This window comes from Microcaecilia unicolor, chromosome 11 (genome assembly GCF_901765095.1).
Source record: "Microcaecilia unicolor chromosome 11, aMicUni1.1, whole genome shotgun sequence".
Classification (NCBI taxonomy): Eukaryota; Metazoa; Chordata; class Amphibia; order Gymnophiona; family Siphonopidae; genus Microcaecilia; species Microcaecilia unicolor.
The window spans coordinates 173,057,958-173,130,046 of NC_044041.1; the positions used below are offsets into that span (position 1 = coordinate 173,057,958).

Sequence of the window (72,089 nt, forward strand, 5' to 3'; positions counted from 1 at the left end):
GTTGATGCCTCTCTACAAGTCGTTGGTGAGGCCCCACCTGGAGTATTGTGTTCAGTTTTGGAGGCCGTATCTTGCTAAGAATGTAAAAAGAATTGAAGCGGTGCAAAGAAAAGCTACGAGAATGGTATGGGATTTGCGTTACAAGATGTATGAGGAGAGACTTGCTGACCTGAACATGTATACGCTAGAGGAAAGGAGAAACAGGGGTGATATGATACAGACGTTCAAATATTTGAAAGGTATTATTCCACAAACAAACCTTTTCCGGAGATGCGAAGGCGGTAGAACGAGAGGACATAAAATGAGATTGAAGGGGGGCAGACTCAAGAAAAATGTCAGGAGGTATTTTTTCACGGAGAGAGTAGTGGATGCTTGGAATGCCCTCCCGCGGGAGGTGGTGAAAATGAAAACGGTAACGGAATTCAAACATGCGTGGGATAAACATAAAGGAATCCTGTTCAGAAGGAATGGATCCTAAGGAGCTTAGCCGAGATTGGGTGGCAGAGCCGGTGGCAGAAGGCGGGGATGGTGCTGGGCAGACTTATATGGTCTGTGCCAGAGCCGGTGGTGGGAGGCGGGACTGGTGGTTGGGAGGTGGGGATGGTACTGGGCAGACTTATACGGTCTGTGCCAGAGCCGGTGGTTTGAGGCGGGACTGGTGGTTGGGAGGCGGGGATAGTGCTGGGCAGACTTATACGGTCTGTGCCCTGAAAAGGACAGGTACAAATCAAGGTAAGGTATACACAAAAAGTAGCACATATGAGTTTATCTTGTTGGGCTGACTGGATGGACTGTGTAGGTCTTTTTCTGCCGTCATCTACTATGTTACTATGTTACTATGTTATCAAAGCCCACTCCAGTCCATCCAAATCTCTCCAGCCACAATCAGGGCACAGACCATAGAAGTCTGCCTAACAGTGGCCTATCTGTCCAGCCACGATTGGTGCACAGACCATAGACGTCTGCCTGACAGTGGCCTATCTGTCCAGCCACAATTAGGGCTCAGACCTTAGAAGTCTGCGGAGCACTGGCTTTGCTTTCCAATTACTGAAGTTGCCATCTAATCACTGCTAAGTTTGAGACAGACAGGAGATGCTGCTTGGGGGAAAGAGAGAGAAGACTTAGTGACTGACTGGGGAATAAGAGAAGCAGAATACGAGGGCTTGAGAGAGGGGAAAAGATTGAAAGCTGTAGGTAGAAGCAGTATAAAAAAAATAGAAGGGAGGTGGAAGACTGGATAGTAAGAATGAAATCTGAGTAGGCAGAGGCAGAAAACTAGAAGAAAGCTGAAAGGAAAATATCAGTGTTGGAGATGAATGGAGTAAAAGAGATAAAGAAGCCATAAGGAGAGAGAAAAATCACAAATGGACAGGAGATCATGTGAAAAATTAAAAGACAGGAAAACAGTAACCAGAGACAGCATGCGTCCATTTTCAGCCTGAGACCTTACCGCCATCCATTGACTTAGCGGTAAGGTCTCACATGCTACCCGGGGGTCTCCCACACCAACTGTCATTTACCACTTGGTAGGCGCATGTTTTCAGCACACAACGAATTTGGAATTACTGCCCGGGGCACACGGTAGCCAGGCGGTAATGCCGATTTGGCGTGTGTTGGATGTGCATAGGCCCTTACACATCTTTGTAAAAGAGCCCTTCAGTAAGCTATGCACATAAATCCTAATTCGCACTAATTAGTACCGATAATTGCTTCCTAGCATCCAATTATCAGCGCTGATTGACTTGTTACCCAATTAAGTTCTGAGCACAAATTGGCTACGCATGCTGATTTGCTTGCGGAACTCTAGTCGCCATATATAGAATCCAGGCGGTAGAATGTAAGGAGGTGTAGCTTAGATGGGTTTGAGTGCGACCAAATCTATACTTCAACTTTGGGATTTACAACTGCTCCTTCGCACTTATATATATTGCAAAAGTGCTTGTTTTGCCCATCTCTTTACAAGAGGGATCAGAGGAATTCCTACCTGCTTCCCCCCCTTGTTTCCCTTTCACATTGTATCAGGTTAAGGATTGTGGCCTCTGCTGTTAATTAGTGGCATTCCATGTATAGGTTTATAAAATACAATTTCATACATAACAACATAACATATGGAATTGTAGCTGATTTTGTGATTCCACGCCTTTATTTTGATACTGTAGGTTTATAAAATAGCAGGCACCCATGTATGAATGCCAGCACATATGTATATCAACTTACACAAGCAAATGTTGTCATTTGAACATGTAAATTGCTGAGGTTCCTCTTTTCAAAATTTCAATGACTATTTTTGTAAAATGGCCACTCCTGCCGCACATACTGGTAAATACACATGCATTCAGAAAAGGCAGTATAAATAGATTAGTTTGTAATCAGCAGTTAGCTACAGATTGTTACAAACTCGATCTCTTAAATGATCTGATGCGGCAAATTTTTTCTATGGTCCAGTTGTTCCTTTCTCCGTAGCAGGATCATTCCCGATTTATTTGTATCGTTCTGGCGACCCTTGCTAGTTGCTGGTACTGTAGATCCTTTAACGAGGAATAACGCACAGCTCATAATGGTAGGGCAGATTTTCAAAACCACTTTCTGCAGGTGTGATATCGATGTCCTTTGGGTCAACCAGCGGTTTCAAACTGAAGTTCTGCAGGATGGAGGTGATGACAAGGAATAGCTCCATCCGGGCTAGACCTTCTCCCAGACACATCCGTTTCCCTAGGAGAGAGATATATTGTCTTCAGTTTGCTTAAAAAAATATAGATAATTCCAGTTTATAATGGATCCCCTAGAATGTTGTGTTTTGTTTTTTTTTAATCCTCAATGGTTTCTGTTTTGTTTTTCAGGATATGAACAATAAATATTCACTACTGTATATATTTTGTCCTAGAACCAGGTTAGTTTGAATAGATTGGTTACCCTGAAATCCTAGTTCTGCTGAGGGTCATATGAGGATAGAATCTGAATCCCATTGTTTTTGAACACTCTAAAACTCTTTCAGATGTGCTGCTACTTCAGGCCTTATCTATTTTGGCCACAAATTGATTCCTGAAATCTGCCATCTTACAGAACTTCAACAGGAAGTGATGTAAATGCAGCTAAGGTCCCATCTAACCTGGATCCTTAGAGCAGAGAAATCAGATATTCTTAGCAAGCTTAGGGGCTCTTTTACTAAAGATTAGGGCATGCAATCTGCAACAGGGTCCATAGGAATAAAATATGTCCTGTGGCAGATAACGTGCTAATCTTTAGTAAAAGACTCCCTTAGTAATTAGACAGCAGGGATGATTATACCCTATTGTACAGTCAACCAGAATTTTAAGCACAATATTTCCCTGTAAGACAATACAGCAATAGAAAAGCATGGTTACCTGTAGCAAATGGGAAAAATGCATTGTTTTTCTTGAATTCTCCATTTTCATCCAAGAAATTCCTTGGGTTGAAGTTTTCTGGGTCACAAAAATGCTTTGGATCTCGTAATACTGTTCCCAACATCATCACCACAATGGTATCCTTAAAACCAGGAACCAAAACAGTCAACACAAAATCAAACCTACCTGTAATTTTTAAAGATAGAATAACCAATAACAATTTATTTCACTGTACTAGATTTACTTAATTAACTGAGTGACGTGGAGAGGCTTTTTCAAAAGAACATCCGAGTTAGAATTGAAGTATCCAGCTCATATCGACCAAAAAAAAAAACCAACCCAACCATCCATCTCACGGCCATTTTTCAACAGGAAACATGTTGGGGGTTTCCTGTTTGAAAATGTGTAAGATTGTCCAAAATGAACAGCCATTTTCCAAAATAAAATGTCCAAATTATGAATGCAAAAAAAAACAGGGACAAGGACATCTGCCTGGCAGCATTTTTACAGAAATGGCCACACAGATATCCCTGCAGAGCAGAGGGGCAGCAAAATGATCAGGGCAGTGGGCTTTAATCCAGGACGCCCAGATTACTATTCAACTGCAACTCTGTTATTTTAAATAGTGAGCCCTCCAGAGACAGGAAAATACCTACTGTTCCTGAAAGTGCACCACCTCAATAGCCCTCAGGCTTGCAGGTGTCTTTAATATGTAGGTGCAGTAGGTATACCTCTGTTTCTGGAGGGCTCACAATTAAAAGGTTAAAAAAAAAAAGAGTTGAAGTGAGATTTGAACCTGGGTCCTCAGGTGTCCAGCCCACTGCACTGACCACTAGAGTACCCTTCAGACCTGCTTACTGCTGTGTTCAGAATGCCCATAATACCTGATGTTGTCAGAGAGCCTAGTTTCTTTTTCATATGTCATTTTCAGGGATGAAGGAAGGGGACAGTAACCACAGGGGGATTAAGGACGGATCATGCCTTAATCCCTCTAGTGGTCAGCTACTCAATCAGGGCACCCCTGTATACCCTGGACATGATGAAACAGCTCTAACTTAGGATGCCCTTCTTTTTTGAGTTGGATGTGTCTTCACATTTGATTATCACTATTGGATGTCCTAAATTTGGATTCTCCCTATTTCCACCCTCCACATGCCCACAATACACCCCCTTGCTTTTTGGATGAATTGCAGTGCAGGACGTCAAAATTCTGCCTTTTGAAAATTGTGATTTGTATGTCTTGGGCAGATGGCTGGGGTTTTTTAAAGCCATTTTGAGACATCTATATGCTTTGAAAAGGAGCCCCGTAAGCTCTTAGAAGTACTACTTATGATTTGCATGTGTAAATACTGGATATTTATATGTATACCTCAAATAAACATAGAAAGCCCAATTTTAGAAAGCCTGGATTTACCTATTAGTCTATTTTCAGAAAGCGCTGCAGAAATATGGTCCCGTCAGATCCTTAAGGTCTCAAAGTCAATATCTGTTAGATGTCCGAAGTGTTAAGATGATTAGTAAGGCAGAGTCTTATGATTGGGTATTTTCCTGTCCAGCACTGAGAATTTGGAATAGACCACTGATAGAATTGTGGTTAGAGAATGATTACATGAAATTCAAGTAGAAGGTCAAGGCATGGTTATTTCAAGAAGTGTTTGAGATGTTAGGATGTAACTGAGGATTTATAAGTACTGTGTTCTGGGTATTAGTTATTTTAATATGTGCTGAATGTCTGTTGTATGACTGTGTTGTCATAGAATTTATGGAAATTACTTTATGTGATGTGCTTTGCCTGCAATTTGTTGATGTTGGTATTTATTATTACATATGCTCGGTTAGTAGAGGAGTGTGGTAGCCGTGTTAGTCCACTCTTAAGGTTATCAGTAGAAATCAAACAAAATAAAACATGGAAAAGAAAATAAGATGATACCTTTTTTATTGGACATAACTTAATACATTTCTTGATTAGCTTTTGAAGGTTGCCCTTCTTCCTCAGATCGGAAATAAGCAAATGTGCTAGCTGACAGTGTATATAAGTGAAAACATTCAAGCATTACTGTGACAGTCTGACAGGGTGGGAGGATGGGGTGGGTTGGAAGTATGCATGGGGACATCAAAGCATATCATTGATATTCTAACAGGATGGGTGTGGATAGGTGAGGGGAGGGTGATCAACAGAGACATACAGCTTTATGGTTTATAATGGGCTAGGAACCCCAGATCCTTGTTAAGTCCTTTCTGTTGGGTGTTAAAATATTCAATCATTCTGACTTCAAAGGTCTTACGTTCTTGTATGGTTTTAAAGTTACCTTTCAGGATTCTCACTGTGAAGTCACTGGTACAGTGTCCTGGTCCTGTAAAATGTTGACCAACAGGCGTGGGAACCCTGCTGGCACCAGTATTGTTCATGTGATGTCTATGTAAATTGAATCTTGTCTTAAGCATCTGGCCTGTTTCTCCAATATAGCATCCTTCGTTACATTTTTTACACTGAATGATATATACCACATTGGAAGATGAGCAAGTGAAAGATCCCTTTATGTTGAATATCTTTCCTTTGTGGATGACTTTGGGGTCCTGTGAAATATTTTGGCATAGTTTGCACCCCAATATGCCAACCTTTTTATGGCTGAGCTGGAAGAGACATTTCTGAATACACACCAGACCAAACCTTTAAAATACTACCGGTACATCGATGACATTTTTATGATTTGGACGGAGGGTGAAGAAACTCTGAAACAATTTTATTCTGCCTTCAATACATACCATCCTACAATCAGATTCAAAATTGACTACTCCCCAGAAAAAGTCAATTTTTTGGACACCACGGTCTCAATCAGTGATGACTGTATACAAACATCTATATACAAGAAACCCACAGACAGATGCAGCTACCTCCACAACTCCAGCTTCCAACCTTCACATACAAAAAGATCCATCATTTACAGCCAAGCCACAAGATACCACCGTATCTGCTCTGACCCAGGGGACAGAGACAGACACCTTAAAAGCCTGACTGCATCCTTCAAACAGAAAGGCTACAACCCCAAAATAATCTCCAAGAATATTGCCTCCTCCCTCAAAACACCCAGGGAGAATCTGCTACAGTACAAGGAGAAAAAATCCACAGACAGAATCCCGCTTGTAGTGACATACAATCCAGAGCTGGAAAAACTGAGGAAAATCATAAGAGATCTACAACCTATACTCCAGGAGGATGAATTACTGAAAGAGATATTCCCATCCCCACCAGTACTGGCCTTCCGACAGCCACCCAATTTAAAACACAAGCTAATCAGAAGTAAACTTCCATCACAGACTGAAAAGGAACAGAAGGGCACACTTCCCTGTAATTTATCCAGTTGCAAACTATGCCAAAATATTTCACAGGACCCCAAAGTCATCCACAAAGGAAAGATATTCAACATAAAGGGATCTTTCACTTGCTCATCTTCCAATGTGGTATATATCATTCAGTGTAAAAAATGTAACGAAGGATGCTATATTGGAGAAACAGGCCAGATGCTTAAGACAAGATTCAATTTACATAGACATCACATGAACAATACTGGTGCCAGCAGGGTTCCCACGCCTGTTGGTCAACATTTTACAGAACCAGGACACTGTACCAGTGACTTCACAGTGAGAATCCTGAAAGGTAACTTTAAAACCATACAAGAACGTAAGACCTTTGAAGTCAGAATGATTGAATATTTTAACACCCAACAGAAAGGACTTAACAAGGATCTGGGGTTCCTAGCCCATTATAAACCATAAAGCTGTATGTCTCTGTTGATCACCCTCCCCTCACCTATCCACACCCATCCTGTTAGAATATCAATGATATGCTTTGATGTCCCCATGCATACTTCCTACCCACCCCCCTCCTCCTACCCTGTCAGACTGTCATAGTAATGCTTGAATGTTTTCACTTATATACACTGTCAGCTAGCACATTTGCTTATTTCCGATCTGAGGAAGAAGGGCAACCTTTGAAAGCTAATCAAGAAATGTATTAAGTTATGTCCAATAAAAAAGGTATCATCTTATTTTCTTTTCCATGTTTTATTTTGTTTGATTTCTATTGATATGCTCGGTTATAAACCGCTAAGGAATTATGATCCGCATGTATAAGTATCCTATATAATAAAACACACCTCCAACATTCTGAAGCTGACTGCATGGCTGAGGCATTCCTGCTCTCTGTATCCATCTCCTGAATTGACATCACATACTTCCGGGTTCGTCACAAGCAGAAGTGACCAACCACATGAGCTTTCTCGGCTTCAGAATGTTGGAGGTGCATTCTATTAAATAGGATTGGTCAGTTCCTTGAAGAACAGCCAGAGGTCAGCGTCCTGCACAGTAACGCTCAGACACCAGAGAGAGAGAGGGGGGGCCTGACACCAGAGAGGGGGGAGGTATCTCTGTCACACACACACTCCCTCTCTCACACACTCCCTCTCTCTCACAGTCAATGTCTTTCTCACTCTCACACACTGTCTCTCACACACTCTGTTTCACACTGTATCCCATTCACTCTCTATGTGTCACACAGTCACTCACACACTCTCTTGGTCTCATACACTCAGTCTCACAGAGAGTCTGTGTCTCATACACACTCTTTCTCTCGCACACACTGTATCTGTGTGAAACACACTCTCTCTCACACACACTGTATCTGTGTGAAACACACTCTCTCTCTCTCACACACACTGTGTCTCACATACACACTTGCACACACTCTCATTCTCACATACACTCTCTCTCACAGACACACTCGCACCCAGACTCACTCTCTCTCTCACACACACACACACTTGCATATTCACTCTCTCTCTCACACACAGTCACTCTCACATACACTCTCTCAAATATACACACTCCGAGGAAAACCTTGCTAGCGCCCGTTTCATTTGTGTCAGAAACGGGCCTTTTTTACTAGTTTTTAAATAAAGAACAAATGTAATCGGCAGGATGTAAATCTACTCTCTCAATACATTTCGTTGAGAGACAGTTCTGTTGGTAATAATCATTTGGTCTTGCCATGCCTATGAGTGAACATCCCTAGCCCATATTGCAGTATAAGTGGAGTCACTGTGGAAACCTTACCTTAGGAATCTGGTAGCCCCTGAAAGGGGTGTCTTTTGTTACAGTGCGTGACACTCCCATTGGAACTACATCACTGAACCTCTGGATCTCGTGTATGACGGCATTAGTGTATGGCATATTGTTCCTGTCCTCCATGATTGGACTGCGGTTTCGACCGATCACAAGGTCAATCTCCTCATGCAGCCGTGCTGTTAAGAAATCAGAAAGATTTGAAGTATAGAAGGTATCCACCCTTCCTGCTTGCTCCTCTTAACTATTAGAGAAGAAATTGAAGGGCTCCCCATCCCAGGCCTAAAAATATGGGACTATTCCAGGATTTTGGTTTTGCACTATTGCTAACACAACCTCAGCTCCAGACATTCTATAAATGGGCATGTGCAGTTACATTCACCCTAATCTGTCCTCATCTTGCTTTCTTCCTTCTCCTTTGAACTCCTGCCACTTTGGTCTGATGTTGTAAGCTGCATAGCTGCCTTTACCGGCCCTCTTGCGCTATATCAAGAACATAGTAACAGAATATCTCCCAGTAACAGTACTTCCCCTTTCTTTCCCAACTTTTGAATACCTACAATCAGTTCTTTATCAAACTACTCCGATTGTGTCGGAGATCTGTAGACAACACCAATATGAATAGAGATTCTGTCTTCTCTTTTCAAGGCGATCCATATCGCTTCTTCTTTTCCCCGGGCCTCCTGCATTTCAATTGCTTTGATATTGTTTCTCAAATACAGAGCTACTCATCCAACTTTTTGACCCTCTCTATCCTTCTTAAATAAATTATAGCCCAGTATGTTTGTGTCCCATCCCTGGGAGTCATTGAACCATGCATCCAATCCATGGGAGTTATTGAACCATGTCTCCGTGATAGCAACAACATCTAAAACTGCCTTTATCATCAGGGCTTGCAGATCATGACCTTGGTTGCTTAGGCTGCTAGAGTTTGTGGTCATTGCTTTCCAGCTACATTTCAGTGGCAGTCTCTTCTAATTGGCAAATATGCACCAAAATGCACTTCGTGCTAGTCGATAAGGTAGTGTGTAAGTGTAATGGTGTGAAACTTCAAGGGGTGCATACACATAGGTGGAGCATGGACAAGCCATGGGCATGGCACCAAGTGACACATGGAATTTATAGACTACTTTCAGTTGTGAATGATGGTTGGTGCACTTAAGCGTGCCCTCTTACATCAGCCACTGACCTGGAGTAAGTGATCGCACCTAACTTTTGGTGCACCAGAGCAGATTTACACAAGTAGTCCATAATGTCTTAGGTGCGCCTAAATACCGTTATAAAATTTGCACTCACCACACTCCATTGTGGCACCTCATTTGAGGTGCCAAGTTATACAAATACCTCCTTTATCGGAATCTCCTTCTGCTGAACTTCCAGTCCAATTTTCCCCTCTATATTTCTGATCTGAACTTCCCTCTAGATTTACGCTCTGATTCTCCCCTCCCTCTTAGACATCCAACCCAATTCTTGCCTCCCTCAATGAACTTTTGATCCAATTCCTCCTCTCCCATTGTATCCTTGATCCAATTCCCAACCTACTCATTGTGAATCCTCCTTTTCCAGTATTGTCCTCTGATCCTTGTCCTTCTGTCACATTCATGGTCCTCAGGTCTCTAACTTCACTGTTATAAGAATATAGTAACCATGGTGACTAATTCATCCCCTGGCCATGTGTTCACAGGTCCCCTCACCTGCACAGGATCCTGTGGGGAAACAGAACCACTATGGTGCTTGTGAGCCAAGTTCGTCATCATCTAATTATAGCATCACTGGAGCTTAAGCCTTTGGTCTATGGGGGTAGCAGGAGGGAAAATATCAGAGGTCTTGAGCATAGAATTAAGTGGAGGTACATGGTGGGGGTGGTGATAAGGGACAATGGCAGGAAGGAAAGAGTGGGAGGTCCTAGTCAGGAGTGCGCAGGTACTTTGTCAACATCAGAATTGCTGTATGTTGCTTAAGGCACAGAACTAGTGGGCCTGTGCATAAATCCACTTCCATCCTTCTGGATTGTTTTCAGAATTATATTCAGAGTTGGTGTTCAAGGAGGGAAGGGAATGTTACCTTCTATTTCTGGGTATTTCATAAGTAGAAGTAATCCATATGTTATGGTGTTGCTAATGGTCTCAGTTCCTGCAGTGTATATATCCAACACTGTCAAAACCAGATTATTCATATCAAAGTAAGAGCCTTTATCTTCTTTTTCCTGAAAAAAATAAAGGACAAAAGAGTGGTGGCTTCAGTAATAACAGTAATGATAACTAAGTAGAGGGTGAGAGCAATGTCACTAGAGAGATGATAACTCTTACTTAGGACAGATTTATATTGATGTTAAGTGTATTAACATGACTTGAATATTAAGAAGACAAACCAGCTTATTTTCGATAGAGAAATACGCCCATATTTTGACCCAAATCGGAAGATGGGCGCCTTTCTCCCGTGGGCAAACAAATCGGTATAATCGAAAGACAATTTTGGCCGTCTTCAACTGCACTCCATCGCAGGAACGAACAAAGTGGACGGGGACATGTCAGAGGCGTGGTGAAGGCAGGACTGGGGCGTGGTTATTGGCCGAGGAGAGATGGGCGTCTTTAGCTGATAATCGAAACAAGAAGGGAATTTTTGATGAGAATTTGGTCCGCTTTATTTGGGCCCTTTTTTTCAGGTCCAAGTCCCAAAAAAGTGCCCCAACTGACCAGATGACCACCGGAGGGAATCGGGGATCACCTCCCTTGACTCCCCCAGTGGTCACTAACTCCCTCACACCAAAAAAACCCCACTTTAAAAACTTTTTTTTCCAGCCTCTATGCCAGCCTCAAATGCCGTACCCACCTCCATGACAGCAGAATGTGTTCTATCCTGTGACAGCCTTTCCCTGGTTCTGATGTGGCTATCGGGTGAGTGTGACACCTTTTCTGTTATGCGCACTGCAGAGTCACATCAGCAATGCATTATGGTGGGTGTAGGGTATTGGGCTCTGTGATTCCACTAGCTTGTGTTAAATGCTCACGATGTTGGTAGTTGGTAGGCTCTACTCCCATGGTGCTTTTCCCTCTGCTTACTGGGTCAGAGTGTGCCCTGTTTTGTTTCCGGTAGTCCATGAGGTAGTGGCCATTTTTGTAAGCCAGCTTTAGCTCCCTTTCATATGTTACCTACGTTACTGAAAGTGGGCATTGTACAGCATTCTGCAAGCTCTGACCTACTGCTCATCTCAGTACCAGGGAGACTCTTTGCCAGTGGGGCACAACCTCTGATCTGCAGTTAACTGTGAGTAAACGTGCTTATTCCAATAAAGGACGTTTTCGGAGACATTAGTCTTCAGGTGTCAACTGGTGTGCCAAGGTTCTACAGCAGCAACAAGTCCTAGAGGCCTGCATGTATGCAGGTCCCTGGAGCACTTTTAGTGGGGACCGCAGTGCACTTCAGGCATGCGGACCCAGGCCCACCCCCCCTGCCTGTAATACTTGTGCTAGTAAATAGGAGGCCTCCAAAACCCACTGTACCCACATGTAGGTGCCCCCTTCACCCCTAAGAGCTATGGTAGTGTTTTACATTTGTGGGTAGTGGATTTTGGGGGAGGAAGTTAGGGGCTCAGCACCCGTGGCAAGGGAGCTATGCATGTGGGAGCTGTTTCTGAAGTCCACCGCCCTGACCTCTAGGGTGCCCAGTTGGTGTCCTGGCATGTCAGGGGGGCCAGTGTACTACGAATCCTGGCCCCTCCCATGACCAAATGGCTCGGATTAAGACGTTTTTGAGCTGGACGGTTTTAGTTTCCATTATCGCTAAAAAAAAAAAAAAAAACGCCCAGCTCAGAAATGAACAAATCCATGGCATTTGGTCTGTACAAACCGTATTTTCGAAACAAAAAAAAAGACGTCCATTTTTTTCGAAAATACGGTCTGTCCCTCCTCTTCCCGTACCCGTTTTCGGACATAGACGCCCATGGAGATAGGCGTTCACGTTTGATTATGCCCCTCAAAGTCAACTTAAGCTGAACTGTATTGCAATGAATTTCTAGAGACTCTATTATTTTGGTGGAATAGACCCCTTGTTCAATAAATAAATTAATAACAATAATAAGCTGAATAGGCTTATCTTGAATGTGCAATTTATCGATGCATCTCAACAGCGATGATGCTTTATATGCTAATAAAGGTCAATTTTTGAACTGCATAGTCTTCCACAGAGATTGTATTTAAACGTAGGATTGGACAGATATATAGCTGCTTTGTGGCACAATCATTTCTCCATCGGTGATGTGGTATGGTTCTGTTCAGTTATGTGGCAATTCTGACACCACTGTCTCAATTTTCTGTGACTGAACAAAGATCTGTATCTTTCAGGCTGCATGTCATCATATTAATTCTTAAACTGTCTTTGTACCAGAATGCCAGATTTGATGCTGTGGACAATTAATATATTTGTGCTGATCACATTTGATTTCCTCGTACGTGTTACTGACCCATCCCTGAAGCAGTCATACAAATATTGATGAAATTTAAGTTGGACAGTGACATGAGGACAGTGTTGTGTTTTTGAGACAATTTTAGCCTTCATCAAGTGACTTATTCTAGATTTTATTTGCATCAACAAAAAGTTTTTTTTAAAAATCAAGAAATTATAAAAGTATATTGTGTGCAAAATTGGACTGGATGATTGATACAGAGAAGTAAAGTAAGCAGTGTGAATAGTTCTGCTTTGTGCAGAATTGAATACTGCAGGGTTCCTTCATATCTGAAGAGTTCTTTCACATTTGAGGCCCTTATTTAATGTAATTCATTTGATAGTTAATACACAGTTATCATTTGCGTTTCAAGATTTGCCCCTGTTTTGAAAAATGTTTATTGAATATTGTGAGTATTAGGACACAAGAGGGGACGAGCCAAGATGGCGGCAGCAGCATAGTGCGCTCTCTGACTACCATTCATGATCGTAAAGAAAGAGGGAAAGGTGAGGCTCTTTTCTTCAGAGCCTCAACCACAACCTTTGACTTTCTCAGGTCCGATGCATAATTACAGTCAGTCAGATTCAATGTCTTTGGCAGTTGGTGCATCGTTGGCTGCTTCAACACCAGGAGGTGCAGCGTGGAGCTTGGACTCTGAATTATCCTTGACACCCGACTTGTGATCACCCCATCTACAGCCTTTCTTGGTGACTCCCGAAGTTCTGGCTATGGAGTCGCAGTTGAAGGTGCTGGAGTCATCCGTGGTGCGAGCGAAGGTTCCCAGGACACAAGGGGGAGTGGTTGTTCCATCTCAGGGTCAGCATGCTAGGAGTTTGGCTCTGGGGGACACCTCAACAGCTCTGGGAATAGGCCTTGGATTGCTCCTGGACAAAGGTATTGTTTCACAGGCTATACCATCTGAAATAGTTCTCAAGAATCCTTCAGTGTTTACCTTAGAGACTATATGGACTGCGATCTCTGATCTTGGTACGGCTCTTTCTGTACAGTTTGCCTCTATGAACGCTGGTATACAAAATAATTTATTAAATATAACAAATTATCAGAAGCAAGTTGATAATATGTCAAGAAAATTGGAGGAACATGGCCAAATGATAAAAAGTTCTCAATTGACCAATTCAATGATAATTAAGGAAAATGCTGTGTTGAGGCATAAAGTGGAGAACCTGGAGAATGCTGTTAGATGTTCTAATATTCATATAATTAATTTCCTCAACTTACCACTTATTTCTCCAAGAGATATGTTCCTACATTATCTTAAGGAGGTACTTGTAGTGTCAGAAATGTTTATACCACCTATTTCTCGTATTTACTATTTACCAACTGGGAAGAAAGGAATTTCTAAAGAATGAACTGTTCCAGAACAAGAGACTGATGTGTTAAGTGTTTCAGACATATTGGAGTCTCCTGAAACTGAATCAGTGGTGCTGGCTACTTTGATGATAACTTTGGCTCTTTCTTCTGATCGGTACTGGTTATTTTGTCTTTTCTTTAAGAAAAAAAAGATGTACCTTTTTTTGGGATGTCAGGTCAAGATGTTTCCTGACCTGACTAGAGAGACCCAAAAAAGAAGGAGAAATTTTTTTATTACTCCATCCTGCTGTTTTTCAGTTAGGTGCACTATTTTTTCTAAAATATCTTTGAAAATATCTCTATATAAAACGCACCTCCAACGTTCTGAAGCCTCCACAAGTCCCAACATTCCAAATGCATGGTGGTGAAATCCAGAATTCACCCAGAAGTGTTTGCCCTGCCCAACGCGTCAAACGTTATGATGTCGAGGGTGGACCAATGACAAACAACCAATCACATCGCAAACACGTTACTAAGCGATGGCACGTGACGACCGACACATCGCGGAACAAAGAAAAACAGCAGCACACAGTTGCTACGCAACAACAAGAGCAATGCTACAAGGACCAATCACGCAACAAGGCTACCGAACAAGGGAGCAGAAGGAAGAACACAAACCGGGAACTTCAAAAACAACAAGGAGACGACAAAACTTGCTGGAAGCCGATGCAAATTTGGAAAACCATGCTTAAGATCACAGTATGTGCTTTCCCCAAACAAAACGCCCAAACAAAACAAAAAAAAGCTAATCAACAACGGAAGTAAAAAAAAACGACTGCTAAGAAGTAGCATACAACAAAAACCAATGAAAAACAAACACTGCAGTCAATAATACTTCCTTAGCTTTCACATTGTGGTAAGAAATACACCATATAGATCTCTGCTCTCCACACAAACAACGGACACAGAGGGCATAGGAAGGAAAGAAAAAAACAGCACATACACACTCACTCACACTCTTACCTGGCTATAAAGAGCAAATTACCTGCCACTATCACAGGGACTGCTAGCACCTCTCTCTCTCTCTCTCTCACACACACACACACACGGGACACAAAGGGAATGGAAGACAAGGAAAGAATCATTGGGTATGGAGGGGGCGGCAGAGGAGATAAGGCAAGAACTGCCACAAAAGTTTTTTGCTGTGCTATGTACAATTATAATGCAGACTCTTCATTTTGACCCTACCCTTTCACACTCTCTTTCACACAGACGCACAGACACACACTTACACTGTCTGTAAATCACACACACACGCACCCACACACATATACACACTCTCTCACACAGACACACAAACACGTCTCAAATGGTTCAGCTGCCCTATGTACAATTTCACTGCTGACTCTTCATTTACACACTACCCTTGCACACTGTCTTTCACACACACACACATTCTCTGTGTCACACACACATAGACACACATACATATACACACTCTCACTCTCTCTAAAACCTTGCTAGCGCCCGTTTCATTTGTTTACGAAACGGGCCTTTTTTACTAGTGTATAATAAAATGGAAGACAGTAAAATATATATTCTATGAGCCATTACAATTATCTGCCTTTATCAGTGGCAAGAGCCCGGTCTATAGTTCCCCGGTCAGGGCTAAGAATTGAGTATCACAACATTATGGTTCAAAGACACCTATGTTTGTCTTTCTGCCTTTGTGATATGATATGGGTGATTTTCATTACTTTGTTTTCTTCTTGTCTTTTCTCTCCACAATGTCGTGGACTATGGATTATGTTTGTTTTCCTATTTTTGATTAAGAGTAATATTATTTACTTTTTTATTTCCAGTATTTCTATGCAAGTGTTATTCCTTGGATGATATTAAAAGTTACAATAAAGATAAAAATTTAAGAAAAGGATATTGTGAGTATTAGGCACGAGCTCATTTTGATGAACATTTGCTATTTGGATGTTTATACCTTTTAAGTAATGTGCCTTGTGATCATTGACCATTTGCTGGCAGTACAAGGAAACCTCTTAAGCACACATGTATTGTCCGTATGCACAACAAGACCAGCTTAATGAAGCTGAATGCTATTAGCATTAATGCTTGTTATACAGCATATGCAAAGTATCTCAATGCCAGGCATTCTGTCTTCCCTCTGATGTTGGGATTTCTGTGGAGGCATCCTAAATGGAAATAATCAAGCTTCAGGATGTGGCAATGGTAGAAAGTCTACGGCTCACATCTAAAGCCACAAGGACTGCTGTCAGATAGAGTGCCAGTTTTGTCATCATCCATACACCATGTTCATTCCACAGGGTCATTCCATAAGCATCCAAATGCAAAGCTTGCCTTGGCCAGTCTGACGCTAATGTCAACGTAGATGTTGACAGAATTAGATAAGAAGCTGATAAGATATTGGAACTTGACAACAGCTGTTCTCCTGCTACCTCTGACATCCACTACTGACAAAGATGAGTTAAGGTTTGGAAAGAGCTCTTGGATAACTTCAGAGAATGATAAAAGCAGTAAACATTGAAGTGTTTAAAAAAGATTTGGACAAATTCCTGGAGGAAAAGTCCAATCCCTGAGGGTAAGTAGCATGAAATCTGCTGCTTTTTAGGAATCTGTCAGGTACTTGTGACTTGAATTGGCCACTACTAGAAATAGGATACTGGGCTAGATGTTTTTTTGATGCTTGCAATCAATTCAAAATTCCGAAAGGATCACTCAAAGTTGATGAACAATTTGCAAAAAGAGGATCATGGTTTGTTGCACTGCCTTAAGGATGAAGATGTCACTATTAGTAGAAATCCAGAATGCCTAAACTGCAGTTTTTAAGACAAACCAGACAGTTCTCTGATCTTTTATCTGCATTCAACCCACAAGCCATCATATCTTCATGACAGGAGCAAATATAATTTGTGAGTACACTTGGGCAAACATTTCTCCTAAAGTGTTTGCAAAGTCTATCCCTATTCACAGAACCAACAACTTTGCCAGATGTACAGATGCTTGGTGTTCCTGAAAACCTTTCTTTTGTAACTGTCTAGCTGCTAATATCAAGATTGATATTCAGAAAAATGTATGGTTAACTTGAGAAGTTTGATGCAATCAATCAGCTCATCAATGTGGTCACACTTTAGATTTAATAATGCTGCCAAGACCCTTTAACCATGTGGAGTTTACAATTAATTACAAAAAATTATCCTTTTCCAAATTTTAAGTGGTAGGGAAGTTGGGAAAGGTGCCAGGGTTCAGAGAACAACGTGGTAAGCAAGAAAGGAAAGGTTAATGTAGGCAAAAGGGAATGTTTAACCACGCAAGACAGGAAAACAATTTAAAAAATCATGTGATTTTGCAGCTGGAAGAATGGCTGCAAGATGTAAGCATCACCCTGGATAAAGTTGCCCCTGAGAAACTTGTTACAGTAAGATCTCACTGTAAAAATCAATGGTATTCAAGTACTCTGACTCAGAATTTGCACCACTTAGAGTGGTGGTGGAGGAAATCTGGCCTGAAGTAAAATAGATAAGCCTGGTGGAAGGAGGAAAGTCTAATTCTTATTTATCTGAAATTCAGAAAGCTATGAAGAGTATATTTTCCCAAGCAACTGAAAGCAACAAATAAATCTAAAGAAATGCTTAGAGTCATAAAGAACTTTTGAGTCAGGGCAGTGTGCTAAAAAGGAGGGTGAGGAAGGGGTTGGCAGTCTGGGAACAGAGTCATCACTTCTGCTGTTAAGTACTGATATTCAGCATTTAACCACATAAAGTAACCATATAAATGGAACCACATAAACCACAGTCCTATCTCTGTGCAGTTCATCTTAGTGGTTAAATACTGAATACTGCACTTACCCAGATAAGGGATAGTTGGCTGCACACAACCGGATATTCAATTCCGGTGGCTGGACATGACTCAGCATTGAATATCTGGAGATAAAATCTGAGGATAATACAGTTTTGGAGGCCATATCTTGCTAAGGACATAAAAAGATCTGAAATGGTTCCGAGAAAAGCAATGGAAATGATAAGGGGTTTGTTTCACAAGACATCTGAGGAGAGACTTGAGGAGCGAAGGAGAGACAGGGGTGATATGATGCAGACGTTTAAATATTTGAAAGGTATTAATGTACAAACAAACCTTTTCCAGAGATGGGAAGGTGGTAGAATTAAAGGACATGAATTGAGGTTGCAGGGTGGGGGGTGGAGGGGGCCAACTCAGGAATAATATCAGGAAGTGGTTTTTTGCGGAGAGGGTGGTGGATATGTGGAATGCCCTCCCGCAGGAGATGGTGGAGATGAAAATGGTAACGGAATTCAAAAATGCATGGGACAAACACAAAGAATCCTAGATCGAAGACATGGAACCAAACAAGTTTACAGATGATTAGATGGCAACTCATTCACAAACAGAAGGAAAAAAACCTCCACGGATGAAATACACAAGGTATAAAACAGTAGAGGAAAAAAGAACCTCTCGCAGATGGTGTCCAAGAAAATATTCATTTCTAAAGTCTTCAAAAATAATAAAAAAGACCCCACACAACTCGTGTTTCGGCCCTGCTGGCCTGCATCAGGGGTCTATAAAAATACAGAAAATACAATGAAACAAACGCATAATGCATAAGAATGTAAACATCCTATATAATAAAACTCACCCTCAACATTCTGAGGACACTGACGTCAGTGTCACTTCCTGCGGGCACTTCCTTCGGGTTCGAAGGGTTCGTGATGGTGAAGCCAGCAAAATCACTGTGTCTGGGCCCCGCCCTCGCATCAAACGTAATGACGTCGAGGGCGGAGCAATGGCGTCAAAGATCGAGGGCGGAGCAATGGCGTCAGTGGATGAAGGTGGCATGCGTTGACGAGGTGCGGAGCAATGGCGGTCAGTGGCTTCACAACGCCGAAGGGGTAGGTAGGGAGGGGGGGTTCGGGAGGAAAACCTTGCTAGCGCCCGTTTCATTTGCTCCAGAAACGGGCATGTTTTACTAGTATATATATAAATAATAGATATATAATTATATTTTTAAAAAAGAAAACAATGTAAAAACAAATACCAAAAATAATTTACATTTTATACATGTTTTTGTATTATTAATAGGAGATTTTTGTTTGATTATCTTTCTGGGAATACATATGTTATGACAAATTCCTGGATTAGATGGCAACACCAGTGATTAGGAAGAAAAGCCAGTGACAGTCAGACTTCTACAGTCTGTGCTTTGAAAATGGAAAGGACAAATCACTACTACTACTACTATTTAGCATTTCTATAGCGCTACAAGGCATACGCAGCGCTGCACAAACATAGAAGAAAGACAGTCCCTGCTCAAAGAGCTTACAATCAAGATCGAGTATAAGTATATAGTTTCTCATTGTACCTTATACTATGAATTTATCATGTTGGCAGACTGTATGGACTGTACAGGTCTTCATCTGCCATCATCTGCTATGTTCTAACCTATCCCACGATTTGTGCACGAAAAAAAAATATAATTGTACAACTCCAGTAGGTTGTCTCCTTCAGCCGTTTCTGCTCCAGTTTTTTTTCTAACCTATCCCAATCCAGATTCTTATTTCTGACAGGGGTTAGAATCAGCTCCCAATTGCCATGTGGATTACATCTGAATTTTATCACCAGAATATCAATGCACTAAAATCAGAATGCTTGTGCTTTATTGGGAGAAACTGGATGAAATACAACCCATGACTGATGATTGTGTTATTCCAGTTAGGGATTTCATTAAGTTGCTAGTATCTGGGTGAGAGATAGGACAGGGCAAGAACAATTATCCCAAGTAAATAAATTGGCATGTAATAGCCTGCATATGGTTAAATGACTCAAACCTTATACTGATTTATAGACTTTTTTCATCACTATGCAGCATTTCAGACTACTGCAATGTGTTACATATGTGTTTACTAGTTATATAGCTATATTGCTTCCAAGTAGTTCAAAATGCTGCAGCTTGTATTGCTACAACTACTAGGAGAAATAGACGCTAGCATTCTGCTTTATTAGACCTGCCTTGGTTGCCAGTCTGGTAGAGGATAAGATTTGAGTAGCTAGTTTTGATTTTTAAAGCTATGCAACACCTAAATTGTGGTCTGCCTGTAGTGCTATGTTCCCAAGAGATATTTGCATTCAGCTTAAAGCTGACTTTTGCCAAGTCCCCCTCCAGGATTTATAGTACTGGTGAAATGGAGAGGTAAGGCTTTTCCAGTGATAGCACCTACAACTTGGATAAGTTGCTAAATGAATTGTGTTTATAGGAAAGTCTGTTGGCATTCTGAAAGCGTCTTAAAACCATGCTCTTCTCCAAGCAAGACAAGAGAGCAGTTTTTAAATTTAAACATGACACTTCACAGCAAGGCTGAGTTAAAACTGAATGACCATAGTAACATAGTAGGTGACGGCAGAAAAAGACCTGTACGGTCCATCCAGTCTGCCCAACAAGATAAACTCATATGAGCTACTTTATATGTATACCTGAGCTTGATTTGTATCTACCATTTTCAGGGCACAGACCATAGAAGTCTGCCCAGTACTAGCCCCGCCTCCCAACCACTGGTGCTGCCACCCAATCTCCGCTAAGCTTCTGTCACGGTTGTGCCCCTGTTTCATGCTCTCACTCATCTCGCCACCTGGTGGTCAGACTTGGTGGCTGCGATGGACTGTCTGTTTGCTGTTTCCCATGTTCCAGAAGTCATGCTGGTTCGGTCCGGAACTTCCAGCCTTCCAGACTGTCTTGTGATTTTTGGAACTTAGTAGCACCCTTACCTGGTGAACTCCCTTGCATGTTGCCTTTATTAAGCACCTGGGAACTTTCAGGCTTTGCCTTGGCAACAAAGGTCTTCGGTTGTGTTCTTGTCCTTGTTGGTCTGTTGCGGTTCCTGCCCTGAATGCTTGCTTTGCCTATTTTTGACCCTGCTTGTGTTCCTGGATTATTCTACAGTTTGCTGCCTGCCAAGACCCTGCATGTTTCCTGGTTTATTCTACAGTTTGCTGCTTGCCAAGACCCTGCATGTTTCCTGGTTTATTCTACAGTTTGCTGCCTGCCAAGTCCCTGCTTGATTCCTGGTTTTCTACTGATTGTCGCCAGCCTATAGACTCTGTTTGGTTCCTGGTTTCCCTGCTGCTTGCTGCCTGCCGGTAAGACTCTGCTTGATTCATGGACTATTCTCCTGCTACTGCTTAGTGCTTCTGTTCCAGTCCAGCTGCTCCAGTCTGGCCTCTCTGACTGTGGTCTGCCTTGCCTCCTGTTTGGGTGATTTGCCTGCCGCTGCCGCTCCTCAGCAGTGGCCCAAGGGCTCACAGACCCAGTGTGTCGTGAGAAGCGTACAGCTTCTGAGGATCCATTCCTTCTGAACAGGATTCCGTTATATTTATCCCACGCATTTTTGAATTCCGTTACCGTTTTCATCTTCACCACCTCCCATGGGAGGGCATTCCAAGTATCTACCACTCTCTCCGTAAAAAAATACTTCCTGACATTTTTCTTGAGTCTGCCCCCCTTCAACCTCATTTCATGTCCTCTAGTTCTACCACCTTCCCGTCTCTGGAACAGGTTCGTTTGTGGATTAATACCTTTCAAATATTTGAATGTCTATATCATATCACCCCTGTTTCTCCTTTCCTCCAGGGTATACATGTTCATTTCATGTCAGCACCGTGAGTGAACATGAGGTCAAGAGAAACTATTTCTTTCATTTGGCATTTTCTATTTCAATTCATTTTGAAATGAACTCATCTTTGAGGTCATCTGGTCTCCAACTGGCTAATGCTCTTTTCAGGTCATCTACATTTGCATTTTCCAAAGCACTTGCATACCTTCTCCATCCTGATGAGGAAGCAGTCAATGAAGTGCCGAGGATTGTTGGGATCCAGTGTCTCCTTGTTCTTTTTCACTGTTTCTGAAATATATTCTTTAAACTCCTCAAAAATTTGAAATATCCTGTTGTGAGGTCCAGGCATGCACCACATGATGCTGGGAAACAGATCATACAGCTACAAAGCATAGAAGAAAACAAATCATTAGGAATGACAATGTTGAAAACCACTCACATGGATAAAACAGCATTTTACCCCAAAACAAGCTATTTGATAACTATCCACCCTGTGTGTGAGTAAAAGGCCACGTGTTGTCAAACTACATGTGGATTTTTACCCATATTTAGCAGCAGCTTTCCTGGGATGGGGTTAAGGCAGGTGTAATATATGGTAACGTATATTAAATGTTTTTTTTTCCTGGGGCTCTGGGGGGGCTGTTCCAGGGTTTTGGTGGATGCTGTTGGCTGCAAAAGGGTTAAAGTTAGTTTGGGAATTATTAATAGAGTTAGGTGAAGAAAGTGTGAGATGTTTCTTAAATATGGTTTTATTTTTCAAGGAATGAACCATGATTAAGTGGGGATTGTACTATAAAATGTCCCTTGCTGTTTTGGGTACAAGTCAGGTTAAAATTGACTTTGAAACTCTCTATATAGGAAGTTTTGCAGTAACTTCTATGGGGGAGGGAGAGCAGCCAAGATTCTAAACAGATCAGAGAAAAAAAGCCAGTCTTTAGCTGACAAGCTGATTGGTTGAGTGATGTCAGATGTTCCTCTAGGTGGGGTGAGTTGCCAGGGAGACTGTTGAGTGAACTGAAGATGAGAGCAGGGAATGACTGGGAGAGAAACGTATGCTGAGTGTGAAATAAAAGTATATTTTATGAGTTTAAAGTGAAATGTGACATTGAAAAAGGGTACTTTGATATTGAAAGTGAGCTGAGGTGAGTGTGAAGGGTGTTTCAGAGATAGAACTGGGTTCCAAGAGATAAAAAGTGAGTTACAATTTTGTGGAATGAGAGTCTGTATGCTAAGGTATTAAGTGGACACATGGCTGCCTACTCTTTTTAGAATAGGGAAAAACAGTTGAGACTCATGTTGAGAGAGACTGGTAGAAGTGTGGGAGACTGTGATTTCTGCTGGTAGTTATACTAAGTGAAAGAAACTACAAGGGTGTCAGGGAAAGAAATGTGCTAGAATTTAAAGGGGGATTAAGGGGAAATTGAAGGTGAATCTGTTATTTGGAGAAAGAAACTTTTAGGCTGTGTCTGTGGAAAAGGTGTGTTGTTTGTGAGTGCTCTGAGTTCAGTGCAAGGCTTGTCAGGTGGCAGATTAAGCACTGCATTTGTATGAGTGTGCTGTATTCTCAAGATTGATCTGATAGCTTTGCAGGGAAATGTTATGTTTTTATGTGAAGTCTGTGAGATGGAATGTTGTATTACTATTTGAATATGGAATGGGTTACTGTGTGAGATCCCTGAATGCAGTGCAAAAGCCTTCTTCTGCAACAGTTTATAATAGGGAATCTACAGTGAGAAATAGGTTTTGTAGTGAGAAAACCTTTAACTTATTTTATTTCAATTACAGAGTGTGGCCACAGTATTGAGAAATAATTAATTGTCACCAGAGTGAAGTCAGTTCCTGGACAAGCAGGGAGTTTAAGATTTTGCTTCCCTGATTATTTTCTTTATAAGGGAGGTTTAGGGAGAAGAGATGGGCGAATTATCCTCTGAAGGGTTCCAGCTGAACTCCAACGCAAGAAAGACCTCACCTAAATAAATTCAACCACAGCTAAGTGACATTTGCAAAGGGTGTTGAAGGACATATAGTTTTTTTGGTTTACAACATTTTAAGGGAAAACTAAAGAACAGAACAACATCAAATATAAAAAAAATCCATGTTTTCCTGACTTGCCTAAGTGTTCTAGGTTCAAGTGAGATCTTTGCACAAACATCCATAATACCCATAAAGACTCAAATTCTGACATCAATAGCAAGGAAAGAGTATTAAAACAAATATCTTATTTTGATAAAAAAAACAATTTAAATATTTATCTGAAAAGGTTCTTTTCTGCCTGTTTAGGTGATTTTGTTGAAAGAAACAGAAAAAGTTAAGGGTATACATGTAAAACTACATTTGAATGTTGAATATGTTATTGCAGTTCTATTAAGCCACACACTAATTGTGAATTTTTGACTAATTGTGAATTTGAGTTTATTTGAATGAAAATTTGTTTGCATTTGTATTCAATAAAGAAAAAGATAATTTGCAAATCTGAAGGTGCGGTTCTTCCAGTTCAGGAACAAATCCTAAATTTAGCTTCTTTTCTTCCTTTATTCTTTGAGAGTAAAGGACGAGGTTAGTTTATTTGTTCCACTCCCTCGGCTGTGAGTGTGTGTTCCCTGGATATTCGCCACGACTTCAACAATCAGGTATCTGGGAGCACATCACTACAGTCCAGCCAAGAGGGGTGGTAACAGCAGGGACAGAAGCAAATACGAATATTTCTGTATATTTTCAAAAGTAGGAGTGGAGGAGTGGCCTAGTGGTTAGGGTGGTGGACTTTGGTCCTGAGGAACTGAGTTTGATTCCCACTTCAGGCACAGGCAGCTCCTTGTGACTCTGGGCAAGTCACTTAACCCTCCATTGCCCCATGTAAGCCGCATTGAGCCTGCCATGAGTGGGAAAGCACAGGGTACAAATATAATAAAAATATATATATATATATACACATTGTTCTATTTGGAGAAAATGACACAGAAAAAGGTGCTGCATGTTGTCTGGGGATATTTTATGCCCTAGGCAATTTGAAAAGTGAAAGCACATTCACACTTACATTTTAAATCTGTTACACAGTTTGTAAGTGAAAAATCACATGTAGGCCCAGGCAGTATGAAAATTATTCCCTCTATATTAGACAGAGTTGAGGTGTACTCTCTGTCTGAATGCTGCTGGCAGGGGCGGACTCACCATTTGGACAACCAGGCAGTGCCCAAGGGCCTAGAGGCTCTAGGGGGCCCAGAGGCTCTTCCCGGATGCCTGGATCACCTACGTGGAAAGTAATGACCTCAGTGACGCTGCTCAGCGACTAAACTCAAACGCTGAGACTAACGCGTCTGTGTCGTCATTGGACATCCACCTCCACCATAACCTTCTATTATTTAATCTTTTATACATTGCCTATATTCCTCGTTATTACTTGCAAGATTCTGAGCAGGCCCCCCTTGTTCAGCATTGGTTACAAAAGAATCATAACCTATCTGATTTACGATGGCAAGTGATAGATCACATTGAGATGGGGTGGCAAAGGGGGAATCAGGAGTCATTGCTGAATTTTAAGGAACAAAAATGGATTTACACACTACGCATGGTGGCCCCTGGGGGATTGAATGCAGAGATAGAGTGGATGACACACATTTGAGTGGGCCCTTTAAATTTGGCTGACTGAGGCTTTGTGCAGCATTCTGTATGTTATAATATAACATATTATTTATATGTTTATATTTATAACAAATTATTTATAACATATATGTACGTACACATAAGACACCACCGCCATCTTGACCGTGGGACATTATGTCGGCAGGCTGTTTGGAGATTTACTTTAGGTAACTATCTTAACTGGCATGCATGTTAAAATATATAAATGGGCAGTATTTAATTTGTTCTTTGTCCTTCATTTTAGGGGACCTCCTTGAGGAAGCTATTGCGAAACACGTGCCGTGTTGGAGCACAGTACCCCTATGGCCGACACAAGATGAGTATTCACTAATTAGAATTAAAGAATCTTGCATCACTGAGGTCATTACTCTCCACATAGGTGATACATAGGAAGCTGGATGCATCGATATTCAGTAGACTGGGTGGGTATCGTATCTCTAAGTGTTTATTGGGATCCAGTTGAAGTATTTCTTGCCATTTGGAAGAAGGATATTTGCAAATATGGCATACTCTTTTCCTGATAGTGCATACATATACATATGCACAGTGATTCACGCTTGCACAATGGCTTGAATGGGTGCACTATCAGGAAAAGAGTCACACTCTTTGAAAAAGTACACCCTTTCCAATTGTGTACAGTAACATTGGCAAATGAAGAAAAAAAACATGAAATGTGTTTTTTTTTCCACCTGCATGTTTTTGTATGTTAACAGCATGCAATGACAAAAGGTATGTGCATTGATGAATTCACACATACATTTACACAGGTCCGAGCTGGGCAATTTTCATACAGTTTACCCAGATTGGTATTTATCTAGTTAAATGCCTTCTGAAAATTAACATATATAAAAGGAAAATAAACAACTGGTTGTAGAACTCCCAAAATCTGAGTTACCTGTCCCCAGACAGTGCTTATGAGTTGAAAGCCTTCTTTAATAATACAGAGCCTAGAGTTCCACTCCTCATCATCATAGTGAAATCGCTTCCCAAAGACAATAGTAGAGATGACATTAGAGGCAGAATAGAATAGCAGATGCTGAGGATTAAAAGAAGACTCTAAAGAAAGACAAAACAAATGGTATTATGTTCTGCCCCCCATTTTTATAGAAGCAGTTTATATTGTCTGTACAACATTAAGTGCTGTTGTGACTGGACTACAAGTTCCTATAGTTTTGTAGTTGTCTGTCATGGGCCCTTTCTGAGTTCATGTGTTCCCAGTGCCTTGTGTAGACTTTCTCTATTGGCTTGCCCTGCCTCCAAGCATGCTGGTTAAGGAGCCCGCTCCCCGCGGTTGCCAGGTGGGCGGTTTTACGTGACCCGCTGCGGGAAATATTTGTCCGCTGCGGGTCGCGTTTTTTTGGGCTATTTTGGGAGTTTTTGTGCAGTTTTTTGTGCAGGTTTTCGGGCCGCAGTGGGCGGGGCTAATGACGTTTTGGGTGGGATTTGACAACGTTTTGGGTGGGTTTGATGACGGAGGAGGCGGGGTTGGTGACGGCGGGGGTGGAGCTGATGACGGCGGGGGTGGAGCTGATGACGGCAGGGGTGGGGTTGATGACGGCGGGGGCGGGGTGTGAACCTTTTGGGCGGGTTTGGGGACTGGGTAATTGGCAACACTGCTGCTCCCCCCCCCCTTTCATCCTGTCTTGAAAAAAAGCAGCATGTTTTTACTAGCAAAAGCGGCCTAGTCTGTGATGTGACTGCTCAGCTTTCCAAATCCTTGTGAAATTACTGAGTTTTTACTATACACAACGCATATTTACAACACTATCAGCCAGAGTGTAACTGATTCCCCAGCCTCTGTTGTCTGGAGAGGGCAGGTTAAGAATGGACTCTTAGTCTGAAGAAGGCAGCAACTCTTATTCCAGTACATCTCAATAGTAAGTCTTGTTTTATCTTGACTAACTTCATTAAAGAATTGGATCAAGAGTTTCAGTCTATCTGATGATGTTAAATACTTGTTTAGTTGTATGTCAACATTGTAGTCTACTTTGTGGGAACAGTAAAAACTCAAGTAAATCCATGGAACTTGAATGTAAAATATAGGAATTCCTTCAGGGAACTTAAATTTGATAAAGTTTCAGCACATGCACTCAAAGCATCACATATGATGATGACGACAGAGGAATGGTATCATCTGTTTAAGTGCAAACTGTAGTCAAGAGCATAGGAGTCAACTTTTCAAAATAACTGGAGGTGCTAAACCCAATGGAAATAACCTCTTCCTGGACACAGTCAAAGAGTTTGCTCAATATTTGGGGTACTCAAGCACCCACAGCACTTGCTCCTATGGTCAGGAGAAAAAGAGCATTACAGAGCCAAGGAAGAACTTCTTTTGTGAAAATCTATCATAGTTAAGAAATTGCATTGTCTTAAGACATTTTCAGTGCGCATTTGAGAATGTTAGAGCCTACTATAGTGATCATGGAAAAGCAGAAGCAAGAGCAAACAGTGGTGCAGAGCTGTGCCTAGTTGTTACAAGATCAGTCAGCTGCTGTGCGGTAATAGAAAAAAAATTTTTTTTCCTTCTTATAAGGGTATACTGCATCCCCTCCCCCTTCCACCCCTCCATTTTATCTCAGTGCTGCCAGGTCTAAGGAAAAAAAGAAAATAATTTTGGCACAGAGTCACAGTTTGCTCACTGACCTCTCAAAGCCTTTTGTAAAAGTTATGGCCCAGTCAAAAGAAAACAAAATAAGTGAGGTCACTGGACTGATTGAGCGAAATATTCATACTGAATCAGAAGGCATTTCAAATGCAGCACATTCTGGGGCAAGAAAAATCCTGAAAGGTTCAGAAGAACACAAAAGCATACTGGAAAAGCAAAGAAAATTATGAAGCAGAAGTAGGCAGATACCTTTTTTCTTTTGGATAAGCGCTGACTTACAGTGGAGCAAGATATTTATTCATTTATTTATTGCATTTATATCCCACATTTTCCCACCTATTTGCAGGCTCAATGTGGCTTACAATTTTCTGTCATGACTTATGCCATTTCAGACTGGCAGTTTCAAGGAAAGGTAAAGCTAGCAATCTCAATACACCACAACTGCAGTTAAGTTATAAGCAATACTAGCAGAAGTCAGAAGAGTACTGTCAATTCCTAAGTAGAACAAATACAGAAGAAAGCTTAGCCCAAAGAGAAACAACAAGTTACAGATCTGTCATGCTAGAGCATGGTAACAAATGCAATTAAAAACACAGAATTAAGAGACAATACATTACAACATTTTACCACCTCTAAGCACAACTCTAGATCCTCAAAATCTTCAAAGTCATATAAATCAAGCCATTCACACCAATCCAACACAAATTCAATTGCCATCAGATTGTGGAGTGGAGGAGTGGCCTAGTGGTTAGGGTGGTGGACTTTGGTCCTGGGGAACTGAGGAATAACTGAGTTCAAGTCCCACTTCAGGCACAGGCAGCTCCTTGTGACTCTGGGCAAGTCACTTAACCCTCCATTGCCCCATGTAAGCCGCATTGAGCCTGCCATGAAGTGTGGGGTACAAATGCAGAAGCTGCTACGTTACATGCTCTTTGCAGTCAACAACATGAAGCCCTGAAGCTAGAGGCTAGAGAAGCACAGACTAGAAGAGGAGGAAAAGAAGGCAAGCTGCTAATGCTGCTGCCACTGCTGCTGCTTCTGCATACAAGAAAGCTGATCTAGCAAAGGTGGAAGCCACTACTGAAAGCTAAATTATGGAAATGCCATAGCAAAAAAAGGAAGCCGCTGCCATTGAGGCCCAAGTTAAGGTTCTTGAAGCAGATATAAAAACAAGATGGCAGGGAGAGCCAGCTCAGCCACATCACCTCCGCAGATCCTGCATAGCAAACCAAAGATTATGTAACGGTTCATGATTCAGTACATAGTAGTAAACAGTGACTCCTACTACTACTACTACTTATCATTTTTATAGCGCTACAAGGCATACGCAGCGCTGCACACCATACACAAAAAAAGACAGTCCCTGCTCAAAGAGCTTACAATCTAGATAAAACATGAGACAGACAGAACAATTAAGGGTAGGGGAATAAAGAGGTGAGGATAAAGGATAGGGCATTAAGTGAGGGTACTGAGTAAGAGAGTCATGGTTAGGAGTCGAAAGCAGTGACTCAGAGGATTCCTTGGATTCTGGGAAAGAATGCCCCTCTTCACCAGTGACTATCTTTCCTGAAAGAAGCAGTGGCGTAGCCACAGGTGGGCCGGGACCCACCTATTTAGGCCCACCCAACAGTAGCACATGTTTTGTGGTAGCTGGTGGGGATCCCAAGCTCGGCCAGCTGAAAACTTTCCCCTGATGGTAATGAAAACGCTACTCTCCACAATACTGGCACCTGCGCATGCTCTGTTTTCAGTACATGCCTGCTGCAGACTGTCAAGGTGGAAAGAAGCATTTCCCCGCCAGCTGAGGTATTTTTTTTGGTGGTGGTTGGGACGGAGGAAAACACTTGGTGCCCACCCACTTCTTGCCTAGGCCCACCCAAAATCTGTTGTCTGGCTACGCCCCTGGAAAGAAGCAAGCCTAAGGAACAGCATGCCATGGAAACCAACTGTCACCACAGTGATCCACATGCTTGCATGCATACAGATGTACTGCCACTGGCTCATTCTCCAGGTATACACACTAAAGTAGACGCTTCACTTCAGTCACAGATTCCAGTGCTATAAAAAGACTGAGCACAAGAAAGAGTTCAGCAGTTGATCTCAGAGAAGGCATCAGCTAAACATCCTTTGCTTAAGCAGGAGGCATCTAAGCAGCTACACCCCACACCACTGTGCAAAGCCAATAGCCAGTCAGAAATGGCTTCCACTGTCCATCCAAAGAGCAAGTCTCCACTTGAAATTTCAAAAAAGGAAGAGTTGACAATGTATATAACTCACAAAGCCCTAGTGACTATGGGGCTTACCCAGATCAAGGATCATCCTGAAAGTTACAAGGGATGGAGATCTGACTTTAAGAATGCAATAGAAATTATGAAGCCCACCCCAAAGGAAGAGATGAATCTGATGATATGATGGCTGAGAAGCGAATCAGCTGAACATGTAAAGGGATTAAAGAATGCATATTTGCATGACCCCTCCAGAGGGTTGAAAGAAATATGAGAAAAACTCAAACTGGCTGATATTTAAAGCAACTTAAATGGGAAGGAGAGGGTCTGCCTGCTTAAATCACCTGTGTCAGCCTATCCTCTAAATTGGGCAGTGCTGCTGAATATCACCTGACCACCTATAAAAAAAATGGGCAGGTCAGCGGCAGTACAGAGGGTGGCTTTTGGGAGGAGCCCAAGGTTATGCAGTTGCTGGCAATAATCAGTGCTGGCACTCGCATAGCTAAGTGGGTGAATTTAGGACAGCTCAAAAGCTATCCTAAATCTACCGCTTAGCTACACAGCTGCCAGTTGAATATTGGCCGTCATCCGCATAACTTTTTTTTGCCTTTTAAAGCCTCCTGTTCCCCATCCTGAACCCCCAATAAAATCCCCTTCTTTTCTCCCCTTACCCCTTCCCCCAGCCTGCCACCATGAAAATGCCCCCCACCCAACCTCCCTGCAGTCTAGGTAGGCACCCCCCCGGGCCTACCTAATGTCCCTGGTGGTCCATGGGGGTTGTTGGGGGTAAGAGTGAAGCTAAAAGAGGCCTACCTAGACTGCAGGGAGGTTTGTGGTGGCAGTGGAATGTTCTGGGGGTGGTGGTGGGACTTCTTCATGGTGTAGCATCACCAGGCTGCTGTGAGAGGTCACAGAAGCCATGTTTTTAAGGCATCCAAAAGGGGCAGGAGTGAATGGACTTTGCTCCTGCCTCCATTGTCCCCATTGGACCACCAGGGATAGCAGATAGGCCTGGTGGGGGAGAAGTTCTAGGGGTGAGGGGATTGGTAATGTTGCAGGCTGGAGGGTGAGTGTCCAGAAGGAGAGGGGCTGCTTCAGGGGCTCGGGTTAGGGGGAAGAAAAAAATGTTATGCAGGTCTCAGCCGACATTCTGTGTTGGCACTTGCACAGCAGGTCGTGGCATTAAATATTGCAAGTACCCGCATAAGTACCGGCTTCAACCCTATATCACCTCCTGTACTGCTCCTGACCTGCTCATTTATTTTTGTGACTAGTCAGAACTGATATTCAGCAGAACTGCCCAGTTAAGTGCCACTGGTTATTGGTAGTTGGTGGCCCTAGGTGATTTAAGGAGACTGAAGCCTGTCCTGCCCGCTCAAATTGCTTTAAAAATAGGCCGGATAATTGCTATTCACTGCTACTACTTTGATCTTACATGTTTCAAGCTTTACTTATTTGAACTGTTTGTTCAAAGCAATATAAAGTGTGAAGTATGAAGATGAATAAAGATTGCTATAATATTGTTATATGAAAAACAAAACCGATGAGGAAATTTAGCAGACTGGGGTTTCTGTTAGGCACTGAATAAAACTTGAGAGCTGCTTCTGAAGGTCCCAATTTTTTTTTTCTAAATTTCTGTCAAGAATATGCTAAGTTCCTTCACAGAGCACTGGTGATAGGGTGACTGTTTAGTTGATTGTGGGTGTGGGGTCTTTCTAGTCATAGAGAAGAAGGGCAACCTTCAAAAGCTAATCAAGAAATGTATTAAGTTATGTCCAATAAAAAAGGTATCATCTTATTTTCTTTTCCATGTTTTATTTTGTTTGATTTCTATTGATAGTCATAGAGACAACTTATGCCAGTGGTTTTTGTTCATTTTTAAGTTGGGGCCACTTTGGATACAAATGAGCTGAAAGAGAGACATCAAATATCTCCTCATGCAGGGCTGTGACACTCGAAAATTTATGAGACTTTGAGATTATTTTTTAAACTAAATGAAAAAGTAAAGCACTTCAAAGTTGATGGTGAAGTAAAGCACAGTTATGGACACTTGAGCAGAGTCATAATCACATGGACTAATGATGAGATTATACTATTACTAGTAACGAAGGCCCGTTTCAAATCGCAATGAAACTGGCGCTAGCAAGGCTCCCCTCCGTCCCTTTGTGTCTCCATGTGTCGCCGGCCCCCCTGCAGCCTCCGTGCGAGAGCTACAGTGCAGTACAACGTTGGAGCTGAGAATGTGCTCCGCCCTCAACGTCATAACGTTTGACGCGAGGGCGGGGCCCACAGACTGTGATTTTCTGTGGCTTCAGAGCTTCGAACTTACGAACCTGGCTTCAGTGACGTCAGTGCAAATAGAACGTTGAGGGTGAGTTTTATTATAGTAGATGCCAACTATGAAATCCAGTAAGCAAAGCATATTGAAGTTCTTTCACTTAACATTTTAGTTATTTGAATTATATTAGCTCAGCACTGTTTATGAGAGAAGATTTGGCCTTAATGACATTCTTGTGAGAAAAGGCCAATATACATTTTATGTTGTTGAGTGTTGATGAATTCACTACTAATCATTGCCATTACCTAATCTTAATCATCACTTTGATCAGTATTCTAAACCAGTGTTTCCCAAGTCGGTCCTGGAGTACTCCCTTACTAGTCAGGTTTTCAAGTTATCCACAATGAATATGCATACGATTGATTTGCATACACTGCCTCCACTGTCTGCAAATCTCTTTCATGCATATTCGTTGTGGATATCCTGAAAACCTGACTGGTAAGGGAATACTCCAAGGTCGACTTGGGAAATACTGTTCTAATCAAGGTGTGGTTAAAACCACGATCAACTCATTCTAGCTATAGATCAGGGGTTCTCAACCCAGTCCTCAGGACACACCCAGAGGGGCATAATCGAATGGGGACGACCATCTCTAAGGGCATCAATCTCTAAGGACGTTCCGGCAAAGGGGCGGGGAAACCTGTATTATCGAAACAAGATGGACGTTCATCTTTCGTTTTGATAATACGGTTGGGGACGCCCAAATCTCAACATTTAGGTCGACCTTAGAGATGGTCGACCCAAATGTTGAGATGGTCGACCTTAGAGATGATCATCCCCGGTTTTCGGTCATAATGGAAACCGAGAACGCCCATCTCAAAAACGACCAAATCCAAGACATTAGGTCATGGGAGGAGCCAGCATTCGTAGTGCACTGGTCCTCCTCACATGCCAGCACACCAACTGGGCACCCTAGGGGGCACTGCAGTGGACTTCAGAAATTGCTCCTAGGTGCATAGCTCCCTTAACTTGGGTACTGAGCCCCCCCCCCCAAACCCACTCCCCACAACTGTACACCACTACCATAGCCCTTAGGGATGAAGGGGGGGCAGCTACATGTTGGTACAGTGGGTTTCAGGTGGGTTTTGGAGGGCTCCCATTTACCACCAAAAGTGTAACAGGTGGGGGGGGGGGGGATGGGCCTGGGTCCGCCTGCCAGAAGTGCACTGCACCCACTAAAAGCTACTCCAGGGACCTGCATACTGCTGTGATGGAGCGGGTTATGACATTTGAGGTTGGCATAGAGGCTGGAAAAAATGTTTTATAATATTTTTTTTTTAGGGTAGGAGGGGGTTGGTGACCACTGGGGGAGTAAGGGGCGGTGATCCCCGATTCCCTCTGGTGGTCATCTGGTCAGTTCGGGCACCTTTCCGAGGCTTGGTCGTGAAAAAAAAGGGACCAAGTAAAGTCGACCAAATGCTCGTGAGGGACGCCCTTCTTTTTTCCATTATTGGCCGAGGATGCCCATCTCTTAACCACGCCCTGTCCTGCCTTTGGTACACTGCCGAAACACCCCCGTGAACTTTGGTCATCCCCATGACGGAAAGCAGTTGAGGATGCAAAAAATTGGCTTTCGATTATGCTGATTTGGGCGACCTCGGGAGAAGGACGTCCATCTCCCAATTTGTATCGGAAGATGGGCGTCCTTCCCTTTCGAAAATAAGCCTGCTAGTCAGTCAGGTTTTCAGGATGTCCACAATAAATATGCATGAGATAGATTTTCATACAATGGAGGTAATGCATGCAAATGTATCTCATGTTATTCATTGTGGGTGTCCTGAAAACCTGGCTGACTAAGGGACATATTTTCAAAAGAGAAAAACATCTAAAAAATGGTATAAAGTGGCATTTGGACGCATTTCTTCTCAAAGCATCCAAATTGTTATTATCAAAACCTATATTGCAAACATTTATCTATGCAGTTGATCTGCAGTGCATCCAAATCACAAGGGGGCATGCTGGGGGTGTGTTGGGGTTCCTAACATTTGGACATATTTTGCTGCCATAATAGAACGAAGCAAAAATGTCCAGGGCTACAATTTCAATGTTTTGGTACAAACCAGGGGCGTAGCTGCTATGGGACCACGGGGGCCAGAGCCCCCATAGATTTGGCCCTGGACCCCCCCTGCCAACGACCCTCTCAACCCCCCTCCCGCCGCCAACCCGCCGTCAACCTGCCGTCGCCGTCTAGTACCTTTGCTGGACGTAAGACAGACTCAGAAACCAAACGAAGCAAGAAGACTTCGGCTGGCGGGGGTTGGGGTCCCCCTCCAGCAAAGGTAGGCGACGTCACGGCGGGCAGGCCACAGTTGTTGGAGGTGGTTCTGGCGGCGGCAGGAGGTGTCGGCAATGGCACCGGGGGGTGGGGGGGCTAAAATGTGCCCCCTCACCTCGGCTCTAGACCCCCCTAACGGTGAAGTCCAGATACGCCCCTGGTATAAACCTGTTTTTTTTTTTATGAATAAGGCACAAAAAGGTGTTCTAAATGACCAGATGGAGGGATTAAGACATGATCCCTCCTTATTCCCAAAGATGTGAAAGAAACATTACATACCAGCCTCTATGACAGCTTCAGATGTTATGTCCAGTTCTATTACAGCAGCAAGCAGGTCCCTGGAGTAGTCTAGTGGTCAGTGCAGTGCACTCTAGAGATGATGACCCAGGCCCAAATCCCACTCTACCTGTTACACTTGTGGTGGAAAGTGTGAGCCCTCCCACACTCACCAAACACCTACTGTAGCCACATATAGGTTACCCCTTCAGCCATAAGGACTATTGTAATGTTGTACAGTTGGGGACAGTAGGTTTTTGGGGGGTTTTGGCGGGTTCACCATACAATGTAAGGGGGTAACATTGAGATGTATACCTCGGAGCTTTTATATTAAGTCCACTGCAGTGCACCTTGCTCTCCTGGGATGTCTGTGTGGCCAGTCTACTAAGAATGCTGGCTCCTCTTATATCCCAATGGCTTGATTTTATATGTTTTTCACTTGTATTGTTTTTTTTCCTTGAAAATGGACCAAAAAGATAGACACATACAGTACAAAAACATCTAGTATTTGGCCATTAAAAAAAAAAAAGATTGAAGTTTTGCAAAACATCCAGAGCTGGACTTATAGGAAATGCTCTTCCACATGTGTCCTGAAGACTGGGTTGAGAATTCCTGCTATAGTTTGACATTACACTATTCGCCTGGATAATAAACAAATACATAGGTGTTGTGAAGTTTTTCTTTGCCTTTCTGAGCTTAGAAACTTGAAATATTTATACAAACGTTTCTTTTTCTTGAACTCTTTCATCAAATATTGGACCTCTTCTTGGATCCGCTCCTCCAGGCTCCTTTTCCCCATCCCAAAGTTCCTTAGGGTCATAATAGAAAATTGTCGAAGCTTCTTCCATCTCTCTCCATTACTCATACCTACTCCTGAGAAGAGATACCAAAACAGAAGGAAGTTAGTGAACAGGTTACATCTATCTTCATTTCAATGCTAATGATGCTTATTGTGCTGTGGAGGTCTTGCAGCCTATCTTCATAATCCTCCCAGCATTCTCCGAGGTGACTCCAAGGTGCATCCCAATCCACTCAGGACTTCAAGTTCAGGTGCCGTGCACCATCAGGCATGTGAAACATTTTATCTCTACAGGTTTTTATTTTCTGTTCTCCTATTCCCAATAGCTCCAGTATAGTTTCTCTTCTTGATACTGTCTTTTCCCAATCTCTTTCTCCATCTGAAACTACTGCATACCTCAGGACCGCATCGCCCACCTTCTGCATTCATCACCTCACTGTCCCTTTTGTATTGTCCCTTCTTATCAGCTCTCAATCTTCAACATTTTCTTCGATTCATTCAACTATCTCCATTCTGTCTGAGTGCAACTCATCTTCGATGCTGTCATTATGCCTCTCCTACTCGTCTATGTACTTTTCTCCTGCTCTTTGCTGGGGATATCAATCCCAATCATGGTTCTCCAAATCAGCTCTCACCCTACTTGTGCAGGTTAAACCCCAATGTCTCCAATCTTATTTCTGTTCCTCTCCTTTCCTCTTCTTCTCTGCCTTTCTCATGTGCCCTGTGGAATGCCCGCTCTGTCTCCAACAAGCTTGCCTACATCCACAACCTCTTTATCTCAAAAACTCTTCATCTGCTTGTACTAACTGAGACTTGGCTTTGCCTGAAGACTCTACTTCAACTGCTGCCCTGTGTCATGGAGGTTACCTTTTCTCCCACACACCTCGCCCGGTTGGCCACAGAGGTGATATTTGACTGCTAATCTCACCCTCTTGTAAATTTCAACCTCTTTTTCCACCTCAGTCTCACTGTTTTTCTTCCTTCAAAGTTCACTCCATCCATCTATTCACTCCTCTACATCTCCAAGTAGCAGTCATTTATTGACCCTCCTGATAAGTCCCTTTCTTCCTTTCCCACTGACTTTGACTCCTGACCTTTCTTCTTTCTCGAACTTTCATCTCCATCCATCATTCTTGGGAATTTTAACATTCATGCTTATGGTCCCTCTGACTCTAATGTCTCTCAGTTTCTCAATTTAATATCCTCTTTTAATCTTTAGCTGTGCTCTACTACCCCTACTCACCAGAATGGCCGCTGTCTTGAACTTGTCTTCTTCTCCAACTGCTCACTCTTCAATTTCTGCTCCTCAGTTCTTCCCCTCTCTGACCACCATCAATAACTTTCACAATCACCCTCCTCCCCCCAATCCCATCCAATCTCCACCAATACATTTAGGAATCTTCAGGCTATTGACCCTTGTACTCTCTCCACCAGTGTTTCATTCCTCTTCTTAACCACTATATTATCCAAGTTTGTCAATGAGGTTGTCTTTTCCTATTCTCTCTTCTGCTCTGGATACTCTTACTCCTCCCATTTCCCATTCTGTAAGGTGTAACAAACCTCAACCTTGGCTAATCTCTAGAATTCTCTACCTATGTTCCTGTGCCTGATCTTCTGAACACCTTTGGATAAAATCCTGTGCCCATGCTGACTTCATTCATTTCAAATTCTTGCTGACCTCCTTCCAATCTGCTCTTTCACTTGCCAAACAAGACTACTGCATCCAATTGACAAACTCTCTTGGCTCAAATCCTTGATGTCTCTTTGCCATACTGAACTCTCTACTCATAGTGCCTTCACCTCCAACTCCCCCTTTCACTTTCACCACAGACATATGGCTGAGTACTTTCATGGCAAGGTTCACAAGATTAACCTTGAGTTCTCAACCAAGTCACCTCCACCTCTCCTTCCCCCAGTCCATTCTGTCAACCCTCCTTCAACCCTTGCCACCTTTTCTGAAATAACTGAAAAGGAAACTGGACATTTTCTTACCTCCTCCAAACTGACTACTACCTGTTCCTCTGATCCTATTCCCACCCATTTACTCAGCACTATCTCTCCTATTGTCCCTTCTATCTGTCATATCCTCAATCTTTCACTTTCCAGTGCAACTGTTCCTGATGCCTTCAAATATGCTGCAATTACATTATTCCTCAAAAACCTTCATTGGACCCTACCTGCCCTTCCAACTATTGCCCCTTTCTTATCCAGGCTACTTGAACGTGCTGTTCACCGCTGTTGTCTTGACTTTCTTTCATCTTGAGCTATTCTTGATCCACTTGAATATGGCTTTCGGCCTCTTCATTCAACTGAAACAGCCCTTGCTAAAGTTTCCAATGTCCTGTTCCTGGCCATACCCAAAGGTCTCTATTCTATCCTCATCCTTCTCGATCTATCTGCTGCTTTTGACACTGTTGATCACTACTTACTCTTTGATAGGCTGTCCTCACTTGAATTTTGGGGCTCTGTTTTTTCTTTATTTCCTTCTTAGCTTTCTCATCGCACTTGTAGTGTATGCTGTGATGGATCCTCCTCCACTTCTATTCCATTATCAGTTGGTGTACCTCAGGGCTTTGTCTTGGTATCTATTCTTTTCTTCATCTATACTTATTTCCTTGATCCTCTGATCTCCTCCCATAGATTTCAGTATCATCTTTATGCTGATGACTCCCAGATCTAACTCTCAACACCAGAAATTCCAGAAATCCAGACCCAAGACTCAGTCTGCCTGTCTGACATTGCTGCCTGGATGTCTCACAGACATCTGAAACTAAACGTGGCCAAGTCTGAGCTTCTTATCTTTCCCCCTAAACCCATCTCTTCTCTTCCCCCATTCTCGATCGCTGTGGATAACACTCTCATCCTCCCTATCTCATCAGTTTGTAACATTGAGGTTCTCTTTGACTCCTCTCTCTCTCTCTCTCTCTCTCTCTTTCTTTCTCTACACGTATCCAACAACCTGTCATTTCTTTCTCTATAACATCACCAAAATGTATCCCTTCCTTTCTGAGCACATTACCAAAACCTTTATCCATACTCTTATCACCTCACACTTAGACTAATGCAACTTGCTTTTCACAGGTCTCCCACTAAGCCATCCCTCTCACCTTCAATCCATTCAATTCTGTTGCATGACTTATATTCCACTAGTGTCACTATGCTCATATTAGCCCTCTCCTCAAATCTCTTCATTGACTTGCAAGTGCATTCACTCTGCAGCTCCTCAGTACCTCTCCACTTTTATCTCTCCCTATACTCCTCCCTGGAAACGCCATTCATCTGGTAAATCTCTCTTATCTGCACCCTTCTCCTCCACTGCCAACTCCAGACTCCTTTCCTGTTATCTTGCTGCACTGTATGCCTGGAATAGACTTCCTGAGTCAGTATGTCAAACTCCATCTCTGGCTGTATTCAAATCCAGGCTAAATGCCCACCTGTTTGAGGCTGCTTTTAACTCCTATTCACTTGTTTAGTACCCATGTCTATTTTATCTTTCCCACCATAAGTAATTCCCTAATCCAGTGGCTCCCAATCCTGGCCCTGGAGGCACCCCAGCCAATCAGGTTTTTAGGATACCCACAATAAATATTCATGAGAGAGAGTTGCATGCACCGCCTCCACTGCCCTAATTCCTTATTTGTCCTGTTTGTCTCTCTTCGTTGGATTATAAACTCTGTTGAGCAGGGATTGTCTGTTACTTGTTTCATGTACAGCACTAGTAGAGCTATATAAACAGCAAGTAGTAGTATGAACAGGACCTGATTAACAATAACAATCAGTTGTGAAGGGATGAATTCTTTCCATTTCCATTCAGTCCAAAAGATTTTTAACTCAAACCACTGCCAATTGGTGTTATTTGATAGGACAGTAAAAGTAAACACTGTATGGAAATTGGACTGAGACTACCAGTTAATTGCTTCTGAGGCACTGAGCACCATTTACATATACAAAGACATTTGGTTACTTTCAGGGGCGTAGCCAGACTTCGGCAGGAGGGGGGTCCAGAGCCCGAGGTGAGGGGGCACATTTTACCCCCCCCCCCCACACCGCCACCCTCCCTTCAATTTTTGACCCCCCCCCTGCCACCGCTGCCACTACCACCTTTGATAACCCCCCCCCCCCCCCCCCCGGCATCAACCCTATTGATCCCCCCCTTCCTGCCGCCGCCAACCCACCATCGCCATCGGGTACCTTTGCTGGTGGGGGTCCCCAACCCCCGCCATCCGAAGTCCTCTTCTCCGGCACGGCCGCATTGCTGATCTGCAACCAAGGCTTCTGTTTCTGTGAGTCTGACGTCCTGCACATTGTATGTTGTACGTTGTATGTGCAGGACGTCAGACTCACAGAAACAGAACCCTTGCTTTTATATCAGCAACGCGGCCGCGCCGGAGAAGAGGACTTCAGCTGGCGGGGGTTGAGGACCCTCGCCAGCAAAGGTACCCGACAGTGACAGCGGCGGGGGAGTGTTGGCGGCGGGAGGGGGGTCGAGAGGGTAGGCGGCAGGGGGTCCAGGGCCAAATCTATGGGGGCCCATGCCCCCTTGGCCCCACTTAGCTACGTCCCTGGATACTATTGTACTTAAAGATTTTGGGGCCCTTTTACTAAGTCGCGTAGGCGCTTCCACATGCCCAATGCGTGCCAATTCAGAACTACCGCCCAGGTGGTAATTTTATTTTTTACACACATCTACTATGCGTGCTGGAAAATATATTTTATTTTCTGGCGTGTAGCGCTAACCGGGTGGTAATCGGCATTATACCCGTGCTGATGATTATCGCCCAGTTAACATGTGAGGCCTTACCGCTAAGTGAATGGGTGACAGTAAGGTCTCAGCACCAAAATGGACACGCGCCAATTCTCTTGTCACTGCACATCCATTTTCTGCCAAAAAAAGAGGCCTTTTTTTACAGGCGCACTGTAAAATGGATCTGGGCGCGTCCAAAACATACACCTACACTAGCGTAGGCCATTTTTCAGTACACCTTAGTAAAAGGACCCCTTTGTATCCTAAGACAATTATTATTGTTTATGTAATTATTACTCACCATAACCTTGAAAGATCCTGTCAAATACTGGAGCCTCTCCTCTGGAAAGAAAGTCATCTCCTTGGTCAATTAGAGCTTCTTTCACAACCTCATATCCACATAGTACCACCACCCGACGAGGCCCAAAATAAACAGTGAAAAGGGGACCATATTTTTCATTTAGCTGCAGTGAATGGAATACAAAACAGAATTACCAGATGACAAGAAGATTCCAGATATATTATCGTAAAGTCACACTCCTACTATTTACCGGTAAGACCTATGTGGAATCATAGATGAGGGTGGGACCTGAGCCCTGATAAACTGAACCATACCGCGTGTTAATGGTTAACATAAGCCAATTTATTAATGCGCCATGATTGGGGAGAATCATGTTCAAGTGGAAAATAACACAAACAGTTAGTTCTGGCATGAAATGCTGCTGGAGAACACGGAAAACAGGTATCCTGGTGCAGATGTAACAGCTCCATTGGTGCATATTTGACTGTATTTTGGCTGATATAACTCCGGAAGCAGGTTTACCACTAAAATGCTCTTTGGATTTTGTGAGCGTCGGGTGGTTCAAATGGGGTACAGAGCTAAATATCTTCTTTAATAAGTGCATTATTTGTACTTTCTATCCACCTGTATGTTTTGTTTATTTATTATAAAACTTATAGTGGCGTAGGAAGGGGGGGGGGCGGTGGGGCGGTCCGCCCCGGGTGTATGCCACTGGGGGGGTGTCTGCTCCATTGGTTCCTTGCTCCCTCTGCCCCGGAACAGGTTACTTTTAAATCAATTAAAAATGCGCTCCGGCGGTGGGGGGGGGGGAGGATGCGCTCTGGGGGGAAGGGTGCGCCGTACTGCACCCGGGGGGGGGGGTGCGCAGCTGCGACCCACCCCGGGTGTCAGCCGCCCTCGCTACGGCACTGAAAACTTATAGTCTGCATTATCCATCGTTCTAAACGGATTACAGTAAGAACATTCATAATAAAACAAAAGACCTAGGGGTCCTTTTGCTAAGGTGCACCGAAAAATAGCCTGTGCTGTTGTAGACACGTGTATTGGACGCCCGCAGGTCCATTTTTCAGCGCACCTGCAAAAAAGGCTTCTTTGTTTGGCTGAAAATGGACATGCGGCAAAATGAAAATTGATGCGCGTCCATTTTGGGCCTGAGACCTTACTGCCACCCATTCACTTAGCGGTAAGGTCTCACACATTAACTGGGCAGTAATTGTCAGTCGGTTAGCGCCGCACACCGAAAAATAAAATATATTTTCCAACGTGCGTAAAAACTGAAATTACTGCCTGGGCCATGCAGTAGCTGGGCGGTAGTTCTAAATTGGCACACATTGGGCGTGCATAAGTGTCTACGCAGCTTAGTAAATGGGCCCCATAATACAATACACAAACAATGCAGAAAAATCACATGAATGTGCCAGATCAAGGTGCAATTCCATATAGCTCATGTGGAGGGGCATTTCCGAAAGAAACGTCTAAATCAGAATTTGGATGTTTTACAAAGACGTCCAAATTCCGAACAGGAAAGAAGGTCATTTTCGAATTAGATGGACGTCTATCTTTTGCGTTCGAAAATACTATGGACGTCCTGTGATTTGAATGTTTTGTGATTTTTTGGCCATTTTCGAAAAAAAAAAAAAAAAACATGTCCAAGTGTAAACTGTCCAAATCAAGCCATTGGGATGTAGGAGGAGCCAGCATTTCTAATAGACTAGTCCCCATGACATCCCAGGACAACAATATGGCACCCTAGGAGGCACTGCAGTGGACTTCATAAAATGCTCCCAGGTATACATTTGACCATTGCTCCCTTACTTTGTCTGCTAAGCCCTCCAAAATCCACCCAAAATCCACTACCCCCAACTGTACACCACTACCATAGCCTTTACAGGTGAAGGGGGCACCTATATGTGGGTACGGTGGGTTTCTAGTGAGTTTTGGAGGGCTCGCAATTTCCTCCACAATTTTAACAGGTAGGGAGAACTAGGAGGCTGGGTCCATCTGTCTGCAGTGCACTGCACCCACCACTACTAGACTACTCCAGGGACCTGCATGCTATTCTGATGGACCTGAGCATAACATCTAAGGGTGACACAGAGGCTGGCAAGTAATGTTTTTCATCACATTTTTGGGAGGGGGAGGGGGTTAGTGACCACTTGGGGAGTAAGGGGAGGTCATCCCTGATTCCGTCCAGTGGACATCTGGTCATATGGGGCACCTTTTGTGCCTTATTCGTTATAAAAACAGGTCTGGCTCAAAATGTCTACGTTTTAGTCCTGGGCATTTTTGCTTTATTCCATTATGGTTGAAAGACGTCCAAGTCTTAGGAATGCCCAAGTCCCGCCTTGAATACGCCCCCGGTACACCCCCTTGAGATTTGGATGTCCTACTGATGGACTTCAGAGACAAGACATCCAAAAAGAGGTTTTGATAATTCTGATTTGGACGTTTCTGTGAGATAAACGTCCAAATACTGACATGTCACTTTTTGGACGTCTATCTCTTTCGATAGAGTTTTAAGCTCTCTTTTGAACTGTTTGAAATTAGTAATATTTCTAATTCTCATAGGGAGATTGTTCCATAATGTAGGTCCAGCAATATAAAAAAAATGCTGTGTCTAAATTCCTCTAGAAGGACAAGATGATATGATGGAATAACCAGCAGATTATTGGATCCTGATCTTAATGATCTTTTCGGTTGATAGATCTGTACTTTAGTTGAAAGGATTTCTGAAGCTCTTAAACATCAAACAAAGTATTTTAAAGTGTGTCCTTTTTTTCTATGGACAGCCAGTGTAAATTCTACAGTAAAGGACTGATTTGTTCTGAATGGCTTGTCCCAGTTAGTACTGAGGCTACCTAATTCTGTGCTATCTGCAATGCTTTTATCTATGTTTTCTGGAGTCCCAACAGCAGTGTATTTGCATAATCGAAACATGGTGTTATCAAATCTTGTACTACAGTCCTAAAGTTATTGGGCTTTAATAGATTCCTTAGTCTCCTTATTAACCTTAATTTAAAGTACACATCCCTGATAATTTTGCTCACATGATCTTTCATTGTTAATTTTTTGTCAAGTAAAACCCCTAAATCCCTTAAATTTGGGATGTGAAGGTTTGAAAATATAAATGAGAAATTCTTTGTTTTTGAATGATTTTGATACAATATTTTTCTAGATTGAGTAGCATTGGTGGAGGTGGAGGTATGACAAATGATTAAAAACTGAAAAGGGTCTCGAGCTTGAAACAGCTATGCGCTGTAAGATGCTCTAAGATCATTCTTATTATTGTTTGGAAGTCATTTTCTCCTTATTTTAATTAAGTTTAGAAGTTGTTTCTTTGATATTTACCACATTCTCTGGCAACAAATTCTAGAGTTTAATTACATGTTGAGTGAAGAAATATTTTCTCTAATTTGTTTTAAATTGACTACTTAGTAGCTTCATTACCTGCCCCCTAGTCCTACTATTTTTGGAAAGAGTAAACAAGCAATTCATGTCTACCCGTTCCACTCCACTCAATATTTTATAGACCTCTATCATATCTCCCCTCAGCTGTCTCATCTGCAAGCTGAAGCGCCCAAGCCACTTTAGCCTTTCCTCATAGGGAAGTGGTCCCATCCCCCTTTATCATTTTTGTCGCCCTTCCCTGTACCCTTTCTAATTCCGCTATATCTTTTTTGAGATGTAATGACCAAAATTGCATACAGTATTCAAGGTGCGGTCACTCCATGGAGTGATACAAAGGCGTTATAACATTCTCATTTTGTTTTCTGTTCCTTTCCTAATAAAACCTAACATTCTGTTTGCTTTCTTAGCTGCCGCTGCACACTGAGCAGAGGTTTTCAACGTATCATAAATGATGACACCTAGATCCTTTTCCTGGGCAATGACTCCTAATGTGGAACCTTGCATCATGTAGCTATAGTTCGGGTTCCTCTTTCCCACATGCATCACTTTGCACTTGCTCATATTATAAATGTCATCTGCCATTTTGATGCCCAGTCTCCTAGTCTCGTAAGGTCCTCTTGCAATTTTTTTACAATCCTCTTGCAATTTTACAACAAATGCTCAATTAAAATATAAAACAATAAATAACATTTTGTGCCTACCCATTTTTTCTGTAGGCCCAGAGTGTTTTTTTTTTTTTTTAATTTACGCCCAGAGTGTTTTTTATACCTAAGTGGTAGATGTTGCTAAACTACATATGCAAGGGGAGCGGTGCGGCGAAGGAAAAGCGGCGAAGCTATCATAAATGTAGCTTTCGATTATACGCTTTTCGCCGCTTTTGCGAAATCGCCGGCCATATCCCGATTTGTGTCAGGAAATAGCCGGCGATTACTTTCGATTATAAGCTGGTTGGTCTCTCCCTCTCTCGCCTGCATGCCATATGGTCTCTCAAACATCCCCCCTACCTAGGGTTACCATATGGCTCCAGAAAAAGGAGGGCAGATTGACACCCAGACTGGATCAATGTGTCCTTCTTTTTCTGGAGCCATATGGAGGGGCATTTTCGAAAGAAACGTCCAAGTTGCGACTTGGACGTCCTTGCAAAACGGCAAAATCCAGGGGCAGGGAAACCTGTATTTTTTAAACAAGATGGACGTCCATCTTTCGTTTCGAAAATACCGTCAGAGACGTCCAAATCCTTACATTTGGACATTCCTAGATTTGGACGTCCCTAGACATGGACTTTTCTCACTTTCGGCGATTTTTGAAGCCAAAGACGTCCATGCCAAAAACGTCCAATTGGGCGTGGGAGGAGCCAGCATTTGTAGTGCACTGGTCCCCCTGATATGCCAGGACACCAACTGGGCACCCTAGGGGGCACTGCAGTGCAGTTCATAAAATGCTCCCAGGAACAATAGCTCCCTTACCTTGTGTGCTGAGCCCCCCAAAACCCACTACCCACAACTGTACATCACTACCATAGCCCTTACGAGTGAAGGGGGGCACCTGTATATGGGTACAGTGGGTTTGTGGTGGGTTTTGTAGAGCTCGCTGTTTCCTCCACAAATGTAACAGGTAAGGGAGGTATGGGCCTGGGTCTGCCTGTCTGAAGTGCACTGCAGTACCCACTAAAACTGCTCCTGGGACCTGCAGGCACTGTCATGGACCTGAGTATGACATCTGAGGCTGGCATAGAGGCTGGCACAACATATTTTTAAAGATGTTTTTTGAGGGTGGGAGGGGGTTAGTGACCACTGGGGGAGTAATGGGAGATCATCCCCGATTCTCTCCAGTGGTCATCTGGTCATTTCCGGCACCTTTTTGTGCCTTATTCATTAAAAAATCACGTCCAGGTGAAAACATCCAAGTGTTCATCAGGGACATCCTTGTTTTTTTCGATTATGGGTCAAAGACGTCCAAGTGTTAGGCACGCCCAGGTTCCGCCTTCTCTACGCCTCCGACACTCCCCCTTGAACTTTGGACGTCCTTGCGATGGACTGCAGTTGGATTCGTCAAAAATCGGGTTTCGGTTATACCAATTTGGACGTCTTTGGGAGAAGGACGTCCATCTTGCGTTTTATGTCAAAAGATGGACGTCCTTCTCTTTCGAAAATGAGCCCAATGGTAACCCTCCCCTGCATAAATGTTAAATAGCAGATTTTCACTGGCAGTAAGCAGCAACTAATATATACTGCTCATGTTGGCCCCACAGCCTTCCTTCTGATGATGCAACTTCCTGTTGCCGCATAGGTTGGAATACTTCAGAGAGAAGGCTGTGGGGATGGTGCGAGCAGTTTGTATCAGTTGCTGCTCGCTGCAGGCGAAGATCTGCTATTTACAATGTATGCAAGAGGGACAGTTGTTGGGAGTTTTTGGCTGGTGGGGCTTGGGGCTCCCTGACAGTCACATCATAGGTGTGCTGCTACTGGGTGGGCCTGAGCCCACCCAGACCCACCCTTGACTACGCCACTGTTGCAAAATAGGAAACAGATATAATTTTAAGGTCTGTCAAAAACCACACCAAGGCACTCCCTCTTCACCTCAGTGCATGCTGATAGCAAACACATATAAACAGCACCAGTTTTAAATGTAGTACAGTCTTGATCATCTGACCTTCGCTAATCTAATCATCCAGCATATCTAACAGCCCCCCCCCCCCCCCGGGTGACATCATCATGTTTATTTCTATTAAAACTCTTTGTTTTAGAACAAACACATGTACAGTAATTATGTTTTAGCACTCTATTCGTGCTTCAGAATATGCTATAGTGTTGTTAATTTTAATAATGTGAAAATTGTGAACTCTACGCCTTTGTTTATATATTGTTTGAGGGGTTTATGCAGTGTTTTCCATATTATCCAACTTTTCACATATCCAACAATGTGTTGGTCCTGTTTATGTCAGATAATTGAGACTGCACTGTACATGTAAATGGCATCTAACCATTCTATTATCACTTCAAGAGTTTGCAACCGAAGAAAGCTTGTGTGTTAAATTTATTGTGTATGTATATAGAATTTCTAGAAGAAAAAAGGTGTGTTGGGTATAGTAATATCTGGGTGTATAGAGTGATAAAGTATTTGCCAGGTGAAAGAAAGTATGTTTGATGAAGCTATTTTCAAAAGGGCATTGCTTTTCTGTGCATAGATGAGAAATCTGTTTCTTTAGAGACCAGTAGTGTCTCACTCACTTTTATATTTAATAGATTGTTACCTCAATTAGGAGATAAAGAGAGAAGCTATTCAGAACAAGAGCCAGTTATAGATTTACATCAGCAAACACCTAATTAACCTGGCCATTTACTTTCCTGGCTCCATTGACCCCACTGGACCACCAGGGATATCAGGTAGGCTGGGGGGGGGGGGGCTATCTAGACCAGGGGGGTTGAGGGCTGAGAACTGTTCTGGGAGAGAGGAGTTGTTACTTAGGGGCTGGGAAGATGGGGGAGGGAAGGTTGGATTCAGGGTAGGAGGGGGATCATGTTATGCGGGTCCCAGACAATATTCGGTTCCAGGACCTGCATAGCTAACTCCCTTACGTAAAGACAGCTTTTGAGGAGGATCCTTTGACAAGAGGTGGAGCTATTTTAGATCTAGTCCTTAGTGGAATGCCAGGCATAGTATGAGAAGTAACGTTGCTGGGTCCACTGGGAAACAGTTATCATAACATGATCAAATTTGAGCTAATGTCTGTAGTGAAGTCACAAAGGAAATCGACTGTAGCAGCATTTAATTTTCAAAAGGGTGACTATGATAAAACGAGGAAAATGGTTAAAAAGAAGCTAAAAGGATTGGCTGCAAAGATTAGGACTTTAAATCAGGCATGGACATTGTTTAAAAATACCATCTTGGAAGCCCAGAGCAGATGTATTCCACGTGTTTGCAAAGGTGGAAAGAAAAGCAAATGACATCCAGCACAGTTAAAAGTGAAAGAGGTTAGTAGAGCCAAAAGAACATCCTTCAAAGAATGGAAAAAAGAACTCGAATAAAGAAAATAAGAAGCAACATAAGCACTAGCATGTTAGATGCAAAGCACTGATAAAGAAGCTAAAAGAAAACATGAAGAGAAACTTGCTGCTGAAGCAAAACTCACAGTAACAACTTTTTCAGGTAAATCATAAGCAGAAAGACTGTGAGGGACTCCATGGGACCGTTAGATCATGAAGGAGCCAAAAGGGCACTCAGGGAGGACAAGGCTATAGCAGAGAGACTTAATGAATTCTTTGCAGAAATGGTTTTCAAGGGTGACAATGCAGAGGAACTTAAAGAAATCTCATAGAACCTGGAAGAAGTACTGAGTCAAATCAACAAATTAAAAAGTAGTAAATCACCTGGACCAGATGGCATGCACCCTAGGGTACAGAAAGAACTCAAACATGAAATTGCTGATCTGCTATTAGTGATCTGTAAACTGTCATTAAAATTCTCTATAGTAGAACTCAAACATGAAATTGCTGATCTGCTGTTAGTGATCTTTAAACAGTCATTAAAATTGTCTATAGTACTTGAAGATTGGAGGGTAGCTGATGTAATGCCGATTTTTAAAAAAGGATTCCAGGGGTGATCCAGGAAATTACAGACTGGTAAGCCTGATTTCAGTGTTGTGAAAAATAGTGGAAACCAATTTGATTCATTTCTTTGAAGGCATGAATAAACATGTAGTTGAAGGTGAGCTGGTCGATGTAGTGTATCTAGATTTTCAGAAAACGTTTGATGAGATTCCCCATGAGAGACTCTTGAGAAAATTAAAAAGTCATGGGAAAGGAGGCAATGTTCTATTGTGGATTAGGAATTGGTTATTGGACAGAAAACAGAGGGTAGGGTTAAATGGCCATTTTTATCAATGAAACTTACACTACCCAAATTGCAAAGGACTTAAATACAAAAAAAAAAACGTACGCATCCAGCTTCTCCTACATAAGCGCACAACTATGGAATGGACTCCCAAAAGCTGTAAAAATAATTCATGACCATCTAAACTTCAGAAAATCACTAAAAACCAACCTCTTTAAAAAGGCTTACCCCACCAATCCAACATAAATCCCAACACCCAGCAACACAGCACAACCAATGATCATAATGGACAATATACAATCTTCATCCCCTTTGACCTTCAAGGTGCCTGACACACACCTACCTCATTCAACCACAATACAACCTTGTATTTGTTGTCAACTGACTGGTGAACGCCTTTACGATATTATGTAAGCCACATTGAGCCTGCAAATAGGTGGGAAAATGTGGGGTACAAATGTAACAAATAAATAAAAATAAATAAAGGAGGGTGAATAGTAGAGTGCTGCAGGGATCTGTACTGGTACCCGGTACAATTTAATGTTTTTATAAATGATCTGGAAATCAGATTGACAAGTGAGGTTAATAAATTTGCAGATGACACCAAAGTAATCAAAGTTGTTAAAACACATGTAGACTGTGAAAAATTGTAGGAAGAGCTTAGGAAATTGGAAGACTGGGCATCTAAATGACAGATGAAATTTACGCTCCTGTTTCCTAAGTCACAGTAGCGGCTATCCCGGCGCTAATACTGACAGATTCCATTCAAAGTGAATGAGCTCTGCCGGCATTAGCATCGGGACAGCTGCTAGCGTGGCTTAGTAAACAGACCCCTTAATGTGGAAAAATGCAAAGTGACGCACATTGGGAAGAATAATCCAAATGATAGTTACCAGATGCTAGAGACCACCTTGGGAATCAGCACCCAAGAAAAAGATCTAGGTGTCATTGTAGACAATACACTGAAATTTCCTGCCCAGTGTATGGCAGCTGCCAAAATGCAAACAGGATACTAGGAATTATTAGGAAAGGGATGGTAAATAAGACCAAGAATACCATAATGTCTCTGTATTGCTCCACGGTGTGACCTCACCTTGAGTATTGCATTCAGTTTTGGTCGCCGTATCTCTAAAAAGATATAGCAGAATTAGATAAGGTTCAAAGAAGACTGATCAAAATGATAAAGGGGATGGAACTTCTCCCAATTGAGGAAAGGCTGTAGAGGTTAGGGCTCTTCAGCTTGGAAAACAGATGGCTGAGAGGAGATATGGTTGATGTATACAAAGTCCTGAGTAGTGTAGAATGGGTAAAAGTGAATTGTTCTTTTACTCTATCAAAGTACAAAGACTAGGGGACACTCAATGAAGTTACATGGAAATATATTTAAAACAAATGGAAGGAAATATTTTTTCACTCAATGAATGTTCAAACTCTGGAACTTGTTGACAGAGGATGTGATAATAGTGGTTAATCTATCAGATTCTAAAAAGTTTTGGGCAAGCTCCTGGAGGAAATGTCCATAGTCTGCTATTGAGATAGATATGTGGAAGCCACTGCTTGCCCTGGGATTGGTAACATGGAAAAAAAACTTGAAACTTGCTACTATTTGGGTTTCTGCTAGGCACTTGTGACCTGGAATGGCCACTGTTAGAACCAGGATACTGGGCTAGATGGACCATTAGTCTGACCCAGTATGGCTATTCTTATGTTCTTATGATAAGTCCCTGGGTGGGTTCTATCTCCTGTGGCACCCAGACATAATAGCCCAGACAAAATAGCTTTGTAGCAAAATAGCCCTTGACAAATTAGCTCCGTAACAAAACAGCCCTAGTCATAAAGGCCCTTGTAACAAAATAGCCCTTCAAATTTCTTCTCTTTCCATGTTTGACAACTTTCTTGTCTCTGTGTCCCTGTGACAGAACAATGTGCTTTAAGCCTGTAAAATTGCCTTTATTAAATCTTGAAGTGCATTACTCTAGTTTGGCCAGCAGGTGGTTCATGTTATGTTTTAAGCAGTTACAAAGAACTGATGTTTCTTTCCTTAGTTAACACAGATAAGGAAATGCCTGAGTCATAAAACCAGCATTTTTCAAATGTTGTTGTTGATGGGCTCTGATTGGCCCAGTAGTTTTTTTGTTTTATTTTAATTGTATTGGCTTTTGCTTCAGTTTCAGCCTGGAAGAAGAGAGAGAGAGAGAGAGAGAGCTCTATGCTGAAGCCTTGTAAAAAAACAGTTATATTTGATAACTGGTGAACATCTATATGCCCTGATCTCCCCAGGCACTTTCTAAGAAGTAAACAACTGTTTAGTTAGTGTTATAATATTTCAGTTACCTGTTATTGTTTGCTGATTGCACATTTTTTGTTCATTGTTCAATTTTTAAAGACAATAAATAATTGTTTATTGCCTCTGTCTGTCTGGACTGATAAAAAAATCCTGGTGGTTTGTGTGTTGAGTCTGTGAGTGCTTTTTGGGAATCGTGGAACCACTGAGAGTGTGGCCCCAGTAACCTAGAAATCACTGGGGATAATTTGAGAGCAGGAGACTCACCCCTGTGGCAGTTGTGACCCAGTCTGTGGGAGAAGGGTACTAGTGTAGAGCACAAGTGGCAGGTGCAGGCTGACCTGAGCTATGCTGGGGATAGACCCTCTAAGTGGCCCTAGGGTAACCCCAGGCAGGTGGCTAGGCATTTAGTGATAGTCCCTATCAGCATCTCTCCTGTGTCCCTATTCAGCATCTGCCCCTTTTCCAACCTTACCTTGTGTCAGTCTCTGTTTTTATTCCACACTCAGCATCTCTTATCTGTCCCCTGCACCCCCACCCACCCCCAGGTCTGGCATAATTCCCTCTCTCTTTCTGTGACTCCAGCATCTCTCCTCCTCTGTTCCAACCCCCACCCTCAATTCAGTCTCTGTCTGTTCCCTCCCCCAGTCTGGTCTTCCCCAGTCAGGTCCATCACATCTCCATCTCTCTTCAGTCCCCCACTTCTGGGTTTAGCACATCTCCAACTTGCAGTCCCTCCACCCCACAGTCCAGCATATCTCCACCTCCATCTCCCTCTTCCTCACTCCCTCCCTCCCTCCCAAATTATCTCTCTCTCTCTCTCTTCTCCCCACCTTCAATCCAGTAGCTCTCCCTTCCTCCCAGATCCTCTAAACTTGTCTCATCTTTGGCCCCAGCAGCAATTAAGGCACACTGCTATGGCCAGCATCAGGGCTTTCCCTCTGCCTGGTCCACTTGTGTGGAAGCAGGAAGTTACCTCACAGAAGGTGGAACCCAGCAGTGAGAAGACCCCAACGCTGGCCATAGCAGTGTGCCTTAATTGATGCCAGGGCCAAGGATGAGGCAAGTTTAGAGGATCTGGGAGGGAGGAAGAGACACTGGATTTGAGATGGAGAGAAGGAGAGAGATGTTGTCTGGACCTGGGAGGGGCACCACTGTCTAACACCAGCCCAAAGCAAGTACCTCAGCTCACAGCAGTAGCAGCGGGACACAGCAGTGGCAGCATGGGTAAAACACAGTGGACCCTTTTGTCGGGGGCTCATTTGTCAGAAGCCAAACTATGGGCAGGCCCTTTTGGTCAGGGGCTCAATTGTTGGGGAATTTTTTGCTAGGGTTTTTTTTTTTTGTCTGGGCTATTTTGTGTTCAGGCTGACTTGTCAGAGCTTTTTTGTCCTGGTACCATCTCCTGTTGCTTTAAGGTAGTAGCATTCACTAGCTCCACTGCTTCCAGCTTTCTCTTCACAATATGCAATAAGGCACAGTTGTGGCTCAGACTGGCAACCTCTATGCTTGTTTCTCCTTTTTCTTAACCCCTAGAATATGAAGCCAGTGTTCCTGTGGGCCCCAGAATGGGTTACCTAGTCAGTACAGCTTAGGGTGTATTTATTTATTTATTAGGATTTATTTACCGCCTTTTTGAAGGAATTCACTCAAGGCGGTGTACAGTAAGAATAGGTCAAACGTGAGCAGTAGACAATTAGAGCAGTAAAAATATTCAAACAACAATACTATAAAGTATGGCGTGGAGGGGCATAATCGAACGCGAACGCCTATCTCCATGGGCGTCTATGTCCGAAAACGGGTATGTGAAGAGGTGGGACAGACCATATATTCGAAATAAAATGGACGTTTTTCAGCTGAGCGTTTGTTTTTTTTAGCGATAATGGAAACTAAAAACACCCAGCTCAAAAACGTCCTAATCCGAGCCATTTGGTCATGGGAGGGGCCAGGATTCGTAGTACACTGGCCCCCCTGATATGCCAGGACACCAACTGGGCACCCTAGAGGTCAGTGCGGTGGACTTCAGAAAAAGCTCCCACATGCATAGCTCCCTTACCACGGGTGCTGAGCACCCAACCCCCCTCCCCCAAAACCCATTACCCACAAATGTACAACACTACCATAGCTCTTAGGGGTGAAGGGGGCACCTACACGTGGGTACAGTGGGTTTTGGAGACCTCCCATTTACCAGCACAAGTGTTACAGGTAGGGGGGGGGATGGGCCTGGGGCCACCTGGCTGAAGTGCACTGCGGTACCCACTAAAAGTGCTCCAGGGACCTGCTTACACGCAGGCCTCTAGGACTTGTTGCTGCTATATAACATTGGCACACCAGTTGACACCTGAAGACTAATGTCTCCAAAAATGTCCTTTATTGAAATAACCGCCTTTACTCACAGTTAACTGCAGATCAGAGGTTGTGCCCCACTGGCAATGAGTCTCCCTGGTACTGAGATGAGCAGTAGGTCAGAGCTGGCAGAATGGTGCACAATGCCCTCTTTCAGCCACATTCAAGGTAAGAACTAAGTTCTGTAACGTGGCTAACACGTGAAAGGGATCTAAAACTGGCTTACAAAAATGGCCACTACCTCATGGACTACCGGAAACAAAACAGGGCACACTCTGACCCAGTAAGCAGGGGGAAAAGCACCATGGGAGTAGAGCCTACCAACTACCAACATTGTGTGTATTTGCCACAAACTAGTGGAATCACGGAGCCCAATACCCTACACCCAGTGGTGTGCTGGAGCAGGCTCTCACAGGCTCGCAAGAGCCGGTTGTTAAGTTTTTAAGAATTTTGGGAGCCGGTTGTTAAAGTAGGGCCCTCCATGGCTACTTTAACAGCTGGCTCCCAAAATGTGGGCTTGGGCCCCCCCCCCCTGCTGAATTCTCTTTTACTTTGCTGGTGGGGATGCTGAGCCCTGCCAGCCAAGTAAATAGACTGCTGCTGCTCCCCGCTCCTTTTTTCCAGCTCTGAGCAGCAGGCTGGGACTTCTCCAGCATGTGTGAGAAGTTTCAGCATGCTGCTCAAAGCAAGACGTTGGGAGTGGTGGCAGTCCATTTATTGGCTGCCAGCAAAGGTATGCCTAGTGTGCCCACACAAAGGGAGGGAGGAGAGAGAGGCAAGTATTGCTCCCCCTGGTCACCCCTGGCCCTTCCAACTGCAGAGCTGGCTACGTCCGAAGAAAGAACCTGTTGTTAAAAATTTACCAGCACACCCATGCCTACACCCACATAACAGAAAAGGTGTCACATTCACCCGAGAGCCACATCAGAACCAGGGAAAGGCTGTCAGAGGATAGAACACATTCTGCTGTCATGGAGGTGGGTACGGCATTTGAGGCTGGCATAAAGGCTAGAAAAATTTTTTTTTAAGTGGGGAGGGGATTAGTGACCACTGGGGGAGTCTGCGGAGGTGATCCCCGATTCCCTCCAGTGGTCATCTGGTCAGTTGGGGCACTTTTTTGGGACTTGTTCCTGAAAAAAAAGGGTCCAAAAAAGTGACCCAAAATCGTGGTAAAAACGCCTTTTTTTTCCATTATCAGCTAAAGACGCCCATCTCTCTTCGGCCGATAACCACGCCTCCAACACGCCCCCGTAAATTTTACCCGTTTCTGCGACGGATTGCAGTTGGAAACGCCCAAAATCGGCTTTCGATTATACCGATTTGGGTGCCCACGGGAGAAAGACGCCCATCTCCTGATTTGGGTCGCAATATAGGCGTTTTTCTCTTTCGATTATAAGCAGGATAGTATACTACTTGCAATGACAACACAATATGTACTAGAACATTACAATTGGTAGTGAGGGGTAAGGCAAAGTTCTAACATGAGTAAGAAAGTAGGAAGAATTAAAAAGTAAGGTGATTGATTTGAAGAAAGTTGCACATGAGGTCAGAGAGATGGTTAAATATTTTCTCAGCTTGGGTAGGAGTGGATAAACATGTCCTGCTGCAGTATGTGCAGCCCGAGTCAATCCTTGTGTGTGTGTGAGTGAGTGAGACGAACAAGTTAGTTACTTCTTCTGTTAAAGGCTTGGTTGAACAGCCAAGCTTTCACTTGCTTCCTGAAGTAGAGGTAGTCTTTCAGGCAATGCATTCCAGAGTTTGGGGGCTACTCTGGAGAAGGCTCGCTTGCAGGTATCACATCGTGTAATGTCTTTTGGAGAGGGTGTAGTTAGTGAAAGTCCTTGGGAGGATTAGGGTTACCATATGGCTCCAGAAAAATGAGGACACATTGATCCAGTCCTGGTTTGGCTTACATTGAACGCAATGGAAGTAAAACCCAGACTGTCTCAATCTGTCCTCCTTTTTCGGTAGCCATATGGTAAACCTAGTACAGCTTTACATCGCTCCTTTGCTGGATCTGTCTTAGGGAGGAACAGTCAGGCTCCATCCTGAACTCAGAGTTTGATACTTCTCTCCAAAAGGTTAAGTTTCAATACTATTGGGACACTTTCTCAGAACAGAGTACCCACTTTTCAAATCTGATTAGCACCTTTCAGGAGCAAGAACCCGGAATATTCTTCCTACAACTGCAAAGGAAAGCACATTTTGGCAGCCTGCTATAGAAATTAAATTAAACATCAAAGGCTTATAAAAGCTTCCCTTGGTTAGGTGCCATTAAATCATTTAAGATCCACATGAAAATTCCTGCCTTCATCAATTAAAAGTATATGAAAGAAAAACAAGAAACAGGGTGATTGAGAGTAGGATGATAATAGGAGGGACTTGTGAGCCAGAAAGGTAGGTATAATAGAGATGAGAAATTCCTGGCACAGAAGTTAAATGGCTCAGATCATAAACTCAAAGTTCACTCAAGCAGGCTGCAGCCAAGGATTGCAGTATCTGAGGCTAATATTAACCTCCTCCCCTCCAAATCAGGACATTAATGCTGCTTAAAAGGGGCCACTTATTCCCACCAGATCTCCCTCACCCCCACCAATGCTTCTCCCCTGTGCCATAGGCGCCAACATTTCAAAATGATTGAGGATGCCAAACACAATACAAATGACCTCTCATTGGACACATGTTTTATTTTATTTGATTTCTATTGATAACCTTAAGAGTGGACTAACACGGCTACCACACTCCTCTACTATTGGACACAATGAAAGAGTTTGCTCAATGTTAGGCATTTTTAGCACTCACTGCCACACAAAGAGCTGGCTCCTATGCCTATGCCATATTGTAACCCGCATCTCCAGTGGATCTCTCCCTTCCAGGACTGTGGCAAGGGTGTAAGCACCCTAAGTAAACCTGCAGCATTGCTGCCCCCTCCCCCATCAAGTCATTTTTAGACCCTTTGCTCCTCTCTCCCCCACCAACAATCTTGATCACTGCAACACCAGCCATCCCAGGATAATTTGCTTAAATGGGCTATTGAAAAGTTGTCCTCCCTCCCTGCAGGAAAAAGTACCTCTTCGTGTGGTCATCAGGAACTATTGTATTGTTTTGATTCAGGTACTCTTTGGCCCTCCCCAGCCCCAGAAGCTTCCACTGTAGGCAACTGCCTAGTCCTTCCTAATTGGTTGACCTGCTCTGCTCCCTCCCCCCAACAGCGTGCACGTGTGCTTCTCCCTCTCTCTCCCACCTCCACTAATCTTCTCTTTTTCTCCTTTTTGCCTTACTGTTGCTGATTCCAGTCTGCTGACTGCTGTTGATCCTGTCTACCTCTTATGTCTCAGCCCAGGTGCCACTCCAGTTCCTAACCCACCACCCTCATGCACCAATAGTTGATGTGGAGCAAAGCTGAAGGGGAAATATAATGTCACTACTCTCACTGGCCCCTGCAGCAATGCTAGGAGACACAGAGAGGTGATAACTAAACTAGTGGAGGCAGATGGAGGGTAATACATTTTTTTGTGTGTGAAAAAATGCACCTCACCTAAAAATCCAGGGTAGAGCTTGAATTGAAACATACAGACCAAAACCCCTCTGTTGTATAATCCTGTGCTGCCAAGCTATGCAGAATCAGTACTGTTTACTTGTGGTATGATTTAGAAAGAAAACAAACTCGGCATATGGAAGAATTATATCCAAACACTGGTACCCTCAGCCCTCTAGTATGATACTGAATACCTTACAAATTTAGATAAAGTATAGGTAGACTCTCTAGAGCAGGGTTCCTCAAATCCAGTCCTCAAGGTCCACAACCCAGCCTAGTTTTCAGGATTTCCACAATTAATATGTACGAGATCTATTTGCATAAGTGCAAATCGATTCATACATATTCATTGTGGAAATTCTGAAAAACCAGGCTGGGTTGTGGACCTCGAGGATTGGACTTGAGGATCCTTGCTTTAGAAAGAGAACAAAGTTTGGATCCCTGTAGGACTGTACGTCCAATTGGGGAATGGTTGTGGGGGGGGGGGGGGGGGAGTTAGTGTTATGGTTCTTGATTGTGTGAATTGTATGGAAGGCAGGTTAAGTTTAATAAAACTATTTAAATATAGAAAGAAAACAAACTCACCATTAATAAACATTTCACCATCTCACCGAACTTCACCTGCAGCAAATTGCCCACAATTGGCAGAGGAGTGGGCCCGGGAGGCAATCGATCTTTTTTAGACAGGTTTTTCCACGTAGAAGTGAGTAGCAAACAGATGAAAAAGGCAGCCAAGAAAGTTAAAACTGTACCGAGATCCATGGCGAGGAAGCTAAATGTTATTGTCCCTTCTTGTTATATAAAGTGTGAGCCTTCGGTTCTCTTTCTGTCCAGATGCTGTAGATATTGGGTGTACAGTGAATCATTCAGATATGGACCTCCCTTTATTTCAGTTAAAGTTCACAGCTGGGAACATTGCACAAGCTGTCTAATACCTCTGGGTTAAAAATGAACAGTCAAACAGATGTGACCTAATTCTGCTTGGCGAACGCTGTTCTATTTGCTTGTTTTTTCTTGTTTGTGATCAGTGCCCTTTGGAAATGATTCCAGCCTGTTTTCTAGATCATTAATGTTCTGCAGATGTGAGTTTTTAATTAAAGTAGTTGAATGCTTTTTCACGGGAATAAAATGGTTTAACACACTTGTCACAAACAAGGCCTCCTTTTTGTTTTGTTTTTTTTTCACAGGAATAAAACGGTTTAACACACTTGTCATAAACAAGGTCTCTTTTTTGTTCTTTTTCACAGGAATAAAACAGTTTAACACACTTGTCATAAACAAGGCCTCTTTTTTGTTCTTTTCACAGGAATAAAACAGTTTAACACACTTGTCACAAGCAAGGCCTCTTTTTTTGTTTGTTTTTTCACAGGAATAAAACAGTTTTGAGGCAGCTTGGGCAAAGAAATCATATTAATTTGGTGTTTAACTTTTCAGTCCTGTAAAGTGGAGGAATGCCATCTGGTTTTAATTGCTCATAAGTCTAGCTTTTGCTAGACTAGAGGTTAGAAAGGTCAGAGAGAAGTAATTATTTACCACATCTGGATACCATTATGAGCAAGGCATATTGCAGTTTTAAAAGTAGGCTGAATGCTGTTTAAATAATTCTAGATATTCTAGATGAGTTAGAATTTGTCTTATAAGGAATTCTGATTTCTGCTTATTTTAGAATATGTTTTATTCTGTGTAATTAATAAGTTCTATTTCTATGTAGAATATCTTTTCAATTCAGTGTTACATCTTTGACTGACTTTTCAAGTGGAGCTTTGTCTGTAGTTTTAAGAGGTCATCATCTGGTTTGAATTATCCACAGTCCTAGCGAGTTCTGTGTAGGAAGCTAGGTGAAAGAGGTCAGGGAAAGTCTTGATTAATTATAGCTAAGTGAAGGACTGGTTTTCTGAAAGTAATAATAAATGTAGGACTGGCCCCTTAGCCCCTCAATGAACCTAAGTTATGAAGTTAGCTGGGAATTTAATCATAATAAAATGCAAGAGATAGGTGCCACATTGTCTAGTGTGAGAGGCCCCAGGTCATAGGTCAGTTTGGGAAATATCTCAAACCTATGTAACTGATATTTTGGAGTAAATGTAAGTAATAATTAGTTCAAGGCAGGGTAATCAATCTATTCTTTACCATCTGGTGAGAAGGGGGGGGGGCTAGAGAGGTGTAGGACCCTATATAATTGAGAGCAGAAGCAGCTTACATTAGAAGAGAGACAACAGAAGAAGAGAAGGAGCTGAGACAGAAGCCACAAGACACAGAGAGCTGAGAAAGAGAAGAAGAGACCTAGTGCTGATGTCCTACTTTGTTTGCTGGCAAATAAAGAAGATTTCTCTCTCATTCTGGTGTGTGGTGTTTGACTCCTGAAGTACCACAGAGTCTGCTAACAATAGTGGTAATTCCTGCAACAATTCTTGGTGTTAGAAGTGGGATCCCGGACCCTGCATCAATTTCTGGCACCCAACTGACTGAGGAACATTGGCCGGGTATGTATTCTGTATTCTGTATTGTAATCCTAGCTAGGAAACTGTAAACCAGCCCCTCAAAAGTTGAGGGAAGGGGAGTCTGATCAACTCTCAGCGAAGGCCTTAGTACCTTCTAGTCTAGTGGGGACTAGTAGGGAATCCGCCAGAGCTTACCTGTATCTGAGAAATCTGAAATTGTTGGGTGGGATTTTTTGTACAGTATGTGTGTGATGCATGAATGATTAAATGAGTGTGGACTTCTTATAGCTGCGGTTCCAGTTAACACGAGTTCAACTGGCCAGCGACGGAAGGAAGCGATTGTTGTTTGTTTACCTTTTTGTCTCTGGATCTGTGGACCCCTTACCACACTTCCAAAAAATTTCCCTTCCTTTCTGTGTGTTGTAACTGTAAGCATTATGGGAGGGACATCATCTAGACAAACTACTACTCCCCTAGATTGTATGCTTAAGAATTTTAAGAAAGGATTTTTAGTTAATGATTATGGACAGACTTTAAGCTTAAGTACTCTAAGAACTTTGTGTGAAGTTGAGTGGCCATCTATGGGAGTGGGGTGGCCCCCTAGTGGCAGCTTAGATATTGAAGTAATCCGGAAGGTCTACAGCATAGTTGTAGGAGAACCAGAATATCTTGAACAACTCCCCTATATAGATTCTTGGGACAGCCTTGTGACTGACCCTCCCTCTTGGTTGAAAACTTATATGGGATCCCCAGTAAAGTTCATGTTGGGCTGTGTTCAAAGAAAGATTATTAGAAAATCTAAACTGGAAGAGGGAAAGAGCCCCAGGAAGCCTACCACCCAATCGGTGGCTTCCGCCCCTACTCTGTCCGAGAAACCCATACTCTCTGATGACCCCTCAGATCTTGAGCCACCACCTTATGGTCCATTGTTGGGGTTCCGCTCCACCCCCAGAGATCCACGGCGTCCAGCCCAAGCCTCTCCAGCACAGGCTTCTCCGGATAGTTCCTCCCCTTCTGTGCAAACCCTGCCACATCCTAGGTTGGACTTTTCAGCCAACATCTACCCTTCTCTGCCACATTCTTCCCTGCTAACCTCCCAAGACCCGCTTTGGGCTCCACTTCCTGACTCCTCAACTCCCGACAGCCCAGTCTTTCCCTCTAGTACCCCTACCCACTCATCAGGGGCCCAGCATCCCTTTCAATGGACTGAATCACCTGTGATCACCTCTCAGTCTATGAGTACCCCTCCCCATCCCTCAGGGGTTCAACACGCCTCCCCTGAATGGGTTAGACCTGTTGCAATCACCTTTGAGCATGATAAGAGGGTAGCTCCTAGCTCTACCTCAGGTTCCATTCCCACCTCCTCGAGAGCTCTGCCCCTCCGCCAGGTAACCACCACTCGACCGGATCCTAATAATCAGGGTCAGGTTATAGAGGCACAGGCCTACCAGTATGTACCCTTCACAACCACCGATCTCCTGAATTGGAAGACGCATTACCCCTCTTATACTGTAAAGCCTCAGGCAGTGGTGGACCTAGTGGCTAGTATTATGGCCACCCATAACCCAACTTGGACTGATTGTCAACAACTTCTCCTGACCCTCTTCACAACTGAGGAGAGGCGGAAGATTTTACAAAATGCTGAGGCCATCACGCGAGCGCGGGCCCCCGAGGGGACACAGGACCTAGAGGAATGGGTTAGAACTCGGTTCCCTCGCGCAGCTCCAGCTTGGGATCCAAATAATGGGCAGCACTATGAACTGTTGTCTGGCTATTGCCGGGACTTGCTGGAAGGTATGAAGAAAGGCATAAAGAGGCCCATTAATCTGGCAAAGGTCTCTGAAATTCTCCAAGGGGCAACTGAATCCCCTGGGGCCTTTTTAGAGCGATTAATTGAAGCCTACAGAACATACACCCCATTTGACCCTGAGGCACTAGAAAACCAGAGAATGGTGAATAGTGCATTGGTGGCCCAGAGTATGCCAGATATCCGGAAGAAGCTGCAGCGTCAGGAGGGATTCGCAGGGATGAATACCACCCAGCTAATTGAGATCGCAACAAAGGTTTTCGTTAATAGGGATCAGGAGATGCGCCGAGAGGCTGACCGGAAGATGCAGAAGAAGGCCGACCTTTTGGCGGCAGCCATTACTAACTCCACCCTTAAACGAGGTCGACCTCTAGCCAATGGGAAGCCAAAGTGGGACCCCGGACCGCCAGCCCGGCCCCGAGATTCCTTCAATCAATCCCGGCCACGAGGGGAGAATCCCAGACCACGATTGGAGAGGGATCAGTGCGCCTACTGCAAGGAAAGAGGGCACTGGAAAGATGAATGCCCCCAGAGGCGCCAGGGACTGAGAAGGGGACCAGGAGATCGAGGAAGCTGAGGCCGAGTTCGAGAGGGAAGGTATGAGCCTTCTGAATTTGACATCATTGGGATAGCCGAGATGGCAGAATGGGATGAATAGGACAGACCGGGTTCCTACAAACTGGGCTCCCAGGAACCCATGGTCAAGCTAACCATAGGGAGCCGCTCAATTCCATTCATGATTGATACAGGAGCTGAACACTCTGTTGTGACGGAGCGATTAGCGCCTGTGTCTGGAAAAACTGTCCGAGTGGTGGGAGCCACGGGGGTGCAGAACCGGAGGCCCTTTCTGACGACCCGTAGATGCCAATTAGGCTCACACACAGTCACTCATGAATTCCTGTATATGCCAGACTGTCCAATCCCTTTGTTAGGCCGGGACCTGCTGTCCAAGCTTAGGGCCCAAATTTCCTTTGACTCTGATGGCCAGACTTCAGTCTCCTTTCGGCCCCCGACATCCAGCCCTAAGGGCATATTGAGTTTCTGCTGCCCCCTTGAAGAAGAATGGCGGCTGCATCAGTCGCATGGCCAAGTTGACCTACCCCTGGCCGACAGCTTCCAGGTCAATGGGGTATGGGCAAAAGATAATCCCCCAGGGTTGGCCCGAAATATTCCTCCTGTTCATGTAGACTTACTTCTGAGTGCCCGGCCAATCCATCTTCGCCAATACCCAATTCCCCGAAAGGCTCTGGAAGGGATTCAAGCACATCTGAATCGTCTGTTATCCCATGGAATTATTCGACCTTGCCAGTCTCCATGGAATACGCCACTGTTGCCAGTTCAGAAGCCAGGGACTGAGGACTACCGGCCAGTCCAAGACTTACGAGTGGTCAACAAATCCACTATCTCATTACACCCTGTAGTGCCTAATCCATATGTCCTGCTGGGATTGATACCTTCTGGAGCTACCCATTTCACGACACTGGACCTAAAAGATGCCTTCTTTTGTATTCGGGTGGCCCCCGCCAGTCAACTGCTTTTCGCCTTTCAATGGGAAAACCCAGTAACAGGACGGAAGCTTCAGTATACATGGACCCGCCTGCCACAGGGGTTCAAGAACTCCCCCACCATTTTTGGGACTGCCCTAGGACAAGACCTTAAGACTTTTAAATCTGAGCCTTCCAGGCGAGTTTTACTCCAGTATATAGATGACCTCCTGATTGCAGCAGTAACCCAGGAAGAGTGTTTCGAGGCTACCAGAGAATTGCTGGAGTTACTCTTGGATGCAGGTTATAAGGTCTCACGCTCGAAGATCCAACTCTGTCAGTCAGAAGTGAAGTATCTGGGCTTCTGCATTTCCCAGGGAAGTCGGAGACTGGATGTCAGTAAGAAGCAAGCGGTTGCTGCAATTCCCCAACCCAAGTCCAGAAGGGAAGTTAGGGAATTTCTGGGAGCAGCCGGATTCTGCAGAATTTGGATTCCAAATTTTGCACTGATGGCGAAACCCCTTTACCAGGCCACAAAGGGGGGTGAAAAGGAATCATTTGAATGGGGACCTATTGCTCAACAATCCTTCATCGCCATAAAGAAAGCCCTACTCCAAGCCCCTGCGTTAGGCCTTCCTGATGTGGAGAAACCTTTCTCACTGTATGTCCACGAGCGACAGGGGGTTGCTCTGGGTGTGCTGACCCAGATGATGGGATCCTGGCAGAGGCCTGTTGCATACCTGTCTAAACAGCTGGATGGAGTGGCTAAAGGATGGCCAGCCTGCCTGAGGGCCATTGCAGCAACAGCCTTACTGGTCCAGGAAGCTGATAAGTTGATCTTGGGGCAAGAACTGGTTGTTAAAGTCCCCCACGCAGTTCTCACCCTCATGGAGTACAAGGGCAACCACTGGTTTACAAATAGCCGCATGGTTAAGTACCAAGCCAGCTTATGTGAGAATCCACGGATACACCTGGAAACAGTGGCTACATTCAATCCCGCCACTCTTTTGCCAGCATCAGAGGGACCACCGGATCATGACTGTATCCAAACCATGGATGAAGTGTACTCCAGTCGACCAGATCTTAAAGATGTTCCTTGGAGGGACCCAGATGTAATTTATTTCACAGATGGAAGCAGTTATGTGGAGAACTCCAAGCGATTGGCAGGCTATGCTGTGGTGACAGAGGACAAGGTGATAGAAGCAAGGGCCCTGCCCCAAGGAACTTCAGCCCAGAAAGCAGAACTTGTGGCCCTCATACGAGCTCTGGAGCTAGCAGCAGGACTGGTGACCAACATTTATACTGATTCCAAGTATGCCTTCACAACTCTACATGCTCATGGAGCTTTGTATAAGGAAAAGGGACTCATAAATGCCGCAGGCCAACCTGTTAAGTAAGGACCTGAAATACTTCAGTTGCTAGAGGCCGTTTGGGCCCCTAAAAAGGTAGCTGTCATTCACTGCAGGGGACACCAAAGGACAGATACTCCAGTGGCCCGAGGGAACCGCCTTGCTGATCGGGTGGCCAAGGAAGCTGCTCGAGGACCCCCAGCAGGTACTGTGACCCCCCTGTTTCAAATTCGACTGCAAGAATGGACGCCTATGTACACCCAAACGGAAGAGAAATGGCCTCAAGAAGAAGGGGCAGTAAGGAGACCTGATGGCTGGTTACATCTCCCTGATACCAGAGTTCTGGTGCCACGCCACCTAGCTTGGCCTGTAGTGTCTCAAGCTCATGACCTGTCACACTTAGGGAAAACAGCACTAGCCCGCCTACTCAGTCGAGTAGTGGTCTTGGAAGGATTGAATAGTCTGGTTGCCACTGCCTCTGCCCGATGTACTCTCTGTGCCCAGAATAATGCTCGTCAGGGACCCCGTATTCCACCAGGAGTTCAGTCTAGAGGACTAACACCCTTTGAGTCCCTAGTCATAGACTTCACAGAAATGCCCAGGAGCGGTAGGCTCCGATACCTCTTGGTCATGGTCTGTACTTTTTCTGGGTGGGTGGAAGCATACCCTACAGTCACTGAGAAAGCCACAGAAGTAGCTCGAGCCCTCCTTAGGGATGTCATCCCCAGGTATGGACTGCCCCTTGCCATAGTTTCAGATAATGGTCCCGCCTTTGTTGAAGCCACACTTCAGGCCCTGTCCCGCGCATTGCGCATTACCTGGAAATTGCATTGTGCCTACCGTCCCCAGAGTTCAGGGCAGGTTGAGCGGGCAAACAGAACCTTGAAAAATAGCCTAGCAAAGATTTGTCAGGAAACTCAACTGAAATGGCCACAGGCACTGCCACTAGCCCTCTTCCGCCTCCGATGCACCCCAACTAAAGGAACGGCCCTCTCTCCCTTTGAAATTGTGTATGGGAAGCCCCCAGCCATTTTGCAGGGAATTAAGGGAGACATAGGGACTTTAGGGTCTGCCCAGGTGCAGGACCAGGTAGCCCTCTTGGGCCGGATAATTTCTGAGCTTCAGTCTTATGTGAGAGAAATAAACCCTGTCCCCTTCCAGGCTCAGGTACATTCCTTCCTGCCAGGGGATAGAGTTTGGGTGAAAGACTGGAGGCTCCAGCCTTTGGGGCCCCGGTGGAAAGGACCTTTTACTGTTTTGCTTTCTACCCCTACAGCTGTGAAGGTCGCAGGGATAACTCCATGGGTCCATTGGTCTCGAATCAAGTCTGCTGACCAGACTGAGCCCAGCACGGATCAGACGGAGCCTAAACAGTGGAGAGCAGAAAGTGATCCAGCGGAGCCATTGAAGTTGCGCTTGACCCGAACCAAAGAATCTACTAGCTAAAAAGAAGGGTCAACTGCATACCGCAGGAGCTGCTGGAATTCGGCTTCATACTGAGACTCTTTCTTGCCTGATTCTGGCTTTCCTGGAATTTGAGAGCTTGATCCTTGTCAGTTGAGGTTCTATCCCAACTGGTATAAGAACTCAAAGACTGAGAACATTATATTAGAGTAATCTGTGACTAGCACAGACTGTTGGAATATTATTGCTTAATTAGTTTGCTGTATTTGTTTTAGGTTAGGAAGAAAGAAGAGTTTGAGTTGTGAGACTTATCTCTGCATAAGCTGATTTTAGTCTCAAAGGGGGGAATGAGGCAGCTTGGGCAAAGAAATCATATTAATTTGGTGTTTAACTTTTCAGTCCTGTAAAGTGGAGGAATGCCATCTGGTTTTAATTGCTCATAAGTCTAGCTTTTGCTAGACTAGAGGTTAGAAAGGTCAGAGAGAAGTAATTATTTACCACATCTGGATACCATTATGAGCAAGGCATATTGCAGTTTTAAAAGTAGGCTGAATGCTGTTTAAATAATTCTAGATATTCTAGATGAGTTAGAATTTGTCTTATAAGGAATTCTGATTTCTGCTTATTTTAGAATATGTTTTATTCTGTGTAATTAATAAGTTCTATTTCTATGTAGAATATCTTTTCAATTCAGTGTTACATCTTTGACTGACTTTTCAAGTGGAGCTTTGTCTGTAGTTTTAAGAGGTCATCATCTGGTTTGAATTATCCACAGTCCTAGCGAGTTCTGTGTAGGAAGCTAGGTGAAAGAGGTCAGGGAAAGTCTTGATTAATTATAGCTAAGTGAAGGACTGGTTTTCTGAAAGTAATAATAAATGTAGGACTGGCCCCTTAGCCCCTCAATGAACCTAAGTTATGAAGTTAGCTGGGAATTTAATCATAATAAAATGCAAGAGATAGGTGCCACATTGTCTAGTGTGAGAGGCCCCAGGTCATAGGTCAGTTTGGGAAATATCTCAAACCTATGTAACTGATATTTTGGAGTAAATGTAAGTAATAATTAGTTCAAGGCAGGGTAATCAATCTATTCTTTACCATCTGGTGAGAAGGGGGGGCTAGAGAGGTGTAGGACCCTATATAACTGAGAGCAGAAGCAGCTTACGTTAGAAGAGAGACAACAGAAGAAGAGAAGGAGCTGAGACAGAAGCCACAAGACACAGAGAGCTGAGAAAGAGAAGAAGAGACCTAGTGCTGATGTCCTACTTTGTTTGCTGGCAAATAAAGAAGATTTCTCTCTCATTCTGGTGTGTGGTGTTTGACTCCTGAAGTACCACAGATTCTGCTAACAATAGTGGTAATTCCTGCAACAGTTTAACACACTTGTCACAATCAAGGCCTCTTTTTTATTTTTTTTTTCACATGAATAAAACAGTTTAACACACTTGTCATAAACAAGGCCTCTTTTGGGGGGGTTTTTCACAGGAATAAAACTGTTTAACACACTTGTCACAAACAAGGCCTCTTTTTTATTTTTCTGCTTTTAGTTCCTGCCTGAAGTAAATCCCCTGTGGGTAGAGTTACCTTATCACTCCAGAAAAAGGAGGACACATTGAGCCAGTCCGAGTTTTATTTCCATTGCTTTCAAAATGTAAGTGAAATCTGGACTGGTTCAATCTGTCCTCTTTTTACTGGAGCCATATGGTAACCCTATCTATGGGAGATGAATGAACTGCAAAGCTCACCAGCCACCATAGGAGCCAACTTTCCAAAATGACTGGGGGTACTATGGCTTCACTTTACCTATGAAGAGCAGTGGCTCTGAAAAGCCAGTGGAATTCCTCAGGTCCCTCCAGCAGGGAGAGAGGAGAAGCAGCACTGAAGTTCCACACGCCACCAACAAACTCAGCACCTTCCCCATGCACACACACATTTGTCCCAACATAACCATCCCTCCAGCACAAATCACACACCTCAGATATACCCATCTCTCCCACACTCACACATTTCCCCTACTAACACAAACACACGTAGCCAGATATCCAGCCTCATCCCAAGATAAACAGCTACTCCATATCACTGATACACACAGAGCATACATATGCCATCAATCAGAGGCAGGGCTTTTTTTGAGGGGGTACTTGGGGGTACTGAGTACCGGCACCTTTTCCGTTGTCTGCTAAAATTGACCCATGGACCCCAAGTTTTAATGAAAGAGCTGAGGCTCTATACACCAATTCTCCCTTGTCATACATTCTGTGACCGGTTGCAGGGGGCTTGGCTATTGTGGGATGGGTCCCTCAATTATTACCCCACCCCTGAAGAGTGGCCTAGCATTTGAGTACCGGCACCTTTTTTACTAGGAAATACGCACTGATCAGAGGTATAGCTAGGGGCAGTGCGTTTTTTCTAGCAAAAAGGGTGCTGGTACTCAAATGCCAGGCCACCCGCAAGGAGTGGGGGTGATCACTGAGGGACCCATCCCACAATACCCAAGCCCCCTGCAACCAGTCACAGAATCTATGACAAGCCAGAATTTGTGTGTAGAGCCTGAGCTCTTTCATTAAAACTTGGGGACCATGGCCATGGGTCAATGTTAGCAGACAATGGAAAAGATGCTGGTACTCCATACCCCCAAGTACCCCCTCAAAGAAAGCCCTGGCTAGGGGGTACATGGGGAGCAGCTGATCCCCCAAACAGATTTTGTAAGAAATGTACAAAAAGGTATAGCATTTTCAAGTGACAATAGTGGTAGTAGTGACAAAATATAGGCCCTAGTTAAAGTTGTCTTTAAAGATGGCATTTCACTAGGTCTTAGCTGATTAGATCAGTGCACAATGTTTGTCTGTAACAAGCAGAATGTAAAGTCAGCCATAAATGAAATGAAGAAGTGTTGAGAGATGTAAAACAGAGATCTTACCATGAACTGTAAAAGAGAAACACCAAAGGGGAGGGTGAAAGTTCAAAACTGTTGCTACACAGAAAACTTAGGGGCAGACACTTAAATGTAACTATAAAGTCTGTGGAATCTTATAGAAATCTGTGTGTGGGGGTAAGTAAGCTCCAAGTTAGAGCGGAACACACACCTCAGGCTCGCGAGACTGATTTGAATAATAAATTGCTTAATTAAGATTTGATTCATCAATCTGATTTTATGAGTCCTTTTTTTGTATAGGTTCTCAGGTTATCTGGGGGCTATTTGTAACAGGTTTTAAATGAAATGGTGTCTATGTGCTGCTACCTTCCCCTCCCTGCTTCCACTTTCTCAGCTGCTGGGCCACTGCCTTCCGGAGGGGCATAGCTATTGTAAACCCCCTGGTGGCAGAGCAAGGTATAACAATGATGGTACCAAATATGTCACAGTGTTTCCCCAAAATGACTCAACACCAACCAGGGAGTTTAACAATAAAAAGAAAATATTTTTTTATTATTTGAAAGCGAATGCTACATACCTGTAGAAGGTATTCTCCGAGGACAGCAGGCTGATTGTTCTCACTGATGGGTGACGTCCACGGCAGCCCCTCCAATCGGAACACTTTTCTAGCAAAGTCCTTTGCTAGTCCTCGCGTGCCGATGCGCACCGCGCATGAGCGGCCGTCTTCCCGCCCGAACCGGCTCGTGCCGGCCAGTCTCATATGTAGCAAGACAAAGACAAGGGAAGACACAACTCCAAAGGGGAGGCGGGCGGGTTTGTGAGAACAATCAGCCTGCTGTCCTCGGAGAATACCTTCTACAGGTATGTAGCATTCGCTTTCTCCGAGGACAAGCAGGCTGCTTGTTCTCACTGATGGGGTATCCCTAGCCCCCAGGCTCACTCAAAACAACAACCATGGTCAATTGGGCCTCGCAACGGCGAGGACATAACTGAGATTGACCTAAAAAATTTACCAACTAACTGAGAGTGCAGCCTGGAACAGAACAAACATGGGCCTAGGGGGGTGGAGTTGGATTCTAAACCCGAACAGATTCTGAAGCACTGACTGCCCGAACCGACTGTCGTGTCGGGTATCCTGCTGCAGGCAGTAATGAGATGTGAATGTGTGGACAGATGACCACGTCGCAGCTTTGCAGATCTCTTCAATAGTGGCTGACTTCCAGTGGGCCACTGACGCTGCCATGGCTCTAACATTATGAGCCGTGACATGACCCTCAAGAGCCAGCCCAGCCTGGGCGTAAGTGAAGGAAATGCAATCTGCTAGCCAATTGGATATGGTGCGTTTCCCCACAGCCACTCCCCTCCTGTTGGGATCAAAAGAAACAAACAATTGGGCGGACTGTCTGTTGGGCTGTGTCCGCTCCAGATAGAAGGCCAATGCTCTCTTGCAGTCCAATGTGTGCAGCTGACGTTCAGCAGGGCAGGAATGAGGACGGGGAAAAAATGTTGGCAAGACAATTGACTGGTTCAGATGGAACTCCGACACAACATTTGGCAAGAACTTAGGGTGAGTGCGGAGGACTACTCTGTTATGATGAAATTTGGTGTAAGGGGCCTGGGCTACCAGGGCCTGAAGCTCACTGACTCTACGAGCTGAAGTAACTGCCACCAAGAAAATGACCTTCCAGGTCAAGTACTTCAGATGGCAGGATTCAGTGGCTCAAACGGAGGTTTCATCAGCTGGGTGAGAACGACATTGAGATCCCATGACACTGTAGGAGGCTTGACAGGGGGCTTTGACAAAAGCAAACCTCTCATGAAGCGAACAACTAAAGGCTGTCCCGAGATCGGCTTACCTTCCACACGGTAATGGTATGCACTGATTGCACTAAGGTGAACTCTTACAGAGTTGGTCTTGAGACCAGACTCAGACAAGTGCAGAAGGTATTCAAGCAGGGTCTGTGTAGGACAAGAGCGAGGATCTAGGGCCTTGCTGTCACACCAGACGGCAAAACTCCTCCATAGAAAGAAGTAACTCCTCTTAGTGGAATCTTTCCTGGAAGCAAGCAAGATGCGGGAGACACCCTCTGACAGACCCAAAGAGGCAAAGTCTACGCTCTCAACATCCAGGCCGTGAGAGCCAGGGACTGGAGGTTGGGATGCAGAAGTGCCCCTTCGTCCTGTGTGATGAGGGTCGTAAAACACTCCAATCTCCACGGTTCTTCGGAGGACAACTCCAGAAGAAGAGGGAACCAGATCTGACGCGGCCAAAAAGGAGCAATCAGAATCATGGTGCCTCGGTCTTGCTTGAGTTTCAACAAAGTCTTCCCCACCAGAGGTATGGGAGGATAAGCATACAGCAGACCCTCCCCCCAGTCCAGGAGGAAGGCATCCGATGCCATTCTGCCGTGGGCCTGAAGCCTGGAACAGAACTGAGGGACTTTGTGGTTGGCTCGAGATGTGAAGATATCTACCAAGGGGGTGCCCCACACCTGGAAGATCTGTCGCACTACACGGGAACTGAGCGACCACTCGTGAGGTTGCATAATCCTGCTCAACCTGTCGGCCAGACTGTTGTTTACGCCTGCCAGATATGTGGCTTGGAGCACCATGCCGTGACGGCGAGCCCAGAGCCACATGCTGACGGCTTCCTGACACAGGGGGCGAGATCTGGTGCCCCCCTGCTTGTTGATGTAATACATGGCAACCTGGTTGTCTGTCTGAATTTGGATAATTTGGTGGGACAGCCGATCTCTGAAAGCCTTCAGAGCGTTCCAGACCGCTCGTAACTCCAGGAGATTGATCTGCAGATCACGTTCCTGGAGGGACCAGCTTCCTTGGGTGTGAAGCCCATCGACATGAGCTCCCCACCCCAGGAGAGACGCATCCGTGGTCAGCACTTTTTGTGGCTGAGGAATTTGGAAAGGACGTCCCAGAGTCAAATTGGACCAAATCGTCCACCAATGCAGGGATTTGAGAAAACTCGTGGACAGGTGGATCACGTCTTCTAGATCCCCAGCAGCCTGAAACCACTGGGAAGCTAGGGTCCATTGGGCAGATCTCATGTGAAGGCGGGCCATGGGAGTCACATGAACTGTGGAGGCCATGTGGCCCAGCAATCTCAACATCTGCCGAGCTGTGATCTGCTGGGACGCTCGCACCCGCGAGACGAGGGACAACAAGTTGTTGGCTCTCGTCTCTGGGAGATAGGCGCGAGCCATCCGGGAATCC

General features: G+C 43.9%; 1 protein-coding gene across 1 annotated transcript; it reads right to left on the minus strand.

Annotated features, from left to right (window-relative positions):
* Nucleotides 1–2,121: 2,121 nt before the first annotated feature.
* LOC115481132 (cytochrome P450 2G1-like) lies at nt 2,122–58,458 on the minus strand. The gene is made up of 9 exons (XM_030220168.1): nt 58,087–58,458; nt 41,093–41,255; nt 35,972–36,121; nt 26,425–26,585; nt 22,096–22,272; nt 10,551–10,692; nt 8,478–8,665; nt 3,366–3,507; nt 2,122–2,712 (listed from the first exon to the last, which is right to left on the minus strand). Exons 1-9 carry the CDS (start codon nt 58,261–58,263, stop codon nt 2,531–2,533), a joined length of 1,482 nt encoding a protein of 493 aa, XP_030076028.1. The 5' UTR covers nt 58,264–58,458; the 3' UTR covers nt 2,122–2,530.
* Between the last annotated feature and the right edge of the window lie 13,631 nt (nt 58,459–72,089).

Coding starts and splice junctions, on each gene's coding strand:
- LOC115481132 (XM_030220168.1), bottom strand. CDS start 58,263: ATGGATCTCGGTACAGTTTTAACTTTCTTGGCTGCCTTTTTCATCTGT. Junction 26,586..35,971: donor AGAGTTCAAGAAAAAGAAAC/GTTTGTATAAAT, acceptor GTCTTTCTTTAG/AGTCTTCTTTTAATCCTCAG. Junction 8,666..10,550: donor GAAATACCCAGAAATAGAAG/GTAACATTCCCT, acceptor ATTTCTTAACAG/CACGGCTGCATGAGGAGATT.